The sequence below is a fragment of the Girardinichthys multiradiatus genome, chromosome 22 (genome assembly GCF_021462225.1).
Source record: "Girardinichthys multiradiatus isolate DD_20200921_A chromosome 22, DD_fGirMul_XY1, whole genome shotgun sequence".
Taxonomy (NCBI): Eukaryota; Metazoa; Chordata; class Actinopteri; order Cyprinodontiformes; family Goodeidae; genus Girardinichthys; species Girardinichthys multiradiatus.
The window spans coordinates 24,351,443-24,422,606 of NC_061814.1; the positions used below are offsets into that span (position 1 = coordinate 24,351,443).

The 71,164-nt window shown below is 38.0% G+C and overlaps 2 protein-coding genes across 5 annotated transcripts in view; both read right to left on the reverse strand.

Annotated features, from left to right (window-relative positions):
• Positions 1–2,302: 2,302 nt before the first annotated feature.
• parga (poly (ADP-ribose) glycohydrolase a) lies at positions 2,303–39,157 on the reverse strand. 3 transcript variants are annotated; one of them, XM_047351988.1, is made up of 18 exons: positions 39,092–39,157; positions 38,386–38,448; positions 36,479–37,117; positions 36,229–36,361; positions 35,540–35,662; positions 35,352–35,432; positions 34,786–34,860; positions 30,636–30,728; positions 29,080–29,234; positions 23,067–23,146; positions 22,919–22,979; positions 22,709–22,784; positions 15,759–15,906; positions 8,895–8,973; positions 8,661–8,769; positions 8,360–8,465; positions 4,995–5,123; positions 2,303–3,434 (listed from the first exon to the last, which is right to left on the reverse strand). In XM_047351988.1, exons 2-18 carry the CDS (start codon positions 38,400–38,402, stop codon positions 3,262–3,264), a joined length of 2,277 nt encoding a protein of 758 aa, XP_047207944.1. In that variant the 5' UTR covers positions 38,403–38,448; positions 39,092–39,157; the 3' UTR covers positions 2,303–3,261. The 3 variants fall into 3 exon arrangements, with proteins under 3 accessions (XP_047207944.1, XP_047207943.1, XP_047207946.1); XM_047351987.1 differs by having other exon boundaries at positions 38,986–39,112; XM_047351990.1 differs by lacking the exon at positions 39,092–39,157 and adding an exon at positions 38,976–39,083.
• A 7,623-nt stretch (positions 39,158–46,780) lies between these two features.
• The window catches only part of myofl (myoferlin like), a 29,185-nt gene continuing 4,801 nt past the window's right edge, over positions 46,781–71,164 (reverse strand). The window contains exons 6-54 of one of the 2 annotated variants that reach the window (XM_047351711.1): positions 69,882–70,051; positions 69,454–69,582; positions 69,112–69,174; positions 68,550–68,618; positions 68,040–68,090; positions 67,858–67,888; positions 67,654–67,769; positions 67,444–67,570; positions 67,242–67,345; positions 67,090–67,158; positions 66,960–67,003; positions 66,798–66,880; positions 65,009–65,133; positions 64,783–64,896; positions 64,428–64,605; positions 64,182–64,306; positions 63,992–64,101; positions 63,703–63,895; positions 63,455–63,610; positions 62,477–62,608; positions 62,224–62,387; positions 61,349–61,463; positions 60,255–60,357; positions 60,021–60,160; positions 59,779–59,943; positions 59,453–59,540; positions 57,459–57,536; positions 57,175–57,356; positions 56,911–57,078; positions 56,730–56,831; positions 56,473–56,634; positions 55,783–55,948; positions 55,620–55,690; positions 54,666–54,680; positions 54,490–54,585; positions 54,232–54,360; positions 53,623–53,778; positions 53,389–53,480; positions 53,136–53,306; positions 52,832–52,980; positions 51,070–51,209; positions 49,973–50,061; positions 49,786–49,881; positions 49,559–49,700; positions 49,369–49,468; positions 47,838–48,013; positions 47,472–47,581; positions 47,236–47,383; positions 46,781–47,077 (exon numbers count right to left, since the gene is read on the reverse strand). In XM_047351711.1, the coding sequence (XP_047207667.1) occupies positions 47,039–47,077; positions 47,236–47,383; positions 47,472–47,581; positions 47,838–48,013; positions 49,369–49,468; positions 49,559–49,700; positions 49,786–49,881; positions 49,973–50,061; positions 51,070–51,209; positions 52,832–52,980; positions 53,136–53,306; positions 53,389–53,480; positions 53,623–53,778; positions 54,232–54,360; positions 54,490–54,585; positions 54,666–54,680; positions 55,620–55,690; positions 55,783–55,948; positions 56,473–56,634; positions 56,730–56,831; positions 56,911–57,078; positions 57,175–57,356; positions 57,459–57,536; positions 59,453–59,540; positions 59,779–59,943; positions 60,021–60,160; positions 60,255–60,357; positions 61,349–61,463; positions 62,224–62,387; positions 62,477–62,608; positions 63,455–63,610; positions 63,703–63,895; positions 63,992–64,101; positions 64,182–64,306; positions 64,428–64,605; positions 64,783–64,896; positions 65,009–65,133; positions 66,798–66,880; positions 66,960–67,003; positions 67,090–67,158; positions 67,242–67,345; positions 67,444–67,570; positions 67,654–67,769; positions 67,858–67,888; positions 68,040–68,090; positions 68,550–68,618; positions 69,112–69,174; positions 69,454–69,582; positions 69,882–70,051 (5,741 nt within the window). In that variant the 3' untranslated portion in view covers positions 46,781–47,038. The remainder of the gene's footprint in view (positions 47,078–47,235; positions 47,384–47,471; positions 47,582–47,837; positions 48,014–49,368; positions 49,469–49,558; positions 49,701–49,785; positions 49,882–49,972; positions 50,062–51,069; positions 51,210–52,831; positions 52,981–53,135; positions 53,307–53,388; positions 53,481–53,622; positions 53,779–54,231; positions 54,361–54,489; positions 54,586–54,665; positions 54,681–55,619; positions 55,691–55,782; positions 55,949–56,472; positions 56,635–56,729; positions 56,832–56,910; positions 57,079–57,174; positions 57,357–57,458; positions 57,537–59,452; positions 59,541–59,778; positions 59,944–60,020; positions 60,161–60,254; positions 60,358–61,348; positions 61,464–62,223; positions 62,388–62,476; positions 62,609–63,454; positions 63,611–63,702; positions 63,896–63,991; positions 64,102–64,181; positions 64,307–64,427; positions 64,606–64,782; positions 64,897–65,008; positions 65,134–66,797; positions 66,881–66,959; positions 67,004–67,089; positions 67,159–67,241; positions 67,346–67,443; positions 67,571–67,653; positions 67,770–67,857; positions 67,889–68,039; positions 68,091–68,549; positions 68,619–69,111; positions 69,175–69,453; positions 69,583–69,881; positions 70,052–71,164) is intronic. The other variant, XM_047351712.1, reaches the window with a different exon arrangement.

A 71,164-nucleotide genomic window follows, 5' to 3' on the forward strand; every position in this document is an offset into this window, starting at 1 on the left:
TCAAATACAGTGTAAACCTTTCAACTTCAAGAAATAGTTACCTACCAGCATGTTTGTATAGTTATCTAAATCTACTGCAAGCACCAAAAAGGTTTTCCTTTGTCTTTTTATTAGCATCAACTCTGCAGCTGACCTGGAGAATGCAGGGTCAGGCAATTATGAATTGAAATGCCACTTTGTTGTAGTGATTTTGTTTCCTGACAGAGATGGAGCGAAGACCAGCTGCTTTGTGGCATTTTATTAATAATGTTTGATGACAAAAAGAGAGGTGCTGCAGGGTAACATTACAGGCATACTGTTAAATAGAATTTACTTTAGAATTATCACTATAGAAGAAAAATACGCCACGTTTTACAGTTCTTGAGTATTGTAAAAATACATATTACTAATTTCTAAAACCCTATATCTGGAAATATACATTTTAAAGGCTTAAAAATCAGTTTATATACATAATTTTATAACTCATGGTTATTCATTTATTGAGTTAGCCTGCCACACTTAATCTAAATTTGATGCATGAATTTTTAATTTAATGTAGCTGGCTTATCTAAAATTTCTGCCCCAGGTAAACAAGGCTTACAGCAGCCCTCAACCTCTGAATCTGCCCAACTTAATTGACTTAGTACATGAGACCACAGCTCATTTGGTCAACGCAGGGTGCAGTACAAAGAGTCAGAGACAAAGATAATGTGTAATCTACTTACCTCAGCCAGGCTGACATACCATTTATGGAGGTCTACGTCATGAGGTTATTTAGAAACCCTTTATTCATCTAATAAAACAAGGTCAAAAGGCTGAATTATATTTTTTCTGAGAACCGTAGGTACACGTCCCATCACAAAAACAGTAATTAGGCCTCACATGATTCAATTGTTTATTTCGCTCTAGGATCTTTTGTGTCCTTTTCCTTGTTTGTGTAAGGCACCAAACTCTCTTCTGAGCTGATCTGGCAACTTTGACTTGGACTTATTTCTAACAAGCATCGAAAATTTACTATCATATTAGAAAAGTTTCATATCAAGCACACCTGATGCAGCTAGTAGACCCTTGATTGGCTGCATCAGATGTTCCTGAGACCACACCTGATGTGCAAATGTGTAGGGTAATAATTATTGTAATATAAGTTTTATTTCACAAATTAAACAGTGTTTGTTTTCATTTGTTTATTGCAAACATCTGAATTTTTAAAACTAATTTGAGGTGGGGGCTAAAAGAATCCTAATTCCAAGGATGGATGGATGGATGGTCCACATAGATGTGCATATTTGTGTACAGAAGCTATAGGATATGGTTTTTTGGTTTTTGTTTTTCAAATTAAATCCTGAAGTGTGGTACATATTTGTTTTCAGCCCCCTGTACTTTGACACTCCTAACTTAAATTCACTGCAACAGATAAGACTCCATGTGTCTGCAATCTAATCTTTAATCTCACAATCGGAATAATAAACACAGCTATTCTGTAAAGGCCTTTGGGGTCTCTTAGAGAACATCAGTGAACAAACCGCATCATTGAGACAAAGGGACACAGCAGGCAAGAAATTAAATGAAGACATTTTTTCAGGACGAAAGTCACTGTTGAAAGAAATCCATAGGAAGTCCTGATTTCAGTTTGCAAACTAACTAGAAGAAACGGCAAACGTGAAAGAAGCCGCTCTGGTCAGATGAGATCAAAATTGAACTTTCTGCTCCACATACAAAACGCTATGCGAAGTGGAAAACAGGCACAGGGAAGCTGCTTAAAGCTAATGAGAAGGTGCAAGGAGTTAAATATAGAGCAATTCTGTAAGAAAGCTATTAGTGCAAAAGACTTGAGACTGGGGCAGCAGGACAACAACCCTAAACATACAGCCAGAGCTACAATCAAATGGTTTAGGTATGAGCATTTTTATGTGTTAGTATGAACCAGTTAATTCAGAGACAGAATTTGAGGCAACACTTGAAAATTGATGTTCACAGATTCTCTCCATCCAAACTGACTAAGCTTCAGCTATTTTGCAAATACAGTTTTGTGCAAAGCTGGTGAAGAAATTGAAGAGAAAGGTGGCTATACGAAGTAGGAGCTCAAAACAAAAGCTTGCCACACATTTCAGATTTTGCTATTTTACCAAACTTGAAAAACCATGTTTGATTTTTCTTCCACTTCCACCATAAGATAAAATCCCCCAAAATACAATAAAAGTTGTGGTTGTAACAATAAGGCTTCTGTAGAGGGAAGTTACCTTTTTAGCCTGGCCCATAAATAATTTTTTACATGTCGATCCTTTGGTTTAGTTTGCAAAATGTACAGAACTTTAAGAAATACTCCTGTTTTGGGATGTTTTAATTAAGAAATTATGATAAACAGTTTACAGCCTAAAAACCTCAAATACAATACTCAACACATTTACATCCCTAACTTTAGCCAATCATCCAGTCAAACTAATTGTAAAAAAATACAGAAAATAATACCATACCCACATCAAACCAAGCATTGCATAAAATCTTTGATAAAAATGATTTTCGTGCATTTCTTTATCTGTTCACCATCTGTAAGTAAATACAGTGATAATACTGTGCTTAGCACTGATTATATTTCATAACTACAGTTCAGTAAATAAGGTCAACGATGACAGTGACCATAAATTTCCTGAATATTCCATCCGAGATGATTCTAGCAGGAGTGATTATTGTTGTGATGCTTTGAAATATGCCTCAAAGACAAGATGTAGAGCCTGACCATCACAGAGTATATAAAAGAGCAGCAAACATTTGGAGAATATGTGATGAATAAATGTTTACCATGCACATACTACAGTACGACTTCTCATTCTCTCTGCATTCAGGAAAAAAAGAGACAAAAACAAGTAGCAAAAACAATGAAATACAAGAACGCTGAGGAAACTACCATGGTTTTGATTTTCAACAGTGACACTTTACCACAGTCATGCATATGATGGATATTTGGCCGTATTTGTAACTGGTGTTAAAGAAAAAAATTAGACCGCACTTAAGAAAAAAAGGCCTCAAAGAGCAACAAGGATTTACTATTGTTATAAGTTTCATAAACCTTTCACCAGATGTGGTGTCGCAATACGAGGCTCCGATGATGCCACCAGCGGAAAGGCAAAACCCTGTTTTGGTAGTTTGTGTGTCAGGACCACAAACCTAAAGGGAGTCTGTGCGTGTGTGACATTAAGCACAGGACTTTGACACTTGTGAAGCTCTATTTTGTCTTGCAGACACAGAAAGTGGAACAAAGTTTAGGTTACAGTTCTTGGCCTGTTATTGAAGTTCTGATGTCACATGTGACATCCCAGAATCCTGTTCAGGGTCGGACGCTGCCGGGGCAGAGATGCTTTCAAAGATGAAACCGTAGAGACTGACGTGAGGGCGCGTTGCGCAGCAGTTCTTGCATTCTTCGTTGAAGTAGTGGTTGAAGAGGCTGTACAGCTTCCCTGGGATGGAGGGGGGGAAAAGAAGTGCAGTCAAAGAAGATATATGAGCATTTAGGAGACAAAAAACACTAACAGGTTGAGAGGCAAGGAACGGGAGACTGAAACTAGCAGGGAAAAAAATGGAAGTATGTTTGGGATCATTTATTAGTCACATATACACACATAGCATGAGCTTTTTTTCTTCACAGTAGCTCCACTTTAGGAAATGGATGGCTGTAGGGGAATTTCTCTGAAAGGCTTCAATAAATGTCAGCAAAAAAAAATTAAAAGGGGGTTGGTAGAGAGGCGCTGCTGGGGTTAGTTCAGGCAGTAATACACTCTGCAGCTCAGCCTGAATGGATGGGCTGAGACGACAGCCATGGTCTACAAGACAAAATAACTTGTGCTCTGTTATATGCATATAAACAACAGTTGTGTATTAATGCCAACATGGGAAAAACAGTCTTAGTTGATTTCTAACAGAGGCTGTTCTATACTGATCTGCACTAGTTGTTTGGGAAATCTGTTTAGAGAAGGAAACAAACATGAATTCTTTTAACTTTAACTTTTAAGTGTACCTGTTTTTATTAAGCAAGTAGTTCAAGCCAATAAAATAGAAGGAAAATTTTAGATAGGATGTGATGACTTAGATATGATAAAAATGGTGAAACTATGTTGAAAAGGGTCATTTTTAGAACCAGAAGAGGAGAGCAAGAAGCAGGGTTCATAGACATTTTCCATTTTAAAAGTCCATATAGATAGAATTTAAAATATTTTCTGGAAATTTGAGAACAAAACGTTCTATCCTGGTGGGTTTTAAGATCATTAGGGTCTATAATTTAGGAAACAAAGGCATTCTGAGTTTACTGGGTTTACTATTATGAATTTATTTTGGCAATTTCATTCAGTTCTATTGTAACCAATTAAACATTTGGAACATTTTAATACATTTGTTCTGTTTGTAAGTTTCAAACAAATAGGTTTAAGGGCTTTGTTTGACATCTTAACCAGATGTCAAACAAATGTAAACTGTGGTTACATCCCTGAGCACACGACAGAGAAAACAAAGATTGAAAAAAAAACATTTGGAAAAATAAAGAAAAAAATATGTAAGCATAGTTCATTAGGGCTTGTAAAACCAAATTGATCAAGAAGTGACTTAAGATGAAAAATTGTTTAGAAAAATGTTGATTTTTTTTTGTGTCTTAGATAATAAAACAAGGAATAAAGTCTGGAAACTCAAAGATTTTTCCATCCTCATTTCTTTTTTCAGTTACCCAGGTCTGGAAAATGAGAAAACCTAATTCCATATTTTTCCAGACTCTGCTTAGAAACCCTGAAGAATACTCTAGATTGCCACCAGAAACAACAGATTTTCTGCAACCAAATATTGAAGAGCACAAAAAACTGTAACAAAATGTTAAAATATTTTATTAAAATACTCAAATGCTGGAAAACATTTAAAATTTATTTAATATATGTAGTAACTAAGTAATAGGCTTTTAAAAGGTGTGACTAATGTGCCTAACCAGCTGTATTAACTCATGCCAACATATTAGGAAGCATCTGTGCCTTTCTTACCAACTGTAACTCGTCTTTCGGTGAGGAAATTGTGCATTTCATGAACGTCTCTCATAAGCTGAGCATCTCCAAATGTGAAGTAAGCGACATCTCTCCCAGCCTCGGCAGCTGCCATCAGCTGAATCAGAGCTGAAAAATAAAGAAGCAACATGCTAAAGGGAAACCTTAACCAGCAACATTAAATTGCATTAGCATTAATAATCTCAGAATTAAACATTTGACCACTGAAACCTGGTTCAGCCTGAGTAGTTGGTCAAATACCATGAAAGGTATGGCTTTGGGCATTAGAGAAATGAGTGACAGGAGCAATTTGTATGGGAACAGTAAATAATGATTTGCTAGTAGAATAGCCTCATTCAAGAGCACTCAATCTTCAGGCCTTTGTAAATGAGGTTTTAAGGCTTTTAAATATTTAAAACAACTATTATAGTTTTCTGATTTATTACCTCACAAGACCAACAAATCATCTGCAAAAAGGTTTGTAATCCCGACAACAAAACAATGGCTTAGTGGTATGTACCTAACATATGTAACAAGTAAGCTATTTTTAATGTTTAATTTTGAATCTAGCTATTATGCTCTAAATACACCAGCTCTAGGTATTGCAGGGATTAGAGGCAGCAACCCAAGACGCTAAAATGTGTGTCTGGTGTCCAGAGATTTATTTAATTTTAATATGGATCAAATAAGGAATAATTAAAGATTATGCCGTAGATAAAAACTGACATTTTCAGCTGTAAATATAACAACTCATAAAAAAAGCAAAAAACATTTGCTTTTATTAGTATCAAAGTAGGGAATCAAGAAATTAGTTTGTGACTGGAATCAGTTTTTAGCTTGACAGGCTTAGAAACTAAAATCCAGTATTTTTCTCCTATCAGTGAATGCACCAGACCTAAGCTCCACCAGGTCACACTAACAGCAGCACTCTTTAGACTGAACGATGTAACTGAGGGAGAAGGACACACTTGGTTATGTTCAGCATTAACACACTGTTTAAAAATGAAGTCAGGGGGAGGCATAAAAGCTGCTGAAGCTCCTAGAAAAGAAACTGCATTTCCCATGAGGTCATGCTGAATGTTCACAGAAGCTCCTACTTTTTAAATGGGCTGAAACTCCAGCAGATAAATGGGAGGCCGAACCTAAAACAAAAGTTGCTCTGTCCTTTTGAAGACTCCAACTTTGTCTCCTATTGAACATGCTGGACTTAGAAACGTTGGTAATCTTATGAAAAAGTAAAAGTACACAGAGACTGATGTTTTTAGTTCATAATGTCAATTGTGCTAATTTCTAGTAAAAGAGACATTATTAAAAATGCAAACATTTTGTCTTTGGTTTGAAATAGCAAAATCTGGTTTATGACTGTGAAGCTGTTTAAAACCAACTGCTTTTTTACGTGCGCGCACGCATGTGTAGCGCACACACGCACACACACAGGGTGTGACATCACTTCTGCTCTTAAAACAAATATTAACACATACTATGTAATCTGAGCTTTTTCCTCACAAATATTGTTAAGAAACAACTATTATTTATTTTGAATGGATCTTGAAAAAATAAATCTTGAGATATTGTGCACTTCGATTTTTTGAAAAAGAAAATGTTTCTCAGTTATAATGCAATTAAATTCTTTTAGTTGGGTTTTATCTGTACAGTTAGTCATGTCCTTATTTAACAGCCCTAGAATATTTCCAGTGATTTAAAGGAGAGACCGTTCTGTAACCTGGTCCTGTTTTTTGGAAAATCACTGTTTTACTTTACAAAAAAACCACTTTCATAGGAAAGGAATAAAAAGATTAATTTATTTATGGGTATTTATAGTTTTTTAAAACTAGTATCAGCAGGTTCATGTCAATTTATCAGTGTAAAGTATTTTTTTTAAAAACACCAAATTACTTTAGTCAAGCTAAAACAAACTAGACAATTTAAAACGTTAGAAGTTACATTATAAAATTTTCAAATGAATCCAGATAGGGATGGTAAGCCAGTGAAGAGATAACAGGATTAAATTGCAGCATTCTGAACGGTTTGTCATCAAAGGAGAAAGGAGCTTTGGCAGTAAAAACTTACAACAGCACTAATCTGTTTATCCAATAGGACAAGGCACAAGCGATATGATTTTTGAAGAAAATTATTTCTCTTTTTTGACTCCACTGGTATTTTTGATAATTCATCTTTTGCGATAAGCACCAATTATTTTAGATTAGAAGACCTCCTTGCCATTACCCTAATTTTGCAGCTCCCTCAACAGGTTGTCTATTGTATTCTAGTTTGGACTCCAAAATGTTATTACTTCCTGTCAGAAGAAAGGTTTTAGTAAACTTAAAATATAACTTTAAATCTTAACCTCCGAGGGTTACAAATGATTTTGGGCTTAATTGTAAAACATGAGTAGCAATGGGGTCCAAATGGACCCCTGAGCAACCCCATAACTGAGAGATGCTGTAGTGAAAGGCCAGTCACTTTACTGCACTGAAAACCTCTGTAAGGTAGGGTTTAAACCAGTAAAAAGCAGAGTCTTTAACAGCAACAACACTTTAAAGTCTTGACAGAAAGATGGTTGCAGGGAGGTCTGAAAGCACCAAAACAGCAGAATTTCCAATATCAACAGTCCAAAAAACGTCATTACGTTTCCTTATTGTGACATACTAAAAACCTGACTAGAATTTTTCAGTATTGTTGTTAGTGACTGAAAATCACTGAAGTTGAATAAAAAACACTTCTTTGAAGCAGTTGGAAACTGCTTTCACAGAAACTCAGAGCTTTAAAAAAACAAAACAAATCGGAGGTCAGAAAATTGGCTACAAAATCTCTGATCAGTGCATATCTGAATCATATTTACATTAGAATTTTTATTTTTTTTACACAGCCCCAGTCAGTAAAGATAATCACAACAATGTCCTCAAAAACAACTGGCAATTTAAATGGACAGTGGACCCTCCCTGCTTATGAACAGTAATGTTTATAAGCCTTCACAGAAGCAGCTCAGCTATGATTTTACATTTTTCCTATGTAATAATCAATCGAAGGTTCGAATGGAAACTATAAATGTTTTTTGGCAGAGTGACACCTTGGGAGAGCTGCTAATTGACTATCAGACATAAATGTGTTACTGTGCCTTACTGTACATGCTGCCTAGCAGTGGGATTCCTTCAGCGGGAGCTTTCATGACGGTGACAAGCATTACAGACGCTTGTCTTGTGCACTCATCAATCATTGTAATTAATATAATAAATTCATTTATTCGGGTTTTTTTTCCTGCAAAGTCTAAAAACTTAAATTGTAGCTTAAACAAAATGAAAAAAAAATGTATTTAACACAAATGTGAGTGTGTTAGCTGAACTCATTAGTTCAGCTAACAGTACCTTTCAGGCGTGTGTCTCCACCAAAGGCTCCACAGCCCCAGTTCCCGGTGGCTACAGCAGAGAGGTGCTTGACATTGGAGTTACTTTGATAAAATCCACAATACGCCTGACAAAATGTAGAGGGATCAGAAAGGAAGTAAATTTACTTACAGTATAAATACTTAGAATAACATGATAAACCCATAAAAAATGAAGTGAATGGATTAAGATAAAAAATGAAAACAGTGCAAAAAGCTTTTGAAAGCACATAGGTGCAAAATTTTGTTATTGTTTGAGTAAATGCAAGAACCTTTCCCCTCACCTTGTTCAGTTCTCTGGTTATCTTCTCAGGAAGAAACTGTTCCAGGAAGTGTCTGTATTTAAAAGCATCAATGGCCACAATCTCTGTGCACCTTCTCTGCCAGTCGTCCCTGCAAGCACAGCAAAGCAGAAGATAAGGTTACCGCTACCAGTCTTCCTTCCATTATATTCTGGGTGAATCATTAGACAACTAACCCACAATTATGCCATGCTTTAAAACAAAGGCAGAAAATACCTGGGCGTCTCATCTTTATAGCTGTTCTGCCACCTGTAACTTTCAGCATAACCTGAATATTTACTGTATTGTTCACTTCCTGCAGGGAAACAAAGACAAGGCCAAGAAAAAAAAAATCTGTTATTCGGCGCTCAGCAGTCGAAGCACACAGCGGGTTTAAATCTGTTTCAGTGCCTTATTTCCTAAATCAGATTTAGTGCTTTCTGCGCTCTCCATGTGAGTACACAGTATCAGCTTCTATTGGATAGTCATAAATAAACCCCCATTGATTTAATAAGTAATCTCCTTTGGAGGTTTGAAATTAAAAGCTATGCTGCCACCATGGGAAGAGATACTCTGGAATAAGTAAACCAGTCACAAGATATTCATCAAATATGTTACACATATTTGTTAGCAAGATATTACCTTTATTTACTATATAAATCTACAAGTTACAAGCGCAGGGTTCGGGCTCTAAAATCCTGGTGGAGTTAGGAAAGCTACCGACGAGTCTGATTCAGGACAGAAGGTTTACTCCCATTCGGAAGGTTGTTTTAATCCCTGGATTTCTCTGCTGGCATGTCAGCATCCCATTGAAAGACTAAAGCTGATTTATTAGTGTGCAGAAAAGCGACATAGTACTGCACAAACCTTATAAACCAAGAGTTTTTGTATGAACGTCTGTGCTGGTAGGTAAATAAGCCATTGAGTAACCAGACAACAAGAGCAATGTGAAAAACCAAATAGAAATTTTTAATGAACTAAATCTATTCACCAATGGTCAGTGAGAACATTTTGACCCTTGAGGTTGCTGACTTTCGTATGAGACAGATCAACATCACTGACCTCATTATGTTCAGTAGCATACATTACAAACTCTATACAAAATAAAGAAAACACCTGCTTGTGTTACTTAAACATTTGTAAAACAGATATAGGAGTAGAGGAGCTGTTTTAAATTGGGGCCAATTATTTAGGCAACAGATTGTAAAGTTAAATGATATGGGTTACTATTCAAGACTCAGTTTTCTCCCTTTTATTTATCAGTTTTCACAATTTCCTAGACGTTTGATGACAAAACATTTACCTTAAATTTAACAAATCACGAAACAACATAATGCTAGAGTTTGATTTGATATTGGCAGTATAGTAAAGGTTATTTCACATTTTGGCACCTGGATTCATTTAGACCAGGTCTAGATCAAGTTTTATTAAAATTCAATTTTTCAAATCTGTGCTGGATAAAAAAAAATATTTCAAGCTCAGTTTATTTCTTTCATACTTTTGTATTGTTTGTAAAACTAAAATGGTAGTTTCAATGCTTCTAACAGGTGTGGTTCTAGAGGCTCTGGTGACTAAAAACGTTGTAAAATGGCCTTCTTTTACATCTTTGCATGTGTGTAAACTAATCAGTGGTTTCTGTTAGTAACTCAAAAGGAAATGATCCTTGAAATGTAACTAAAACTATTAATAAAGGATTACAGTCTGAAGCTGAAGATTTAAAACATTTGTCTGCACTTAAAAAATAATAAATGAAATTCCATACTTTAAGACTGAGTAGGAACCCTGAATGATCGTTGCTCCTGATGTGAGGACATTACTTTAGGCATCCCCCAGGAGTTAGTGTTGGAACCTGCTTTGTTTGCTTTATACAGTGACATAGAAGACATTTCCAAAATGTTGAAACTCATCATTTCTGTTGATAAAAATATATTTTTTTCACTGTTCAAGCTTTGAAGCATTTACTAGATAAAATTACTTCTAAAATAAAAACAACAAAAAATTTGGTTGCTAAACACAAACTCATTAAATCTTAATAAAGTAAAAAATGGTACTTGGAAATAGTCAATTAAATGCACTCGCAAATAAATGGGACTATATCGAAAAGGTCAATGAAAATAGAGTTCTTGTGGTACAGTAATATTAGACAGCAGGCTTAGCTGGAAAGCACACATTGAATATATGCATTATAAAGTATCAGGAGGCTCTACCCCACTATGTAAAGCAAAGTATTACACTGTACATTGATTTATTTTCTCTACTGTTCACTGATTTTATCTTTTTAAGCTATTGTGTGGATGCCTGGCGCAATAACTACGATTGTACAGTGTCCTCACTTTAACGCTTCTCTTGTCAAACAAAGCAGTTAGATTAATTTACGTGTGTTTTAGGGACCAAACCTATTCACTTTTTTATAGATGGTAAATGGCCTGCATCTAGTCCGATGACCCCAAAGTGCTTTACACTACAATCAGTCATTCACCCAGTCATACACACATTCACACACTGACAGTGATGCCCTAGGGCAAATTGACAGAGGTGAGGATGACATACAATCAGCGCCACTGGGCCCGCTGACCACTATCAGCAGACAAGGCGAAGGGTAAAGTGTCTTGCCCATGGACACAACGACTGAGACAGAGCAGAGATACGAACCGGTAAGCCACCGGTTACAGGATGAACCCACCGTCGCTTGAAACAAATAGCTCAAAATTTGCTCAGGGAAAAAAAATATTCAACTACTGGGGAATATTCAGGAGGTGAACTAAGGAAATTGTAGGTTAAAAACATTTTCTGTGCTTCTGTGAGTGGAGCTGAAGAATTGTGCAAAATATAAAGCACTTCAAAAAGGGGTAAAAATATATGGTGTTATATATAAAAGTAATACTGTTCAAATTTAAGACATATTTCTATCCATCGTGATTAATCAGAAGTTGTCGTTAATATTATTTAATGAATATAACTGTTGAGTTGTGAAGAAGGGATAGGAGTGAATAATTGTACTCTTCTTCCAACTCCTTGTCGGATATGGTAACTAAATCAACAATAGTGGGGGTGCACTTTTCATATTTACCTCTGTTTGCTTAGTTTTATTTATATAGTAATTTATCAATATTTTTTGAACCTCCCAGATATTTTCTGTACATGTTTGAAATTTGATAAGAATTTAAATAAAACAAACTGGATTATTTAAAAATAAATTGTGAAACAAAGTTGAAACCTGGAAGCTTTTCAGGCTTGTAATGTAAACAAACTGAAGGTGATATACAGGTCCTTCTCAAAATATTAGCATATTGTGATAAAGTTCATTATTTTCCATAATGTCATGATGAAAATTTAACATTCATATATTTTAGATTCATTGCACAATAACTGAAATATTTCAGGTCTTTTATTGTCTTAATATGGATGATTTTGGCATACAGCTCATGAAAACCCAAAATTCCTATCTCACAAAATTAGCATATTTCATCCGACCAAAAAAAAAAAGTGTTTTTAATACAAAAAACGTCAACCTTCAAATAATCATGTACAGTTATGCACTCAATACTTGGTCGGGAATCCTTTTGCAGAAATGACTGCTTCAATGCGGCGTGGCATGGAGACAATCAACCTGTGGCACTGCTGAGGTCTTATGGAGGCCCAGGATGCTTCGATAGCGGCCTTTAGCTCATCCAGAGTGTTGGGTCTTGAGTCTCTCAACGTTCTCTTCACAATATCCCACAGATTCTCTATGGGGTTCAGGTCAGGAGAGTTGGCAGGCCAATTGAGCACAGTGATACCATGGTCAGTAAACCATTTACCAGTGGTTTTGGCACTGTGAGCAGGTGCCAGGTCGTGCTGAAAAATGAAATCTTCATCTCCATAAAGCTTTTCAGCAGATGGAAGCATGAAGTGCTCCAAAATCTCCTGATAGCTAGCTGCATTGACCCTGCCATTGATAAAACACAGTGGACCAACACCAGCAGCTGACATGGCACCCCAGACCATCACTGACTGTGGGTACTTGACACTGGACTTCTGGCATTTTGGCATTTCCTTCTCCCCAGTCTTCCTCCAGACTCTGGCACCTTGATTTCCGAATGACATGCAGAATTTGCTTTCATCCGAAAAAAGTACTTTGGACCACTGAGCAACAGTCCAGTGCTGCTTCTCTGTAGCCCAGGTCAGGCGCTTCTGCCGCTGTTTCTGGTTCAAAAGTGGCTTGACCTGGGGAATGCGGCACCTGTAGCCCATTTCCTGCACACGCCTGTGCACGGTGGCTCTGGATGTTTCTACTCCAGACTCAGTCCACTGCTTCCGCAGGTCCCCCAAGGTCTGGAATCGGCCCTTCTCCACAATGTTCCTCAGGGTCCGGTCACCTCTTCTCGTTGTGCAGCGTTTTCTGCCACACTTTTTCCTTCCACTCTGGGAACAGCCTATTCGTTCAGAAATTTCTTTCTGTGTCTTACCTTCTTGCTTGAGGGTGTCAATAGTGGCCTTCTGGACAGCAGTCAGGTCGGCAGTCTAACCCATGATTGGGGTTTTGAGTGATGAACCAGGCTGGGAGTTTTAAAGGCCTCAGGAATCTTTTGCAGGTGTTTAGAGTTAACTCGTTGATTCAGATGATTAGGTTCATAGCTCGTTTAGAGACCCTTTTAATGATATGCTAATTTTGTAAGATAGGAATTTTGGGTTTTCATGAGCTGTATGCCAAAATCATCCGTATTAAGACAATAAAAGACCTGAAATATTTCAGTTAGTGTGCAATGAATCTAAAATATATGAATGTTAAATTTTCATCATGACATTACGGAAAATAATGAACTTTATCACAATATGCTAATATTTTGAGAAGGACCTGTACAGTGTTGTCAGTATTCAGGGTAGCTTTGCTTTACAGTTTAGACTGTTTGGAGAAATCAAAAGGCACTAATATGCAGTACTAGCTTGGATCATTGTTAGGAGGGATCAGCTTCTTCTGCCAGGTGGGTAAAAGGTGAATGTTTAAATGATATTATCTCTTCTTTTTTTTTTTTTAAATGGTAGTTATTATAGTGCACTAAATTGGTTTACTTTGTATGTGTCCTGTAAAATAAATCAGAAACCTGAATGTCCAAGCTGTGCTTCCAGCTACAATCAAAATCTGAAAGTAGCCAGGTCAACAAAATTGTGCAATAAAACCTAAACATTAGGTAGAAGTCAAATAGTTTAGAGCTTTTAATTTATAGGGATAATCTATTTGCAGAATCACAATATTATTTGTTCTGGCATAATTTAAAAGTGATTATCAGAGACCCGTACACATTTTAAATAGATGAATTGGTGCTTAAACATAACAAGCATTGTTTTCTTTTGATTCTTCCCAGAATGTAGCCATGTCAGGGCAAGGAAGTTATTTCTTTAAACAATAACACCTATACTACATGGACAGAAATTTACTGGCCATGGCATTGCAAATCCACAAAGCAGGCTACCCATATCGCTTTATCCATCAAAAGGAACTGACCTTCTCCTCCTTCACCTTAATCGAATTTATTTTGTCAAATGCCCAAGACGGCATCCTGCCATATGAGCTCCAAACACAAGATTACATCAGGGAATCGCTACCTTCCCGTCTACAAACCCACTCACATTGAGATTTGTATTTTATCTTTTAAGTCATGTCAAGCTAAACTTCTAAATGCTCTTGAGGACTTCTGTTAAGGAGCTCCAGGGACAGACATAAAGACTCTTAAATTAGAGACAAGAGTTTAAAAGGAAACACTGCATACGTGCATAGAATAATCTGGAGGTTTTTAATAAATCTATGGCGTAATGGGTCCATTCCATTAGTGGTTGCGATGACCTGAGTTGGGTAATAAATTCCTTTCTGTCTAAATGTAATAATGTTAAGTGCAGTAGAGGATGAGGAGGAGGGAGGAAGGGAGGGAGAGCAATAATGGGAGGGAAAGAGGGGGACAGTGAGTTACCAATGAAGGTCACTAAGGAGAGATGCGAGTTTCAGAGAAGACAACATGGCGCCACAAAGCACGTTTTGTTTTTAGGTGAATGACCAATGTGGTGCTGGGGCTTTAACATCAGCTTTCTCTGCTTTAAGGTTGACACCCAACCAACAATCAACAAGGGCAACAGTGAAGGCGACACCTTTTGTTTCTCTGTAGTTGTTGTTTTTTCATTTGCAGTGTTAATGTCGAAGAAAACCCCAGCAACAGAATCAGTCAGTTATAGTACGCGGCTTAATGAGAGTGAGCTGAGACGATCAAACGGGACGATCAAAACACTCTTGTGGCAATAAAAGGATTTGTATAATAAAGAGAAGGTAAATGTTCTTAAATATTTACTTATCCAATAAATGCCACTGATATAAAAAACAGAACAGGATATTCTCATGAGTGAACTGACTGTTTTATTAATTAGGCAAAAGCTAAATGATTTGGAAAGTCGGCAAGGGAATACATCTCTGTATGGTCCAGTCACTTTCTGCTCCCAAAGTTTCCAGATTTTTAAACATTATGTACGAACCCCACCGGGTTAATAAGAGCCAACACTATTCAGCTCCACTGATCCACTGATGCACTGACTGCATGTAGTATTAGATTTGAAATGAACAATACTGACAAAACAATTTGAGACAAAATACTAATGATTAATTAAAGACTAAGTAGAAAGTTTTCTAATCAATGGGAAAACAAAACACTGGATCGATATTTTGTACAAGCAAAAATGTGGCTTTGAAAACAAATCTGTGATCTTAAGTGTAATTTTGACATCATTTAAAAGCCCAAAATAACGATACAAAAATGAACTGAATCATTAATGATAATTATTATCCACAGAGTATATAGAGTAGTTACACCATAGTATAAACTTCTCTTTTTCATTTCTGCATATATAATCAAAACATTGTTCTAACTTAAATTGATCTCTCTAGCCTATTTAATGATGTAAAAGCAACAAATATAACAGAGAGAACATCTCACCCCACCAAAGTGTAAATATGAACCAAGACACATTAGTCTTTAGTCTTGGGAGTTGCTCCAAAAGGTGAGTCATAAATGTCAGACCAATTAAAGACTGAATTCTTATAATCATAAAGGTTTCTGGGAAAGAGTAACTACACACCTGTGATAATGAGGCATTCATTATCTTCCAGAGCTTCAGTAAAGAGGCGAGAAACAATGAGTTCAGGGTTGATGAGGAACCGGATTTCCTCCTGGACCAGTCCATGTCCTGTCACTCCACCTCCTACAAACCTGTTGGCAAAGTCAACCTAGCAGGGGAATAATGGGAAGAGATACAGGTAACGTGCATTAATTAAAAAAAGGTAAAGCCCATCCTTGGTACTTAGACATCATTTTTAAACTGAAAAGTGCTTTATAAATCAAATATATTATTATTATTATTATTATTGGATCAACAGCGAATAGGCAAATGGAAGCACACAGTAGCACACTTAAGGTGTTTGGCATATCATCTACAACCTCTCACAAACTAAAATGTGGTGTTATTCCTCGTGTAGATGAAGTCTGTCGCGGAAAGTGTTAAAGTTTACTTATTGATCTGTAGGCAGCAGCTCTGTGAACACACAGTGCCCCGCATGGCAACCATCATATATTTGCACCAGTTTTGTATTTTTCATTTTAACCCCAAACTAAAAAGGGCTATTTAACAGTTTAAAGATTCTTGATCAAATCTGATCCTCTGTGGTTCAAAATCAAAAATATTTACACTGTTCAGACATAGACTGGAATATTTTACACTGAACATATTCTTTAAACCACAGTTTAAGAATTAGAAAAATGTTTTTAAGCTGTAAAAAAATAAAAAAATTAAAAATCTGCTGTCTCCAAAATATCGAGAACTTGTCTCATTATTCCAAACCCAAAATTATGTATCATCCTGTTAACTAAGTTTTGTTACACTATCGACGGGTGATATGGACTTAAGACTTTATTATGATATTTCATGGTGTTTATTGTGATAACAGTGACAATAAAACAAAATTAATTTATTGATATTGTTTTGATGCCCTCATTAAACCAACAGTAGAGAAACTAGTAAAATTATCATTATTACGTTTTTTGGAGATTTCAAACCTCATTAATTTGGATTTTATCGCGGTCACAATACATCCAAATTCTTGTAAGAAATTTTTCACAGTAACGATAAATGATACGATAAACGTCTATCCCAGTGTCATACCGCTAATAAAAATAATCCAATAAACTACTTCCAATGAAAAGAAATTGTATTCTAATAGTTGATGCATGCTGTGATTTTCAACTCTATTTAATAAGTCCTGTTCAAACATAAGAGCACATGAAAACTCTTAAAAGTACATGCCAATTGCTAAAACATACTAATTATAGGTAAATTCACCTTTTGTTCACCAAAAAAAAACCTTATTTGGATTGAGGCAATAAACAAAGGATGTTCCCTTATCTAATAATGGTAAATTTTAGAGTTTTGTAGCAAATCCTTTAAGAACATGTCCCTATTTTGTTTACCAGCAAACCCAAATTTAGTGCAAGTTACACAGTTGAATACAACATACTAGCATATATTAATAAAACAAAATATTCAGTGCCCTTTGACCTGCATGTGTAATGCTGATGACAGGAACTACTATTGTCACTCTCATTACTTGAACAACTATTATTTTCTCATTAGCTGTCACCCACAGTGGAGGTTTAATATAAACAAATGTCTAAGGATGACCGTTTCCTGCATGGTGATAATCAAATTAGAAAATCATAACAAAACAACGCACATGGAATCTCAATAGATACAATAAATACCAATGAAACACGTAATGAACAGTAGAACAGCTGTGAAAACACTAAACAGGCAAATGGGCCAGAGTTTAAATATTCAATATTAGCTCAAAAGGACAAAATTAACCGCACGCCATATGATCTCTGAAAAAGCCAACTAGACATAAGTTAATTTATTTCAGAAATTTAATTCAACAAATTTAATTAAAATTTATTTATTACACAGGGAGGGATATATTTCAAGTATTTTTATGATTATGATAGTCTTACATCTCATACAAAATCCGATATCTAGTTTCTCAGAAAGTTTACACATTAAATAAGATCAAAAATGTTTTAAAAAATATTTAATGATAATATTATGGCCTAATCAATTATAGGAGAGTGTACTGACTCTCTGTACTGACAGTTATCCAGCAGACAGTCATTTGTACCCTGCACAAGGAAGGTTAGATACGCTACAGCAGAGTTTAGGTAAAGAAGCTGACTGTTCAGAGTGTTGTATCCAAGCAGTCATGGAAAACTGAGTGGAAAGGAAAAGATATGTCAGGAAATGGTGCATAGGCAACAGGGATGATAAGCAACATCCACTCAAGAATCGCAGGAAGAATTGACAGGGATACACGAGGCATGAACTGCAGCTGGAGTGAGTTCTTCAAGAACCGTCACACACAAATATCCAGAACATCGGCTAGTCGCGTTCCCCGTGTTAAGCCACTCCTGAACCAGTGATCTCAAAAGCTACTTACCTGGAAAAAAAAACAAAAGGACTGAACTATTGCTGAGTGATCCACTGAACTCTTTTCAAATAAAGTTAAGTTTCATTTGCAAATCAAGGCCCCAGAGTCTGTGGGAACAGGAAAATAGAGAGGCACAGAATCTAAGTTGCTTGAGGTCCAGTGTGAAGCTTCTACAGTTGGTGATGATTTTGTAAACCATGTCATCTGCTGGTGTTGGTCATGCTTCCATCTGCTAATGAGCTTTATGGAGATTTTGATTTCATTTTCTAACAGGAATACCAAAGAATCACTACCTGCTTTAAAGTATGTGGTAACATGTTGCTTGTTTGGCTAGAAACCGGTCAGTCCTAAACCTCACCAAGAAACTATGGGGTACTGTCAAGAGGAAAATGAGAGACATCAGACCCAAAAATGCAGATGACCTAAAGGAGGGCCAACAGCAACTTGTGCTTCAGAATCAGAATCAACTTTATTGGCCAAGTTTGTGCGCACACACAAGTAATTTGACTTTGGTTTCCATCGCTCACATCATATATCAAACATCAGTCCAAACAACAACCACAATGTGTAAAAACTAATAAATAAGGACAAGGAACAGTATGTACAAGTGTGTGATTTTATGTATATAAAAAATGGAAGGCAGGTGTGGTAGTGCAAATATGCTTATTTGTTTCCAGCAGAGTAGATGACTACCCTAGCTGTAAGGTGTTTGTTTTCATCACAGAGACAGCCTGGGGGAAGAAACTATCAATGCAGTGGCTAGTTTTTGCAAATAGTGTAGTGCTGCCCCAAAGGTAAAAGTTTAGTAACAGTTTATGTCCAGGATGTGAGGGGTCTGCAGAGATATTAGCTGCCCTGTTCCCAACCCTAAATCTGTACAAGTCCTGGATGGAGGGAAGGTCAGCCCTGATGATCCCCTCTGCAGATCTAATTGTTCATTGCTGTTTGGACCTGTCCTGCTTTGTAGATAAGCCAAACCAAAACGTGATGGATGAGCGCAAAACAGACTCAATGAAGACAGTGTGTGACTAGCATCTCCTGTGGAAGGTTGTACTTCTTGAATTGCCATAGGAAGTACAGTCTCTGTTGGGCCTTCAGTCTGTATGTGAGGACCAGCTCAAGTTTTGAGAAAGAGTAGTTCCTATGAACCAGAAGTGGTCCACAGCAGACAGTTTTGTTGAAGATGGTTAGAGGGGTATCTGGGGGTAGTGTTCTCCTGAAGTCCACTGTCATCTACACTGTCTTTAGCAGGTTATGTTCCAGATGATTCTGAGCGCACATGTAGACCAGCCGATCCACTTCCTGTCTGTATGTAGACTCATCACTGTCCTGGATCAGACCAATAACAGTGGTGTCATCTGCAAACTTCAGGAGTTTCACAGACTGGTCCGCTAAGGTGCAGCCATTAGTGTATAGAGAGAACAGAAGTGTGGAGGGAACACACCCCTGGGAGGTGCCAGTGCTGATGGTTTTTGAGCAGGAGAAGATGCCACCCTGCCTCACCTGCGCCTTTCAGTCAGTCAGGAAGTTGGTGCTCAACTGACAAGTGGAGGCCCACACTGTGAAATGGGGGAGCTTCTGGTGGAGGGTCTCTGGGTTGATGGTGTTGAAGGCAGAGCTGAAATCTACAAACAGGATCCTAGCGTAGGTCCCTGGGTGGTCAAGGTGGTGCAAGATGAAGTGAAGACCCAAGTTGATTGCATAATTTGCCGAACTGTTTGCCCCTTAAGCAAAATACAGGGGATCCAGCCTGTGATGTCCTTCAGGTGCATCAACACAAGTCACTCAAAGGGTTCCATGACCACAGATGCCAGAATGACAGACCTGTGGTTATTTATCCTGTGATGGTGTGTTTCCTGGGGACTGGGATTAGGGTGGAGTGTTTAAAGCAGGAGGGAACCTCACACAACTCCACAGACTTGTTAAAGATATGAGTGAAGATAGGGGATAGTCTGGTTCCTTAACACCTCAGCAGTCCCACAAGCTGATCGCCTCTATTGAATGGTAGAGTACATGGACATACTTCACTTGTTGAACTGAATAACTGATAATTTTACATTTTGATTCTAATTTATTGAAATGGGACTGAGCGCAAGTACATTTTGCTAAACATGGGAAAAAAAGTTACATGAGAGGGTTGCCAAATTGTGTGATCTTTTGGTATGTATTTTTATTCAAAAAACAGCTCTTGATTAAGTGTTCATAAAGTGTTCATAAAACTATAGACCATTATTAATAATTGACATGAAAACCATTGCTTAGGTCTAAAATCAACAAGTGTATGCAAAAATTATTTAAGGATGTTCAAGTCTCCCAAAAAAGTTGTATTTCTTTGTAATCATTCTGAAAACTGTTTAGGTGCAGGAATTATTTCGGTGTGATACTACACTTTTACATTTTTAAATCCCAATCCTTGATTGTGCGGTTTAGATAAAAGCACAATCCATTCAATGACAGAGCAGATACTTATACATCCTGTCAGGGGTGAGGGCTCTGCTCAGTGGCCCACAGCTACATCAATCTGTGTGACAGTAAGTGTGTTTGTATGCGCATGTTTTCCAACCAGCCACCCAACTCCTATCCTTTTTCTCTGGTTCAGAATTTGACCTACCCCTCCCTTCCCCCTTCAATCTCACCCCCTGACAGGATGACAGCCTGCTCTGCCCTATCCAAACACAACACACAACCAGTGGCCGGCCTGCTGAGGTAACCGTCAATTTTCTTGCAGGACTCTTGGCCCACTGGGGTCATCGCAGTGAAATGCCTTACCCTCGTCATTTATATTTTCTCCATGTGCCATCTTCCCTCATCCTCCCACCCAGGGGTCTTCTCCTCCACCCTTGCCACTCTGAGCTGCTCGTGTGTATACAAACGCTGTCAACTCCAGTAAAATAATAAATAAATGCAACAGCAGCAAAGGAACACAGAGGGGAAAGATAAAATGGATGTAATCCAGTGGAGAGAGATGAATAGCTAATTATATGTATTACCCAAAAATTTGATGTCCTTTTGACCACTTTATTTTTTGTTGTAAGGCAAGAAGCCTGCTGCTCATTGGCAGGTTTGCAACTTTGGACAATGTCAGCAAGTGCAGAAAAGAAAATAAGCTTAAAACCGTGTTAATAGCTCCAAAGAAACAAAATGAGTTAAAAAACTATACACATACACACATGTCCAGTCATTGCCATAATGCTCTATTAAGGGTCAGAGTATCAAGATACACTATTAATCACCCATCCAAATCATTGACTTATGTTAGTACTATGGTCACAGGTGTAACAGATACAATTAAGCCCACATATGATAGACATGCTATAATGGCTAATTTAAATGAAAATTATTTTTAATAAATCAAGATGTTTCTTTCTAAAAAGAGTATCAGTTTTCAAAAACAATTATTTATCTGTTTCCATCAACAAGCAGTCATATCCAAGCCTTACATCACCAAATGCAATGAAAAGCAGCGGATGTTGTGCTGTAAAGCATGCTGCCGCTAGACTGTAGAGCAGTGGAGAAATGTTCTCTGGAATGACAAATCATGCCTCTGCCTGGCAATCCAAGGGGTCGAGCATGGGTTTGGCGACCGCCAGGAGAACAGCACATGCCTGCCTCCATTGTGTCAAGTATAATGTTTGGTGCAGAAGGGAGTATGGTGTGAGGATGTTTTCCAGGGGCTGGGTTTGGCCCCTTAGTTCTAGGGAAAATAACTCTTAATGCTTCAGCATATTAAGACATTTTGAACAATTTCATGCTCCCAGCTTTATGGGAACAGTTTAGTCCAACGTGACTGCACAGCAGTGCACAAAGCAACGTCCATAAAGACCTGGATGAATAAGTTTAGTGTGGAAGAATTTGAATGGCCTGATCTCAGAAAGAACAGCTTTAGGTGTTGGCCCTCTCGTCCAACATCAGCTTCTGATCTTGCAAATGGGCGTCTAAGGGAATGCTCCAAAATTTCCATTAACACACTCCTAAATCTTGCGGACAGCCATTCCAGAAGGGGCGAAGCTATTGCGGCTGCAAACAATGAAATCACATTAAAACCTGTGTTCAGAATAGGATGTCCCTCGAGTTCATATGTGTGTGAAGCAAGATGAACAAATACATTTGGTAACCCCCTTTTTGTTCCTCGAAGTTTTGATAAAGAAACAAAGCTGATTAGTAAGCCGAGTCACCTAAGGGATTTCCGATGTTCCCTTGGGCATTTCTGAACATCTGGCAAGATAAAAGGGATTTATTCCCTATGGGAAGCTAGCTGTATGCTTTGAAAGGTCTGTAGTATAAATATATCAAGCAAAAGACTGTTTAAATTACCACCAAATAAAACAATACCATCACCCATAAACTGCAAACTCCAATCTAAACTTGAAAACGTTTGCAGAACGCACAATACAAATCTGGTTTGATAAAAAAAAAAAAAAAACACAAAAACTTTGAAACTTATACTTTGCTTACAAAAGTGTCTGGAAAAAGAAAGCTACCAAGGGCTAACGGGCAATTATCAAGTCATGATACATTATTTTTTACACTGGATACAAAACTGTACAAAACACCTTACCTGAAGCATCCCGTATCCATCATCCTCAATTGTGCCCTTACAAGTGATATGTAGACATGTCAGCTGAGTCTGAGAACTTAACAAAACAAGGTTGTAGACATCCTGAGTTATTGACTGCTATTTGTACATTTTGATGAAAACCCCTGTGTTGTTCTTTTTTCCCAGTTATGAATCTTAGATTTGGTGCATAACATGACAACTGGTGATTACCTTTCCCAGTCTGGTGGACTGGTAACTGTTTGTCTTGCGAATGTAACAAGGCCCTTTGGTTCTTGAAAAAGAAACAAAAATAAAATGCTTCATTGACTTGTTAGCAGGAAGAGAACTGAGGTAAAAAAAAAATATTTTCAGGTCTTACTTGTTTCAGTGACTCTCCTGAAGTAACACAGTAGAGTTTTCAACTTCTCAATTTTTTTTGGCGAGGAGCCTTCAAACAACCTAAAACAACATATTATACAGTCATATTCAATAAATTAGAATAGTACTGAAAAGTTCATTTATTTCAGTGACTCAATTCACTAAGTAAATCAGATTATATAGACTATTTAATACCTGCTTAAAGATTGCTAGCTTAAAAAGGTAATTTTAATCTGACAAACTGTGGTGGCACTAGAGACGAGTATCTCTCACTAGAATAGACAGGTTAAGTGGGAGGAGTTATAGTTCACAAGACTAGGAGTTTTTTTTCTCAGAATTGCTCTCCAACAAGTCTGACTCGAGATGTGCAAAGTGGGTAGGGACATAACCCAAAAACTTGCAGCTGTAGCTGCAGTAAAGTATAGACGCAGTATTGGGTACTGACTCAGGGAGCTGAACAGATGCACACACTACTATTGTCTTTGGTCTATGACATAAAATTCAAATAAACACATTACAGTTTGTACTTGAAACGTTACAAAATGTGAAAAAGTTCAAAAGGTATGAATACTTTTGCAAATCCTTGTACACATTATCTATATAAAAAAATTCACAACCAGGACATCGCATGATGGGTTAGGTCCAGCTATCCAACGAGCACAATTTCTGTTCCATCCTTCCTTCCTACAGTGTTATTGCCTACGGCGGTTTCAGCTTTTGGGACATTAAAACCAAGGTGGAAGAACAAGTAAGAAGGGTTGGACAGAAAGCTTAAATCACCATATACTGGAACCCTCTACTTAAAAAAACATGGTTACTTAAACTAAGCATTTATCTTCCTCTCCCACTGTTTTCTGCCCAGTTCAGTTAAGATTTAGAACAGGGGGGTGCAATGAAGTGAGAGATTTAGTACACTAAAAGCCCTTCAGTGATAAAAACATTTATCACACGCAATTCGGGCATAAATGACATGCTTTTCTGCAAAACTTCAGTTTTCTGCTAAGTGAATAAACCAATGATTTGTGACCCCTGACTTTGGTAACGCTAGGGTTTGCACCAAAGAAAACAAGCTTCTGAGAGAGTTCATGAGATGTGGTTTGATGATAGTTTAGCTAAAAAACAAAAATGTAAAGAAATAATAATAATATATATATATATATATATATATATATATATATATATATATACAGGGGTTGGACGATGAAACTGAAACACCTGGTTTTAGACCACAATAATTTATTAGTATGGTGTAGGGCCTCCTTTTGCGGCCAATACAGCATCAATTCATCTTGGGAATGACATATACAAGTCCTGCACAGTGGTCAGAGGGATTTTAAGCCATTCTTCTTGCAGGATAGTGGCCAGGTCACTACGTGATACTGGTGGAGGAAAACGTTTCCTGACTCGCTCCTCCAAAACACCCCAAAGTGGCTCAATAATATTTAGATCTGGTGACTGTGCAGGCCATGGGAGATGTTCAACTTCACTTTCATGTTCATCAAACCAATCTTTCACCAGTCTTGCTGTGTGTATTGGTGCATTGTCATCCTGATACACGGCACCGCCTTCAGGATACAATGTTTGAACCATTGGATGCACATGGTCCTCAAGAATGGTTCGGTAGTCCTTGGCAGTGACGCGCCCATCTAGCACAAGTATTGGGCCAAGGGAATGCCATGATATGGCAGCCCAAACCATCACTGATCCACCCCCATGCTTCACTCTGGGCATGCAACAGTCTGGGTGGTACGCTTCTTTGGGGCTTCTCCACTCCGTAACTCTCCCTGATGTGTGGAAAACAGTAAAGGTGGACTCATCAGAGAACAATACATGTTTCACATTGTCCACAGCCCAAGATTTGCGCTCCTTGCACCATTGAAACAGACATTTGGCATTGGCATGAGTGACCAAAGGTTTGGCTATAGCAGCCCGGCCGTGTATATTGACCCTGTGGAGCTCCCGACGGACAGTTCTGGTGGAAAGAGGAGAGTTGAGGTGCACATTTAATTCTGCTATGATTTGGGCAGCCGTGGTTTCATGTTTTTTGGATACAATCCGGGTTAGCACCCAAACATCCCTTTCAGACAGCTTCCTCTTGCGTCCACAGTTAATCCTGTTGGATGTGGTTCATCCTTCTTGGTGGTATGCTGACATTACCCTGGATACCGTGGCTCTTGATACATCACAAAGATTTGCTGTCTTGGTCACAGATGCGCCAGCAAGACGTGCACCAACAATTTGTCCTCTTTTGAACTCTGGTATGTCACCCATAATGTTGTGTGCATTTCAATATTTTGAGCAAAACTGTGCTCTTACCCTGCTAATTGAACCTTCACACTCTGCTCTTACTGGTGCAATGTGCAATCAATGAAGACTGGCTACCAGGCTGGTCCAATTTAGCCATGAATCCTCCCACACTAAAATGACAGGTGTTTCAGTTTCATTGTCCAACACCTGTATACAGGTCCTTCTCAAAATATTAGCGTATTGTGATAAAGTTCATTATTTTCCATAATGTAATGATGAAAATTCAACATTCATATATTTTAGATTCATTGCACACTAACTGAAATATTTCAGGTCTTTTATTGTCTTAATACAGATGATTTTGGCATACAGCTCATGAAAACCCAAAATTCCTATCTCACAAAATTAGCATATCATTAAAAGGGTCTCTAAACAAGCTATGAACCTAATCATCTGAATCAACGAGTTAACTCTAAACACCTGCAAAAGATTCCTGAGGCCTTTAAAACTCCCAGCCTGGTTCATCACTCAAAACCCCAATCATGGGTAAGACTGCCGACCTGACTGCTGTCCAGAAGGCCACTATTGACACCCTCAAGCAAGAGGGTAAGACAGAAAGAAATTTCTGAATGAATAGGCTGTTCCCAGAGTGCTGTATCAAGGCACCTCAGTGGGAAGTCTGTGGGAAGGAAAAAGTGTGGCAGAAAACGCTGCACAACGAGAAGAGGTGACCGGACCCTGAGGAAGATTGTGGAGAAGGGCCGATTCCAGACCTTGGGGGACCTGCGGAAGCAGTGGACTGAGTCTGGAGTAGAAACATCCAGAGCCACCGTGTGCAGGAAATGGGCTACAGGTGCCGCATTCCCCAGGTCAAGCCACTTTTGAACCAGAAACAGCGGCAGAAGCGCCTGACCTGGGCTACAGAGAAGCAGCACTGGACTGTTGCTCAGTGGTCCAAAGTACTTTTTTCGGATGAAAGCAAATTCTGCATGTCATTCGGAAATCAAGGTGCCAGAGTCTGGAGGAAGACTGGGGAGAAGGAAATGCCAAAATGCCAGAAGTCCAGTGTCAAGTACCCACAGTCAGTGATGGTCTGGGGTGCCGTGTCAGCTGCTAGTGTTGGTCCACTGTGTTTTATCAAGGGCAGGGTCAATGCAGCTAGCTATCAGGAGATTTTGGACTCTGGATGAGCTAAAGGCCGCTATCGAAGCATCCTGGGCCTCCATAAGACCTCAGCAGTGCCACAGGCTGATTGCCTCCATGCCACGCCGCATTGAAGCAGTCATTTCTGCCAAAGGATTCCCGACCAAGTATTGAGTGCATAACTGTACATGATTATTTGAAGGTTGACGTTTTTTGTATTAAAAACACTTTTCTTTTATTGGTCAGATGAAATATGCTAATTTTGTGAGATAGGAATTTTGGGTTTTCATGAGCTGTATGCCAAAATCATCCGTATTAAGACAATAAAAGACCTGAAATATTTCAGTTAGTGTGCAATGAATCTAAAATATATGAATGTTAAATTTTCATCATGACATTATGGAAAATAATTAACTTTATCACAATATGCTAATATTTTGAGAAGGACCTGTATATATATCACCAAATAAAGGGCCGCTAGTAAGGAAAATTAAGTATTAACATTTTCAAATATGCATAATTGCCAATTAAATGACATTCGTTAATTGCTTCTTACTCAACTACCTTCTGCATAAAACGCAGCATAGAGGCTGCTTGACAGTTTTATCTTTACTAATTTTATTTTATTTTTTTCCTTAAACAATGAGGAATGCATCAGGCCTCTTCTGCCTGTAAAACCTGGTTCCTGTCACAGTCTTTTCAAACGGCAGAAAACACAAGTTAAAGAAGTCTCCTGCCTTCTGCGCTGCCTCTCGAAGGCATCCATCACTTAGCAGAGGACAAACCTTGACAGTTCTGCCAAAACAGCAATCAGCAAATTGCTTGCTGCTCTGCTTGTCCAAGACAGAGAGCTACTGTAGCCAATAAGCAAAGTGACGGACACTCCCTCAATTACCAGGAGAAAGGGAGGGTCTGTAACGATCCAGGGCCCATTTTAGACTGCAGTGGTTGTCTTATTTCATCCTCTCAGAAAGACCACAGCCAATCCCCCCCACTCTTGTCCTTTCCTGTATTTTGCTGCTGGCAGAAATGCTGATAAGAGCCCAAGTGGTTCTAATAAAGCCAGGAACTGAATCAATGTTTATATTATTACAGCATTCTTGCAGACAGCACACAGAAAGTTAAAGTTGGACCAAAGTACAAATAAAAGAACAAAACTGAAGAGTATTTGAACCAAACACATTAAGAAAATTGCCATTTAGATTAAATATACTAACATAAGTTCATCATTTAGCTCTAGAACGTATCCAAAGCAACAACTCCAGTTCGTCAAGTAACAACTGCTTATTTCATCCTTACATCACTAACTAGAAGGAAGAAAAAACAAGGGAAAAGGTTAATATGATATCTGGAAAAGACATTGCTTATGATGAGGCATTTGCTGGACAAATTAAGATGAGGCTGGTAACAAGATGTCACCACTCTAACTCTGGCCTCACCTTGTGGAATAAACAACTCATCAGCAGTAACTCTGCAGCTGTAAGGGCAGAACTGTGTTAAAACTAAAGTTAGGTGCCCAGCTGAACAATGGGACCAGTTTTGTGCAGAAAAGATCAATGAAGTTGCTTTGAGACTGTTTTTTTTAAATAGCTGAAATAAAGATTTCCACGCAAATGAATGGCTGATAAACTTAATTAATCCACTTGTAGATTATTCCAGTTCTAGTTAGCTTTTTTGTCAATGTAAGTCTACGGTGAGCCTAATGCCAAATAAGTACTGAAAATACCCCCTGTTGTGGCTTCACAAACATACGTTTCACCCTCCGTGGTCTAAAAAGTAAAAAAAAATGCTGCAGATAAACAATTTGATGGTGGTTTAGAGCTGGTGCAACCAGGCGTCACCCAGACGACTCTGTTGAATTCAAGAACTACTTCCTTTCTTACTTCAAAATAAGAGTCTTAAACATAGTGGCCCCTAAAGTGTAGACATATCTGTCATAAAGTTAAGTTTTTGTGACTTAAAAAAATAGCATGATCAATTTTATCACTTTTTGTCCTGATAGCTAACTAGTTATCCAGCTATCTATCAATCTTCTTGGCTGAATTTAAATCATTTTAAATCTAAATCTGTTAGGGGTATGAATATTATTGGGCTCAAAGGATTAACACACCCTCATCCACAAATAAAGGTACCTCTCAGGATGTCAGAGAAGTGTGTACTTCAGTCAGGACAATGTGTTTAATTTTTTCTTCAACAGATCATTTGCGGTTGAGCTGATAGTCCCAGAAAACACCAGTTTTAAAACACACCTACTACAATCTTCATCCCACATAAAAGGACATAACAGAAACAGGGGGGGAAAAATAAATCTCAGCCCACAGCCAAAACCCCTTTCTAGTGACAGATGAAGTTACGGCAAGGACAGCAAAACTAAAGGTTTGACTAAAATCAAAAGCGATAATCCTTCATCTGGCCTCTGTAAGTAAACTAACCTACAAGTTCACGTTCTAACTGGGAATGTAATGAACCTGCAGACCAATAACAGAATTAGCCAAACTGGGTAAAAATCCTAATGATTTCTATATGATTGGTTTTCAAGGCAGCAGCTCCCCCTGATGGAAATAATGTTATTTTGAATAAAAGGAATAAAATCAAGAATCATGTCTCCGTCAGTGTTTGTTCACCTGTAGAAGTTGATCTCAGGATAGTTGCAGTACTCCGACCGGCGGGAGTTACGTCGAGGGAATGTGCAGAAGAAGGCGTTGGCCAAAAGACAGGCTATCTGCTCCTGAGACAAAGTCAGGGAATGGTTCATACCTGACTTGAGTAGAGGAATTGGCTGAAGAGACACAAAAAAAGAACATAAATACACAACTCATAAGCACTATAAGGCTAGAGGTGTGGTGCCATTGCAGGAGACAAAGGCTGGAAGAAAAGATTAGATTAGACAATTAATGATGAATACTAAAAATACATACAGGGTTTTGTGGGTGTAGCACCGTAGGTTGAAGGGCTAATGAGAGCAGAAAATTAGTTTAGCGATCTAGCAAGCAAGAGATAAGGAGGGTTCCATTAGTTAAACGGGTGGTAGTAATTAAGGTTCCGGTTTTCCTGCTCTCCCTCAGGTTCATTCACGCAGACACATGGGGCCCATCAATCTTTACTGATTAGGGCTAAAGAGCCTCCCAAGGCCGCCAAGTAGGCAGATCGATACAAGCTCTAGTCACGCACACAAACATTAACTTTTCATGCCTAATACTACAGACAATCTTTATACTTTACAGCTATGAATACAGTTTCAGTAACAGTGGTGAACAGCTGCTTGCTCGGATCGCTATAGGAGGGTTTATCCTCTCATTTCCGAGTGGGAGTTGAATTCATTAAATTAAATTAGCTGAAGACTCTGTAATAGATAATGCAATTACAAAAATACCAATCTTGTAATAATTCCTGTATCGCTATAATGGACGACAGAGTCGGAAAACAAAGACGAATGAAGATGACATTTAGACGGACCTCTAAGACAGACCAGGTGTATGTACTGGGAATTAAAGAGAGGTCTGTGAGCTTTAATGGGCAGCGTATCGAGCATGGTTTCTCTCTGGTGCATAATGTTAACCTCAATAATGAAGGAATGATTAATGATCTACAAAGTGTGTAAGACCTGAAATGAACGAAAATATGACGTGCATCAAACTTTTTTACTTAAAAAAAAAGTGCTTGATGCAGATACCAGGGATTCATCATCTTGTGATTGTAAGTGATAAACTGATCCTCTTTAACATCCATCCATCAAACACTCTTCATCCCCGACTCAGTCTTCTTCCTGTGTACAATGCAATGAAGCACTTACGTGTTACCATAGAAAGATACCACAGAAGACTGCTAGGATTAAAAATAAACATTATTTTTAAAATAATATACTAATAAAAACTCTTGACTCTCCAAACAAAGCGACTTGGAGGCTTTGCTGCAGACACAAGCAGAAAACAAGTGAAGGCAAACCTCGGAAATCAGAAATCAGGCTATTACTATTATTTTTATTTATTATACAGCAGTCGTTGGATTCCTTTAAGACAAAACCTTAAATTTAAAGACACAAACAATGTAACCAAAAAGACATTATGAGTGTGTTGGTGATATGACTGACTGAAATAAGGACAAAAGAAAAGAATTCATGTATTTTCAGAATATTTCAAAAAAACAAGATTTAAGAGAATTAAGAGAGAAAAACGCTTACCGTTGTGCAGAGGCGGGGAGCGTTAAGTGCCAGCTGGACCATAGCAGGTAGTAAGACCTCAAACAGCTGTTGCACTTCACTAAGCTCAAGATACTGGAGAAAACACAAAAGTGGGCTCATTTTATTAATCTAATATGTTGGAGGAGCTCACCATCAGTAATCACAGTAGGTTTAGAGGTTTCCACAATAATTGCTAGATGTAACATTGAAAAGTTCTTTCACTAAATGTTTAAATAGTGTGGCAATAACAGCGAATCGGAGTCGTGACCCCATAGCAACAGCCAAATTTCAGCGAAAAGCTGTCCAGAACAGGGCGTAATTTCTCTGAAGGCAGGAAAGGTTTATGTAATAAGTGTATGGAGGATCAAACTTGTGATAAAGGAAATAAATAAAACAAAAGTGAAATAAATGTTGCATAAATTGATAATGTTTTTATTTTATGCGAGTGTTGAGATACCCGTTTATCAACTAGGTTATTTTTTTTCTTTCCATCAATTTCCCCCCCACATATTTCTTTATTATTTTCCCTTCTGTTTTCAGTTTTTAATTTCCTAAAACTAGTTATTGTTGTATTATATCATGGCTACACAGTTATTTTTATAAATTGACTTATTGTAAATTTAGATCGCTGTTCCCTTTTTGATTTTTTACCTCTAGTAAAATTGCATATGCATATTTATGCATGTAACATTTTATATTTCAGTTCCTGGATTTTTCTCTCCTCTTTGCTGGACTTAAGAAATGACGAAACGAACCATGTTCTGGTCCATGTGGTCTTCCATAAAGTTGATGTTACACATCTTGGATATCAAACAGTCCCAACATTTTAATAGGAATAAAAAAAAAAACTGCGGAGCCACTCACAGCACAGAACGTGTTTCAGAGGAAACCATCATCAATCTGAAATTGAGCCCGCCGTGACCGAGGCATCCATACTTCAGCTGCAGCTTACCTCAGCATCCATGGGCAATTCCCTCTAAAATAAACATCCAGGTTTTCCATCATACACCCAGATTTACAACACTATCATTTATGAGTGTATTGGCTTCGAATGTCACTCTCATCAATCACTTGCCTTATTCTATCAAGGTAAGCAGGAGAGCTTGGGCTGATTAAATGGACCTTCTGGAGCAAATGCAAATGACCAATTGTGGGGAGAGTGGCAGGCTGGTCGGTTTTCAAGAGGAAGTCTTCTGCGGTTGACTTAGCTTGGAGCATTTATATGGCTGCAGAGCAGGTCTGACTAAATGGTGTCAGAAGTAATGAGCTGGCAGACATCATAAAGTGCTCCTGTGGGACTAATAGATGGTAGGGGTTGATGCAGCAGGATGACTGCAGAAAGGGGATAGGACTGCTTTTAAACAGCTACAGCAGCAAGGTGGTCACATGGTTAGCCAATGCAAACCATACAACCTCCATATTTGAACGTTTTAAAATATCTCCTACAAGTCTTAGTAATTAGGTGTTATGGGTTAATTGTGCTTTAATCTTCTGGTTAAAGTTAAATGTAATTTCTTGAGGAATAAAACTATACAAGCATTGGTTTATAAGTTTCTGCTTAAAGTATTTCAGACCTTTGAAATACTTTAAGCAATGGAGCGGCACATTGAACACAACCAGCCAGATTTTTGTTTTACTGACGAACAAACGGATAAGAGCCACATCAGTTGCACTTATTCTTGGACTGTTATCCTGCTCTGTCCTCACAGACATTTATCAGATAGTGACACAGTGACAGTTTCATTCAGCTGAGAGGGAAGCACTACGACGATTTACAGACAAGCTCTAATTTCTATGGCTGTTACACATTGAGAGGCGCGTCAATCATGGGCTCAGAGGCGATACAGCTCCACACAATTACCCCCCCCCCAGGCAACAAAAATGTCGCTCAGAATTTAATTAAGGCAAACCTGGGTACGGAGAGGAACAACAGTTTCATTTCAAACTCACAGGGAACTGCTTTGAAGAAATCTACTTTTATTTTAAATCGTTCTTAAACACTGTATTAAATTTGGTTTGCTGGATTTAGCTAACTTCCCTACACATTTTCAGGACCAAATTCTCTCATTTACAGACTCAAATAGGCAGAGGTCTGGATCTACTTTTGAACACTTTAAAAATACAAAAATGTCACTATGAAGATATATCTATCAAATCAGGATTTGAATAGACTGATGAAAAATGGACGGACGGACAGACAGAGACACAGAGAGGGAGAGATTTTAATAGCGAGGGGAAAAAAGTGTCTGAAACAAAACTAAACCTAAAATCACTAGACAACAAACAGGGAAAGATATCAATTAGTTATTATATTTACTGGATTTTTAGTAACTGCAATATTCATATGGCAATTGTTAGATAATTACTTTAGATATCAACATTTTATGGATGGACGGACGGACAGACGGATTTAACATTTAGTTCTTAGGAAGAGAAAGCCTTAAATTACAAATATCTATCCACACTATTTTCTTCTTCACGACTTATTCAGATCTAGAAAATACTTAAACTGCTTAAGAACCCTAATAGAAAAAATGTGGCTGTTCTTCACATCATTATATGATTATGTTTAGACACTACGTCGGTGTAAAGCCTATGAAAAAAAATGGCATTATTTTGGCAAATGCTGACTTCATCATAAAATCTGACCGTGCGGCACCTTCTAACACAGTTATGCGTCTGCATTATCATGTATTGTTTTTCTCTATGGGCTACCAAATATATAGAAAATTAATCCTAAAGAAAAAAATAAGTGTGTGCAAGATCAACATCACAATGACACGCTTTTACAAGAATACAAATTACTTAAATAAAGGACAAACATTCATGTAGCCCAATAATATATTTCATTAGACTTTGTTTTATGGTAGAGAGGTTTTACAAAAGTAAATAAGAAAGGGTTTTGTCGTGCAACTAAGTGGTTTCACTCCCATTATAGCATCTGTAGCCAGATGCAAGTTTTTCTATAAAACCATCATGTTGGAATGGGAAAACAATACAGATTTTTTTAATTTTCCAGTACCTGCAAAGACTACTATTTTAGCAGTGACCCTAAAGCAAAAACACATTAAAACTGTACTCTTGTGTATTCATTTACTTATTTATTGCAAGTCATATCATCCAATTCCACAACATTATCTCATATTGCATATTTCCCTGATAACATGCTACATCTATGGGAAACATCTGTTTTCAGATGGAAGCTTACATCTTGGAATATTATCAACATTTTTTTCCATTCTGCTTTTAATTGACAACTGGGACCTTTCAACTTCAAGCTTATTTCTTAGAGTCTTTAGATTTAATGGGGCCTTCTAATTAAATTGGATTAAGCTATAAAACACTTTGGCTGCTATTGACCCACAAAGTCGTACTATGAAAAATTATTTTACACAAGAGCGAAAAAAAATAAATGGAGATTTCCTGAGAAATTCATCATGACAGAGAATAGATACAAGAAATAAATGTATCACCAAAAAATATGATAGCTTTGATTAGTTATCAATGCTAAGACTTTAGGAAGAATTACAGTTGACATCTATAGTGAAGAATATTCCTGAGTAATATAAATAGTTTATTATAAAACATCTTAGAAATCATTGCATTTTAAAAGGAAAGAGAATTTCCCCGAAAACAATAAATGCTTTAGTTTTTAGATAGTAGAAGAAAACTAACATTCTTCTGCATAATTAAGGTCTAAAATGAGGATAGAAAGTGTGAAAAGGAAGAAGAGAAAATTAAGATAAGCCCTTGCTGTTGTTTACCTGCAACAGCTGCTTTGAACTGCACTCGTCTATGCTAACTGTATGGTGCTCCCATGAGGCTTTCAGAGTCCTTGTGGGGATGATGAACAGCAGCGCATTTGCAGTCAAATGAATTAAAGCAGACTTTCTTCACAAGGAACTCTAATATACCATTAGCTTGTGTCTTTTTCCAACATAAACTAAACATAGAATCACTGTGGCTTAAATACTGATTACCAGCAAAAGAATTTGACAAGTTTACTGCTGTTTTTTATGTTTAATTTATTAACTCACTGGAATGACAGCTCAAAATGTTAGTATTTTTACATATCTAAAAAAGGCTACAGAAAAAACAGTATTTAATATTTTTTTCTGTTTAATTTTGAAAATTGTTTCAAACTGCTTACCTCTGTGCAAAAAAGGTTCAAGGCAGTGAAGTCCCATTTCTTCGCATGGACCGTGTTATACCTCAATATTGCATCCTGAGGGGGAGAATGGGGGCTATTTACTCTTAGAAAAGTGACAAGTTAAGGTTGACCATCATTGATCTTAAACAGAAAACCCAAATGTCCCATAATGGCACTGTGTGAAAAGTTCTACACAACCTGAAGCTAAGAGTTGTAAACTCTGCCACCATGTGGTGGTTTATGGTAACGTTCAGAGATTCATAAAATGCTTTAAAAAGAGTAGAAGTAAAAAATGTAAAGTTCAGGTTAGATAATGTTTTTTAAAAAAAGCCAGAGGCATTTCTTCTTTTTGGTTATTAACATCAGTTAAACCCCTCTCAAGTAACATACAAAATAATAAAAAAAACCATAATATGAAATATAAACAAATGAAATAATTATTAAACCTACAAAGAGAAAATATTGTGAGATGAATGAAACAACATCTAAGTTGATTAGTTTGACAATTATGAATTGAAATTATTATAGAATACATACATACACACACAAATATAAAAAGTTCTTACCCTGACATCAAGACAACTTTTGAATCCTCCCTGTAAGGCAGTACGGATCAGCTCCCACCGACTTTGGAGAGCACTTCCATCCTTTATGATTATTATTAAAAAAAACATATCACATTTTTACAACAGTGGCATATATTTAGAGCAATCATGTACAAATTGCATAAAGCATGAAACTATAATTAAAATACCTCAGTCTCCAGAGGAAAGAGATTCTTTTCAGAGCAGGGCATCTTAACTGACACATCATCCCACATATCTCTGAACTTGGAGGGGTATGGGATGGGGAGCTCTCCCTCTCTGAGGAGATCTGTCTGTAACAGAGAAGGCAAGAAATCCCAAATTTAGTGGTTAATGCTATGAATTATCCACTCTTTAGTTTGTAGGTTTATCAAAAAACATCTACAGCTTTTAAATGTGACTTTTATTCTATGGTTAATAATATCATTAATGCTGAAAAACAGTGGAATGTGATGTTCAACATCAAAGTAGCTTCTAATCAGTTTTTACATGTTGTTGCATTCTTGTCTAGTTTGGCTGGAGTGGATGTTGATGGTACGACTTTCTTGTAGCCTCACACAAGAACAGACTTTATTCCTGTGGGACAGTCAATGGAGGATAGTCTGAGAGAATCTTTACTGACAAGACACCCTGAGGGAATCACAGAGGATGGCTCAGTTCAGCTCAGTGTCATCTGCCCCATTTTCCCTCTCATGCTGTCTCTACATCTAAAGAAAATTTTCACAACTCCTTGCCTCCAATTAAAACAGAAAATATTCCAAGTGAATCATGATCTAAAATGTCTGCATTCATTATGGGATCTTTTTCTTTTTTCCTATTAAACAACGATCTATATGAGAATAAGTGGCTGTTAACTCACCCTAACTGTGACAGTATGACTTGGAGTTGCTTTCAGGTGAGACAGAGGGGGAGCACATTGAGGTTTTCTGTTCATCACATCTATGGGGGTTCCCAGCCATTCTTTGAGCAAGTTACATGATGCCAATGGAACACTGCAAAAAGCACAGGTCAGTATGAAAAGATTTGAGTGAAGAGCGTTGTCGGTATAAATTACACTGAATGAACACCCCCTTCTCTCTCTAAGACACACACATACAAAGAAGTCATACCTTTGTGCCAACTGGCTCTCAATTAAGTCCTGACTCATATTAGATGAGCCACTGCACTCCCCCATCTCTGCATCTTCTTCTTCAGTGCTTCTGGCGACAGGACAGACTTTTTCCTTAGTCAAACTTCCAGAGTCGCAATCTTTGACAACCTGCTGAGATTTTATACCTGGATCCTTTGCAAATCCACAGTCTTCTGCACAGACACCCCCTTCATCACAAAAATCTGATGAATCGCTGATTATGGTTTTAAATGCTGGATTGTCAGGACTAACCATCTCCATGTCACTGGGTGTGGTGGAAACTTTACTGGGACTGTTACTAAGACAAAGGGTGAGTTTTGGATTTGTGGGGCATGTGGCAACACAGGCTGTTTGAACTGTGTGAGGATCAGGTGAACTGGGTCGCCTTGATTTCTGTCCATTAGAGCTTTGAGGTTGGTTACTTATGCTGTCTGCAGAAACTGATTCATCCACTTGACCTCCAGGCCCACAGTCCGCTGAATTCTGACACACCAGACCATCGGGTGTGTTCTCTGATTGTTTAGGGTCTTTAGTTTGGTCAGATGTTTGGAGTTGCCCTTTTGCATCTGGTTGCTGATCATCATTCCTTACATCTTTTGGCCTGGGTTCATTAGTCAAACTGTAGCAGAAAAAAGCAAGTCAGAGTAATTCAACAGAATCAACTTAAGAGACCTACTTTCTTTAAAAGGCTTATCCAATGAAAATACAGGGCATTGCAAAACTATTCACACCCCTTAAAAGTTTAAATTTTAATCACATTGTAAATACAAACTTCAATGTATCTTATTGCTATATAATGTGAAGGAACAGCACAGCATCACGAATACCTGGAGGAAAAGAATACATGGTTTTCTAAAGTTTTAACCAAAAGAAAATCTGAAACTTGTGGAATGCATTAAATTCATTCCGCTTTTCTCAAATTTTTGTGAAACCAATTGCCTTTAGAAGTAATCTAACCACCAAATAGATAACGTGAACTATGAGCAACATAAAGGTCAAGTACACACCAGACACGTCCTGGATAAAGTTGACGAGAAGTTTAAAGCAAAGAAAAAATAATAATCTCAAAGAATAGTTCAATCCAAAGCTCAGGTGGGAGAATCTGACCGTACAATCATTTGTGCACTCCACAAATATAGCCTTTATGGAAGAATAGCATGAAGAAAGCCATTTTTGAAAGAAAGCCATAAGAAGTCCCATGTAATGTTACAGAAGCCATATAGTGGCAAACAGGTGGCAAGTACTTTGGTCAAATGAGATCAAAAATAAAGATAGGTTGTGTTTAAAACATGACAATCCTGTAAGAAAACATGTTAGGGCCTGGAAAAGACTTGAGCCAGGCTGGAGCGTTAGCTCCACAGAGGACAGGGACCCCAAACATACCAGCAGAGCCACAACAAAATGGTTTAGACCAAAGCATGTTCATTTGTTTGAGTAAGTCAGTCAAATCTAATTGGGAATCAGCAACAAGACATATAAAAACTGATGTCCATAGATGCTCTTCATCAAATCTGCCTATTGCTGGAGCTATTCTCCACAGAATAGGTCAAACTTTTAGTCAGTAAATGTCCAAGCCTTATTTGATGTGAAGGGAGGCTGAACAGAAATGAATGCCACCCTTTGCAGGGTTTTATTAGGCAATAGCATGTGTAACTTGCACTTTACAATTATGTACAATTAATGTAATCATTTAAGTTTGTGCTTGTTACACAAACTCTGAAAAAGTTCAAGGTGAATGAATACTTTTGCAGGACACTGCAGTGCTTTATCAGAAACCTGCAAGGAAAAAAAATATCCATCCACTTTCCATACCTGCTTCAAGCTGTTCAGGGTAGAACATAAACATGCATTTTTTGAACAGAATGTCTCAGTTATTGTATGCTTTACCTTCTGTGAAGATCCATCACTTTATCAATCGTTGGCAGGTCATTCAATATACAGCAAACACACCTGTGAAGCACAGCAACAGACGTGAAACTAAAAGCGGTGCTACATTTGAAACAAACGGATAAGTAAGAAGCTACACCCAGATCCTTAATGAATGAAACAAGAGCCGTGTTTAAGAGCTGAGGTACATTTTCCCAAAAATTGTAAGACTAATTTTCATGGACTGGTCGCAGTAAATATTTTAAAACACGAAACAATATATTTGTAAACGAACACCAGATAATATAAAAAGCTTTCGGTGGTAGATTGCACCAGAAAATGAGATGAACAAGCCAATTCTTGACTAGATCAAAAAATAATTATTACAATCCATGAATTTGGGGAATGAGTGGCAGAGTGGGTGTTTCTGAGAGAATATGCAAACAGCATTGTTAACACACTTAACAGTGCAGATCCCGAACCAACCTGGCTTTGACGGGATAAAAGATTTACAAGCTTTAAGATCATGTTAGCTTCTGTTGAACAGAATATAAACTCCCCGAGCAAGCTAGCGGTGTTTTCTCTTTTTAAACAAAGAAATTTCCACCTACAGCGGCGCACCTTTTAGATGGAGACGATCGACGATAAAACATTACAAACTCATCTTATTACTTCTGTGTACAATCTGTATGACTCCAAAAATGACTAATGAAATATGAACTTTCACCTCGTTTCTCCAGCTGTGCTGCACTGACGGAGCAACAATCAAAACCTTCTTCTTCTTGGGTTTCTTTGGCGGGTGGCATTCAACGTTAAGATACATTATCGCCATCTACTGTACTGGAGGATCGGGGTATCTATCTTAACTAATTAAGTTATTCTTATCCCGTATGTACAGGTCCTTCTCAAAAAATTAGCATATTGTGATAAAGTTCATTATTTTCCATAATGTCATGATGAAAATTTAACATTCATATATTTTAGATTCATTGCACACTAACTGAAATATTTTAGGTCTTTTATTGTCTTAATACGGATGATTTTGGCATACAGCTCATGAAAACCCAAAATTCCTATCTCACAAAATTAGCATATCATTAAAAGGGTCTCTAAACGAGCTATGAACCTAATCGTCTGAATCAACGAGTTAACTCTAAACACCTGCAAAAGATTCCTGAGGCCTTTAAAACTCCCAGCCTGGTTCATCACTCAAAACCCCAATCATGGGTAAGACTGCCGACCTGACTGCTGTCCAGAAGGCCACTATTGACACCCTCAAGCAAGAGGGTAAGACACAGAAATAAATTTCTGAACGAATAGGCTGTTCCCAGAGTGCTGTATCAAGGCACCTCAGTGGGAAGTCTGTGGGAAGGAAAAAGTGTGGCAGAAAACGCTGCACAACGAGAAGAGGTGACCAGACCCTGAGGAAGATTGTGGAGAAGGGCCGATTCCAGACCTTGGGGGACCAGCGGAAGCAGTGGACTGAGTCTGGAGTAGAAACATCCAGAGCCACCGTGCACAGGCGTGTGCAGGAAATGGGCTACAAGTGCCGCATTCCCCAGGTCAACCCACTTTTGAACCAGAAACAGCAGCAGAAGCGCCTGACCTGGGCTACAGAGAAGCAGCACTGGACTGTTGCTCAGTGGTCCAAAGTACTTTTTTCAGATGAAAGCAAATTCTGCATGACATTCGGAAATCAAGGTGCCAGAGTCTGGAGGAAGACTGGGGAGAAGGAAATGCCAAAATGCCAGAAGTCCAGTGTCAAGTACCCACAGTCAGTGATGGTCTGGGGTGCCGTGTCAGCTGCTGGTGTTGGTCCACTGTGTTTTATCAAGGGCAGGGTCAATGCAGCTAGCTATCAGGAGATTTTGGAGCACTTCATGCTTCCATCTGCTGAAAAGCTTTATGGAGATGAAGATTTCATTTTTCAGCACAACCTGGCACCTGCTCACAGTGCCAAAACCACTGGTAAATGGTTTACTGACCATGGTATCACTGTGCTCAATTGGCCTGCCAACTCTCCTGACCTGAACCCCATAGAGAATCTGTGGGATATTGTGAAGAGAACGTTGAGAGACTCAAGACCCAACACTCTGGATGAGCTAAAGGCCGCTATTGAAGCATCCTGGGCCTCCATAAGACCTCAGCAGTGCCACAGGCTGATTGCCTCCATGCCACGCCGCATTGAATCAGTCATTTCTGCCAAAGGATTCCCGACCAAGTATTGAGTGCATAACTGTACATGATTATTTGAAGGTTGACGTTTTTTGTATTAAAAACACTTTTCTTTTATTGGTCGGATGAAATATGCTAATTTTGTGAGATAGGAATTTTGGGTTTTTATGAGCTGTATGCCAAAATCATCCGTATTAAGACAATAAAAGACCTGAAATATTTCAGTTAGTGTGCAATGAATCTAAAATATATGAATGTTAAATTTTCATCATTACATTATGGAAAATAATGAACTTTATCACAATATGCTAATATTTTGAGAAGGACCTGAAAATGTTTAGGCTTTAGGCAGCTCCAGAGGCATGTTGGTGGTCATATGGTTTTTTACCAGTCAGCCACAGGCAGCCAGTCAATATGGTGGCCGGGGGGTGCAAAACACTTTTACAAGTACCGAAACAAATTTACATTTCAAAAAACAAATTTACCTTTCAGAAAGTCAACCGGAAAGGGAATATACCAACACCGAGGAAACCAGGCCAGATTTTCGGCTGAGCAGGGAGTCTCTGGTTTAATCTTTTGCACCAGGATAGGCGACATGGATGGGTGCTACTATTGAGACCTTGGTTTTTCTTTTCACACACTCATTCATACACCTACGGTCAATTTAGAGTGACCAATTAACCTAACAGGCATGTCTTTGGACTGTGGGAGGAAGCCGGAGTACCCGGTGAGAACCCACACATGCACGGGGAGAACATACAAACTCCATGCAGAAAGACCCCAGGCCGGGAATCAAACCCAGGACCTTCTTGCTGCAAGGCAAGTGCTACCAACTGCGCCACCATGCAGCCCAACAATATATTTTATATATATATATAAAAACAACAACTTTCAATTTTAAGATAGATGGGAATTATAAAGTATTTGATCCCCTCTGGCTGTTCTTAGATAATTATATAATAATGCAGTGTTTTTGGTGTATTGGTATCTATTTGCTTTGATCACTTAAAATATCCAGAAGCATGACTTAAAAATAATGTGTTTTTCCATCTCCATTCTTCACTTTTCTAGACCAGACCGCTTTACTGCAGGATCAACCTGAGTGTCCCAGTCCTGAAACGCTTCTTCAACCAGGAGGACACCAGGCCTGATTTTCGGCTGAGCAGGGAGTCTCTGGCAGTTCTGCTTAATCTTTTGCACCAGGATAGGCGACATGGATGGGGTGCTACTATTGAGACCTTGGTTTTTCTTTTCTGGCTGGCAAGTGGCACATCCTACAGAGTGTTTGGGATGCCTCAGGGAGGACATGAGGGTACAGAGAGAAGCAGAGGAGAAGAGGGCACAGAGAATGGACAGACTGTTTTCCAAAGAATGGCACCAAAATAAGGTGCTACATAAGAAATATTAAGTTTTGTTCAGATTGTTTCTTAAAGTTTTAAGGTGTTCTAATAAATTTCAAAATTGTTTTTGTCACTGTTATTTACATTTGATCTAACAATACATCAACTTCATTTAAAGTTATAAACAGAATTTATTATGAAAAATACAAACACTTTAAACAGAATGGGATAAGAAAACATTCAAACAGATCAAGATTACAAGACAAAAGGCATAAAATAAAACTATGTACAAGTATTTACAATGGCGACAGCAGGATCAACCTGAGTGACTGATTCCTGGAAAAACCTCTTGAACAGAGCAAAGAGGCAGATGTCTTTCTGAACAGAAAGTCTGGCGGTGTGGCTAAATCTCTCACAAGGTCAGAGTCTTGGATGGGACGCTGCAACTGAGATCTGTGGTTTGTCCTTATGGATGGTAAGCGAAGCATCACACAGGTGGTCTGCAGATGTTTGTGATTCCTCTCTCCGCTGTCCACGGTATCGTCCATCAAGTGGGTTTAAAGGGCTGGCTGAATTGACGGCTGCCACATCACTAAGAGGTAATCAGAAAAATGCAGAATTAGAAGATGGTGCTCATAAAATATTACAATTAGTTATACCCCTCAAAAATTAATCACACCTATAATATTATACTTGGCTGACACAGTACTCATGTTCTGGTGGTACCTCCTCCAGAGCAGACACCTCAGCTGAAAGCTGGTCCTGCCAGAGAGCAACGCTGACTGCCTCAGTCCCGACCTCACCCTCATCCTCTTCTACAGCCTCCTCTGGGTCATCCTCTGGGGCCATGACATCCCCAGCACCAAGGCAGATGTTGTGGAGGATGGCGCATGCTGTTATTACCTGAAAACAATTTAAAAGAGGGTGCATATGTGTATGTGTATATATTATGTATAATGTATATATAATATGGATCTAGGTCAAAACTTACGTGAGGTACAAAGGTGTCGTGCACCTCCAGCGCTTGCAGGAAGATGGCCCTGAATCTGGTCTTCATCATTCCAAAAACACGCTCTATAATAGAGCGTGTTTTTGGAATGATGGCTGTTAAAGCGCTGGGCTCCCACACCTTGTCTTGTCCTCTTGTAGGGAGTGATGAGGGGGAGTGGATATTGGAGGCATGGGTACCCTCCATCAGCAAGGATAAAATGCCCTGGAGGAGGATAAACTGTACAGTGGGCTGTGGCGGAGCACCCTAGAGTCATGCACTGACCCAGGCTAGCCCACATACGTGTCAATAAAATGGCTCTCAGAAACTGCTTGCAGGATTATGGAAGGGAAGAGTTTCCTGTTCCTGTAGCAATGACCATCAGGGCTGCTTGGACACCTGAAGCGGATATGGCAGCCGTCAATTGCACCCACAGCTTTAAGAAAAGCTCTGTGGCGTGCCAGCCTTGCAACTGCCTTAAGTCCTCAGGGGTCTTTAGAAGGTAGATGACCTGGTGACGAATAGCCACGCATCCTCTGTAACTCTGTGGACGATGCGATGGACAGTAGAGCGAGGCATCCCAAACACTCTGCAGACCACTCTGTAGGATGTGCCACTTGCCACCAAGAAAAGAAAAACCAAGGTCTCAATAGTAGCACCCATCCATGTCGCCTATCCTGGTGCAAAATATTAAACCAGAGACTCCTTGCTCAGCCGAAAATCTGGCCTGGTGTCCTCCTGGTTGAAGAAGCGTTTCAGGACTGGGACACTCAGGTTGATCCTGCAGTAAAGGGGTCTGGTCTAGAAAAGGGAAGAATGGAGATGGAAAAACGCATTATTTTTAAGGCATGCTTCTGGATATTTTAAGTGATCAAAGCAAGTAGATACTAATACACCAAAAACACTGCATTATTATATAATTATCTAAGAAAAGCCAGAGGGGATCAAATACTTTATAATTCCCATCTATCTTAAAATTGAAAGTTGTTGTTTTTATATATATATATATATATATATATATATAAAATATGTCGACATACATTAGCCATAAAGTTGCTATCTCTTTGTTTATTGGCTAGTTAAATCAAACATCTTTTTTACCTGAACATGATTGTCTCTGGATTGTACCTGGAATCAGAAATTATAATGCTAACTGAATTATAAATAAACTTTTAAAACATATAGCACATTTCTTCATTAAAAATTCATATTGAAAAGCTTATTTATTCTCAATCACACTCTCCAGCGATACAGTTGGATTACATAAAACTGTCCATTTATTCTGGTTAACCTTAATATCACCTGAAATGTTAAATCAATTTTCAGTAACAATTAAAATAATAACATAAACTGTTAGAAATCATTTGTGTTAAACGGTCACTGTGATGACTGCCAGCGGGAGCTTAGTGCCGATAGTCCGGTCACATCTCTACTGGGCTAGCTCACCTCACCGCCGGTAGGGCTGGCGAGGCGAGCCGGTTACTACGCCGGGAACTGAAAACTCCGAACACGTCGGAGCACATTTGAAATTAAGCGATGTCTAGATAAATCAAGCAGATATTTCACGTGTACATAGTTATATTCCCGCACTAAAAACATTGTAGAAGTTAATTTGTGTCACCGAAAGTGTAATTTTCCACAATTTACTCACAGCTTTTGTTGCTATGGTCCGCCATGGCTTCCCCTGCTTGACCAATCCACTTCGACCCGCAATGAATGATGGGAAATGATGGGCCGCAAAAGATACTCACGACCCATCCTTCAAATCGGGCAAAAGAAGGACACATTTGTCGGCCGCATTTGAGGGAGTCATGATTCATGAATTGGGACAGCTTTCATCGCCGCGCTGTAACATAATCGGCCTACAAATACGGCCTTCGAAGGATGCAGCCCCTGAGGCTGACTTCCGGGTCAGCCTCGGCGTTGGTACATTCCCTTTCCGGTTGATTTTCTGAAATGTAAATTTGTTTTCTGAAATTTAAATTTGTTTTCTGAAATGTAAATTTGTTTTCTGAATGTAAATTTGTTTTCTGAATGCAAAAGTGTTTTCTGAAATGTAAATTTGTTTTCTGAAATGTAAAAGTGTTTTCTGAAATGTAAATTTGTTTTCTGAATGTAAATTTGTTTTCTGAATGTAAATTTGTTTTCTGAATGTAAAAGTGATTTCTGAAATGTAAATTTGTTTTCTGAATGTAAATTTGTTTTCTGAATGTAAAAGTGATTTCTGAAATGTAAATTTGTTTCGGTACTTGTAAAAGTGTTTTGCACCCCCCGGCCACCGTACATATTGCTTGTGTGCCTGCAAATCTTGGAATAAATCCACGACGGAATTGCAATTTTTGACGTTTTCCTTTTTGGACCTTTTTTTTTTGTATTGCGTAAACCACAATCCATGGTTTTCATGGACAAATAGTCAATACAGTGGGTAAAATTTTTTTTTTTTTTTTACTTTAAATGAGGGATTTAAAACAAGACAAATTTTCTAATGCTCCTAATCATTTTTGCCTTAATTGTGTTGTTATTTTATATAACTTGTGTCTGTGTTACAGGCTCTCTTCTCCTGTCTAAATAACGTTTTCCTGTGACTGTCCTTCCTAGGTTTTCATCCGCACATCGATTTAGGTCTATTCAAAAACACATTAGTAATTCCAAAGAGAAATTAAATGTTCTTGTAATGTAAGTTTCTTCAACAGAGTCAATTTAGATTTTTGGGAATATTGTTGGTTCAGTGTTTTACTTATAATTTTTTTCCAGCAAAGTTTGACGTAGTTGACTTTAAATAGCTTTGGTTTGAGGAAAAACAATAAACAATTAATGTTGCTATGGAAACGGTCAAAAACAGAAACATAGAATTGTCTTATTTGCAGCTGTGCATGCTGTTTGTAAACTGGGGAGAGACGGTCATCTGTTGCAAGATAACGCCCAGTTCCAAGACATTGTGGTTATTTGTCTTGACCAGTTCAAATAGTAAATTTGTTTTTAAATATGAAAACAGTGAGAAATGTTTTAAATCATAATTAACAAACTTGTTTACTGCATATGTACCTCCTAAAAAATATATTTTTAAAAACAACAGTAGCTACATTCTTCAGAATAACTAAAACATGCAAGAGATCTTTATAGACCTACTTCTACTATTTAAGCATTTTTTTAAGGAATTAGTTTGTTACCAGCCTAGCAATGTCCTAAAATCCTCCTGCAGGGCAAAAAAAAAGAAATAAAAAAATTAAATAATCTACAAAGTTCTTCTACCCTACAATTGTATAAAGCTGTTTTTTTTTTCTTTTCTTATTAATCTATTTGCTAAACAGTGAATGAGTGATTTACACTACAGTTCTTATCCAGGAAAATATGTAGATTTAAAACATTTTGCATTTTCAAAGAATGTATTAATAAATAAATTCAGAGGAACAATTAAAATGTTCTTGTTGCCTAATATTTTTAATGAAACACATTCAACACTCGAGGTTTTAGATTAGGCCAACCCAAATGGCATTTTTATTAACAAAAAAAGATAATTCACTTTAGCTTTGCATCGTGAATGTTTTTGGATGTCTGTTTGAACTTGTTAATTTTTGTGTTTAATTGTAATTTTATGTTTCCTTTAATATTTATTAGTATTTGAATTTGTTTATTGGACTTTAATTTGATCTAAAAGTATACAGTAAAACCAACAAACCATTGATACTACTATCAAAAACCCACACATGAGAACTGAACCTGCTACCTTGTTGCTTTGAGACAGTTATGAGCACCGCATGGTTATGTAGTTATGAAAGAGAAAAAAAAAAAGCTGTGTGAGAAAAATACTTTTCTTTGTCTCTGTGTACTCAAGCATATTTCAGGTAAATTTCAAATTCATAAAAATATACATTAAGTAAAAGTCAAACTGAATGCAAGCAGGGAAACTCAATGTCTTTGTGAATGTTTGTAATTTATTAATTGTAACAATAGAAAAGAAACCAAACTTTAAAAATTTTTAAAAAATATAAAAATGCATATATAAAAGAGAAAAAAACGATTTTCAAATTTCAACTTATGGATAACATTTGATTTTGTAGAAATACCTGTAACATGAGAATGGTTTATATGCAGGTTATTGGATATTATGAATAACTGTGACCATGACTGTAGGCTTTTCAGCAGAAATGCATTTCTTTTTATTTTTCTTTTAAGAGAAAGGCTTCACGATCTTCATCGAGATGTAATTCTGTGAAGAGAAGAAAATTCCGTTGTGTTACTGAGTTAAAAGCTCTTTGCCAATACATCACTTCTACCATGAAAGCAAATGAACTCTGAAACAGTTTCTGACAAAATGGCAATCACATGTGGTTAATGAATAGGGAAAGATAAATGTAGAAGTCTTACAGGAAGGGAATAGAACATGATCCCAAGGAACAGGACAACCAGCAGAAGGAGAATCACTCCAAGGAAAACCCATTTGAATCTGCGCCATACAATGAACTTCATGGTCTTGCAAGGATTTGTAAACCAGAAAAATGATGTATCAGGGCGGCTGTTGAATAAACATAATAAGCAGTGTTTGCATCAAGTAAGAACAACAACAAGCCAGATATTTGTTTAAGGTTGAGGCCTGTTCTTACTTAGGTGGTTCCAGTTTTGGATTCATATTTGGTTCATCTCTGCCTTTTCCAGCAGGTCTTTCCTCCATTTCCTTTTCTTCCACGATTTCCAGCGTCATCTCCACTTTGCCCTATGAAGATTAAAAACTCTGCATTTAAAAGTCTGGTGGATAAAAAAAATCTTTATAAACCTCGCTTTGTACATAAACTCACTCTCACTCACTTAAAACTGTGCACATATATTTATATTATATTGTAGATATGTTTATACTGTTTAATTTGTACTGTATTGCACCGACTATGCCAAAACAAATTCCTTGTATGTCCAAAAACGTACTTGGCAATAAAGCTTTTCTGATTCTGATTCTGATTCTGAAACAAACATACACCAAGCACATGTTTCCCATCTTGCTCAATCGCACATGGCCACCAGCCCCGTACGGACTTCTGGGAGAAAAGTGAGGATGAGACAGATCCCATCTTTCCTGAAAGCATCTTCAGGCTGCACTTTTCTGGCGTCTTGGCAGGAGGAATCAAATTTAGCAGGTCAAGCTCAACTGAACCTGTGAAAAAAATATTACCATTAAAATAAATGTTTTGCTCACATAAAACAAAATATTTACATATATTGTATAAAAAGATACAGAATTCTTTTCCCTCACTACCCAGCATTAAATCAGACTAAATATTTCCTGTTTTAGTTCATTTAGGATTTACAAAATTATTTAGATTTGCTATACACCAGAATGATGAGAGCAATATTTTTGGCAATGTCCAGAGAATGATGATGTCATGGTTGGTAAGCTTCTGATAGGTTAATTCACAACATCTAGGTTAACTGAAAGCACACATCTGAATCTGTTTTAGGGCAACATCCCAAACCATCTGCTTCCTGGTGTAAAACCAGGGGAAAAAATAAAAGGTATCAAGATATAAGGAAGATCATTTGTGAACCTCCACAAGTTTGGTTCATCCTTAGGTACAATTTCCAGATGCCTGAAGGTGCCATGCTCATGCAATTATAAGTTTAAACATTTTCCACAGTGAAACAAATCTTGAAAGGCCATGGGCTGAAATGCCACTGAGAGAAGGTACTACTCCAAAAGCAACCTAAAATGCCAGATGACAGTTTACAAATGCACTCTGAGATGAAGATTTTATTTTTAGAGGCATGTCCTTAAAGTGTTTGGCCATAATTACCATCATTATATATTACTGGCCATTTTGCTGGCACACATTGAAGTATAGAGGTGGCAGTATCATGTTATAGGGGTATTTTGCTGCAGGAGGGACTGGTGCACTTCACAAAATAGATGACATCACGAGGAAAGAACATTATGAAGGAATGTCTCAAGACATAAACTAGGATATCACAGCTTGGGTGCAAAGTAGTTACAAAGTGGCCTAAGGACAGCTAAGTAAATGTTTTGCAGTCACCATCACAAAGCCCTGATCTCATATCCATAGAAAAGCTGTGGGCAGAGATGAAGCAAGGCAGCCTACAAACCAGACTCAGATATACCAGTTCTGTCAGGAGGAATGGGCCAAAATTTCACCAAACTATTGGGATTAGCTTGTGGAAGGATATCAAAAACATTTGACGAAATTCCTTCAGTTTAAAAGCCTTTTCACCAACTGCTAAAAAATTTTTTATAGGCTAACAATTTAAATTTCTTCTGACGTTGAAGATACAAAAAATAATAATCTGGCTGTTTGTTATATCATTGAGCAAATAGAAATAAATTTGGTAATTGTAACTGACCTAAAAAGGGAGTCACTTTGTCTGATTTAATGTAAGTCAATAAGAAAATAATCACGGTTTGTTTTTTTACACAGTGTGCATAAATGTCTGGTTTCAACTCTATGTGCTGATATCTAAGCCTTGATAGACTTTGAGTAAATAACCAAAATAGTTCACCTAAATAGTCATCAAGTGAGAATTTGTCATTGTCCCATATCTGGATGGCAAGTTTAGGAGGAAATCTGTGCTCTGTTTTGTCCAGATTCCAAAAATGTTCCTGGAAAAGGTAAAACTTTTCTGTTAATAATTGTGTTTAAACACACAAAAAACATTTAGGGACATCCTCCTGATCTATATATTCACTTACTTTCGTTGTGGCAACACACAGCTGCTCTGCAGGCAGATAGTCAAACCCAAAGATAAACCTCCAGTTGAAATTTCCATCTCCATCCAGAGATCTGTAATGGACATCGGTCTTCTGCTTGTCCTCTTCCATTCCTGGCATCCAACTAAAATATTTTCAAATATACATACATTATTACTTGAACCAAAATATGTCCTAGACCAAGGTCAGAGACAACATAAATAATTCACCCTTTAACATAGATATCGCTCATGTTTTCTCCAGTGATACTGGTTTCATCCAGAATGACCTCAGTCGTGTTCCAAACGATGGCTCGGAGGAAGTGTCTGTTTTAAATACATCGTTTCAGTGCTTTTCAGTATTATATGCATTATGTTGAAATGTTAGCCTATAACAAAATTGTGAAGTTTTTCTTACTTTCTGGGTTTGCGAGGAGTAATAACACATGGAGGTCCAGGCAGTCCCTGATTCTTAGGGAAAATATCTACCCACAATTGAATCCGTCCCTGCATTTGTGAAAAAGACGACATGTCTTACTAAAAAGGTACGATGATACTTTAAAAAATGTGCATTGTTGCTGGTCTCACAGTGCCTTGAAAAAGTACTTATAGCCCTTGAGCTTTTCCACATGCAACATTCACAAACTTCAGTGCACTTCATTGGGAATAGTGGCTTTTTCATGGATGTTGCCCGGGGTGATTCCCTCTTTCTGCTGCATCCAACCAGACAAAGTGCAGGAATGTAAATTTATCCGGTGGCTTAAAATGCCATGCAGTCCAGCACAAAGCATTTCAAATACGTTTGACCAGAAAACTTGTTCATGGTGGAACTGCCAAATAAGTTTTTATATTTTTTACCTGATACTTGTTAGATTTCTTTTCTAATGCTGCACTGTGCAGCTGCCCATGTGGACCATATAAAAATCGCTGTTTATTGGTAAGCCATGTAAAAGACCAACACAAGGTGGCGCATGATTGTCAAGTGGAAGGAAAATGATATGGGATTTTTTCACCTTTTTGTTTTTTTTTTACAAATAAAAACTAAAAGTAAGCTGGGCATATTTATTGAACCGCTTTTACTACAATACCCCTAAATATAATCCAGTATTAATGATTGCCATGTTTGAGATTTTATGTTATCCTACTTTGTTTGGCTTATTTGATTGTCATGGTTGTAAAATTAAAATAAACTAATAATGATTAAATAATAAAATACAAATAAAATAAAAATCTGAAAAGTGGCAATTGGTTGCACTAGATTTTATTTAAGGGTATTGGGATAAAAAGGGCTGAATACAAATGCATGACACACATTTCAGGCTGATCAATGTATAATTTTTTTTCCACCTTACAATTGTAGTTGGTCTAACAAATAAACTCCAAAAAGTACATTGAAGTTTTAGGTTTCATTTTATTTGGATATGAAAAGGTTCAAAGGGTAAGATTATTTTTTCAACTACTGTATTTATCAAGGCGAAACTCAATAAAATGCAGATTTGTTGTATTTTCTTTTACTTGAGGCAAATTGGGTTGGTGTGAACTGTGCAGGGTTCTGGTCTCTACATGTTCTGGTACAAATCCCTGTTGTCTGAGGACATGCAGGGCCAATCTCTCTCTGGCTGGTCCCGAGTGTTGGTGGATCACAATGTTTGCCTCTAGAGGAAGAATTAAACACAGTTGTGTTCAAAAATAATTAAATAATTCAAAACTTTAGTAACAAACTCAGGATAACATAGGTAAAATGTGTAAAAGACTAAACATAAAGAACTACAAACAAAACATAACTAAAAGTAAACAATTTTTAAAGAAACACTCCAACCAGTGCTTTCTTAAACTGGATGAGTAGCAGGAACTACTCACAGGGGGACCACAGGAGGCAGTTTGTACTACCATTCAAATGTTCAATAAAGTTGAACATGAACTTTCTTAAAACTGCTCTAAATGTGCAAACACCTGCAGTTACAAACATCTAAATGCCCCTCCTGGCTCTGGGTGTTTTAAGGAGGATTCTCTGTACATCGTTTTATCTAAGATGCAACTTCTGCAAATAACTGCATGAAATAAGATGTTTTATTTTCAGACATAGAAATGAATGGGAAACACTGCACATTCTATTTATGCATTACTCTACGGCTGTTCTTTCAATTACTGAACTAATGATTAGTTGTGTACCCGCTGCTTCTGAGCACTGCCTCATACTTGTATTGCATGAGGTCAGCTACTGTAACTTCTGGAACCTGTGAACAGGTATTCCTGGTAATTATGACTGGACTACATTCCACAGTTTCTCTGCATTTAGTAGTTTCGCGACAGAAACAGCATTTTTGATGTCACACCACAGGGTTTTTGTTGGATCAAGGTCTGCTGATTGGACTAGCCCCACAACGTAAATCTCGTTGGTCTGGAACAAAGAGTTGCTTGCTTACTGATGTGTTTGGGATAAATGTCTTTTTTTAAATATAACATTTTGAGGCATTTCCTTTTTGAAATTACGTCTTCAAGTATTGTTGATAAATTCAAACTCCATAATCCCTGGTATGTGATAAATTGGCCCGATGTCACATGAAAAACATCCCCACATCATAATGCCTGAACCACCCTGCTTCACTGTGTACATTGAATTAAGTGTCTGGGGTGATCTCACCAACTGTTCCCAGCCTCTAGATCCAAAAACAACGCTGTTTCTTTAATTAGTTAATAAAATGTTGCAGCATTTTTCTTTAGGCCAGTCAACATGTTCTTTGGTGATTTGTAACCTCCTCAGCCCATGTTCTTTGTTCAACAATGGGACTTTGCTGGGCGTCTAGTACTGCTTGACCTCAAATAGGTGTTTTCTAATTCTTACAGTGCTCACAAGTAACTGTGGACCTTCTTTCCTGGAGCTGATCACTGGCTGAGTTTTTGCGATTTTGGCCCAGCTATACGACACCTGTTTTTTTCACAGGATAAACAACCTCATTGACTGAACCGCACACTGCTGTTATTTAGAACTCGCACCTTTCAGTTAATGATTCAATTAGATGAAATCAGCAGCATGCCTGTTAGACTGTTGGGTCTGTTAGTTTTCTACTACTCTACTACACCGACTAGTACATGATTAGCCACACAGAAATATCATTTCTACCAAAAACAGTAATTGATCTGGTTAGCGATGAAGCACTGCCACTTTGAACACAACTGTACAACAGACATTGAACATAAAAGGTTGAGAAAGCAATAAGCCTAAAAAAATAAAAGAGCTGGTAAGAAATAAAGAAATATGAAATAATAACTGTACCAAAATCTTGCAGTTTGTATTGTTTTCCAGCGAAAGACAGAAAGTTTCCATTTTCTTCTATGTGTGGAAGAGGAACGCCTTTTTCTTTAGCAACATTTTGGAGGATTTGGGAAGGTCTCAATTGATCTCTCCACTGATTTATTCCAGACCTACAATTAAATAAAGCCAAATTAACTTTATAGATTACAAAAATTGATCAAATCACAGCATCTAGGCAAGAAATAGCTCTAACCGTCAACCTTTAATGAACAATTACATGTAAGAAAATATATTGTGCCATTTTTTAGTAGAAGTAAGTACTTACACACAGTATGTCTGTGGCAGCCCACAGCAGGACCTGAAACAAGACAGGAACCTGTTCTCCAAGTCGATGATGGTTTCACCAACCTTTTCATCTCTACTCAGTAAGTCAAAGTCAAACACGGCGATCTTCAGATCCTTTTCCAGAGGCAGGAAGCAGGACAGCTCAAACATCCTGTTAGGGCATTAACGGAAGTGGAAAGATGATGCATTTATACACCTTTAATTATTCAACTTAAAAAAATTTGAAACTTCACCTTCCAAATTCTGGATTGAGGGTGTTTGGTTTGTAGCTATCCCTGTCATCAAGTGTTTTCCTCCCAAGCATAATCTTAATGTACGGGTCACACTAAAATAAACGTGCAAAATTGAGAAATCTTAAACTCAAAACAATAAGGATCTTATCTTCAAAGTGAATTTGTAGAATCAAATTTAAAAAATTTATTTCTATTTTGCTTTTTCACCATTTTTATTTTCAACAAGAAGCTCACCAGGCCATTGGTATCCTTCGGTTGGAGGTCAATGCCACGCACCACATATATTCTGACCAGGCACTCCTGCGGTCCGAGCTCAGGACGCTCTCTGAACTGGAGAGGCGGAGCACGCTCCCCTGGGTCATCAGACAAAGGGTAAATCCTGAAAGAACCCTGAACGCCATCAAAGACAACATAACAAATGCTTAGAATTGGAACCACACAATAAATGTCTGGACTTCTCATTCTGTCAGAAATAAATTCAACAAAATAAGATAAAAATGATGTAATTGATGGAAAAAAAAAATCTGCAATGCTTTGGTCAATGTAAAGATTTGTACTACAAGTAAAAAGGTCAGAGTAAATAGTTATTGGGGACAGTACATACGTCCTCTTTAATTGTAAGGTTTAACTAAAGGACTACACATTTTATTTCACAATCAGGGCACTAAATTATCAAAGATAATTCAATAATCTCAAATTAGTTCACAATTATTTAAATTTTCATTAATCTCCCCAATTTGTATTTAAATTATTTAACTATCCACCAGAGGGTAAATTAACACTCTAAAACACTCAATTCAACCTATTAAAAATCAGGTCCTCATTCAAGTCCCAGTTTGCTACCTTAAACTCTCCCACCACGGAGGGATCTTCCTCCTCATCTTCAGTCTTTCCACGATAAAGCTTGAAAGTGCTGCAGAAATCAGTCAGCCCCTGGAACTCTGGGACCTTTTCTAATTCAGTGTTGTAAACCTGTGAACCCCAACATCACAACAGAAAGAGTTGCTTTACAGTTGTCTAATGCTTCAACCTACATGAACTTAGCAAAATCACAAAAAAGCAAAGCGTTTAGTATTTATAGGGATTTGTGAAATATTTCACCTGCAGTGTGTCGTATCCCAGTTTAAGGTAAGGTCCGCATCTTTCATGGTCTCCAACAGAGGCATAGAACTTACTCCACCAGTCTACTGCCTCCTCCTAGTCAGAAACGAGGTTGCACTTGCAGAGTCTAGTTATGCACATATTTGTACTACATCTCTAAATGGGTGAAAACTCACCTTTGCTGCTTGAGGCTGCCAAGTAGAAAGCAAATAGAGAATGTTATCAGTACAAAAAGGAAATAATGCTAAATCCAGTCAGAGTCCTTACAGTTGCACCAAAAAATTATTTCACCCCCACAGACACAATGTGTGGTTTATTGACACAATCCAGGTGTTTGCAATAAGCAAAGTACACAAGAACACTTTCACAGCAGGTCAGAAATATGGCAAAGTCAAAAGAATTGTCCAAAAAATGTTTAATGAAGAGATCCTTGCCTTTTACAAAATGGAAGAGGACACAAAAGCCCTAAATCTTAGGGCTTAATCTAGAGATCAAGTTGGAAGTATTGGTATATTTGGAGAAGGAATATCGAGCATTCGTTGAAAAGAACAGCATTCCCACAGTGAAGCATGGTGGTGGCTCAGTGATGTATTGGGACTGCTATGCTTCCTCAGGCCCTGGGAGCTTACAGCCCAAAGAGGGCAAGATTGACTCAACGCGGGTATCAGGAAACTCTGGTAGAAAATATTCTGTCTTTGAGGAAGCTGAAGCCTGGGTATAATTGGAGCTATATCCTGATGATACTAGAGTGGCCATCATAGGCTCCTGTCTTAACCCTTATTGAAAATCTCTGGTGGTATCTGAATAAGACAGCTGCTGAAAACAAACCCAAGAATATTACTGAACTTACAGACTCTGCCCCTGAAGAGTGAGCAAAGATTATTCAGGATCACTACTAAAGATGCTTGTTATGAAAGGGTTGACTGCATTTTGAGACTGCAGTAATACTATTGTGTGTATAATTTAAGGAAACTCTTTGTAATATTAGTTATGCTGAGCTATTTTACTCGTTCTTGTTTAATTTGCTTATTGCAAGCAGCTGCTAGTTTGTATGTTTTGCCAATAAACCTGGATTGAAGTGGGTGTTTAATAATTATAGCAGGAACTATACTTTGCAACCTTTGCTTTACCTGCTTTTTGAAAATGAACCCTTCCTCAATGTCTAAAACAACATCTCCTTGGGCAGCAGTTATCATGACCACTAAAAGTAAATAGAAAAAAACATCATGAGTCTGAACTGTAAGGAGCTAAGTGTGTGTAAATCTGAGGGATGTCATTGATGGGTAAGGATACCTCGGGCTGACATGCAGACATCACTGTTAGGGCGGTATGGATCACAGCGGAACTGTTCCAGACAGTCAATGGTGCACTGACCCACGACTGGTTTTCTGCCAAATGGTCTGTGGTCAATTACTTTCAGTATAATGGGAGGGGCGTACATCTCTTCTTTAGGCAGGAGCTAGGAACACAGCGAGAGATTACACACCATGTAACAAATCCGGTTACAATCTGATGTTCCATGCTAATCACAATTCATATAATGAAGACGTGGCCGGGCAGTTTACTTTCATGAAATATGACCTTAAGGTTGGACCCATAGTGAAAACAAAATAACTGATTGTTCTCCTGCTGATGTGTACTATTTATCTGAATCAAAGATTTGTGGCATAGTGTGGAAGTGATTATCTAATGCTGGATGTAAACAAAACAAAGTAGTTTCAAAGTGGTCTAAGTATTATTTCTTCAGGCCTCCAGAAAAACTTCACTGCTGCTTTTCATTGATTTTCTATGACCATATTTAGGGAGATGTATTCTTGCTTGTTTATTTTTTTAAGCCACTTGAGTCTGACCTTGAGTCTGAGTCATGATTCAAACAGCTCAGTTTGAGCGGCAGTAGTTTTTCCTTCTCGTTAAAAGGGGGTTATACTTTTTTACTGTTGCCACATTCTTGCTCAGTAGCTAAAGTAGCTCAAGAGTTAATACCACTTTGAGGAGCAGCACAGATCCAGGAAAGTTTGGGTGCTTTTTGAAGTTTTTGATTACAGCCGTTTGAACCATCTCCCCACCACATTCCACTATCAGACTGGGAGAGGACACTGTGGCCAGTTGGAAGGTCTTCATGTTCCTCAAGCCCCAAGTCAGAATCTGGAGTGAGTGAATAGAAAGGAGGGTTGTTAAGGATGAGAAACAGAAAAACGCCTCATAAGTCCATTTATAGGCTTAGGAATCAATTAAAGTACCTCAATTGCTGTTAGCTGAACTACTGGCCTGATTCCCTGAGGAACCATGTAGAGCTTCTCCCCCCGCCGAGGAGGCACCAGAGGAAGATCACTATCATCGCCCTGTCAAAACACCATGTTGAGTCATTTGTACAGAAAGATATCTCCCCTTGGATCATCTACATTTTAGTGTTTCCTATACCTTCTCTTTTAGTATGAGCTCAGCAGCAACAAGCACCTCTCCAGCACCACAACCTTTTTTGGTGACTGGAAACCACTGCAGTTTCAAACTGGCAGACACACTGGGGCTTTTACTTGGAAGTTTTACCACAGGGGGGCACATGCAGCGACCCATCGGTTCATCCTTGCCCTGGTAAGTAAACCACATTGGCACACAAGGCTTAGCAAATCTAAATAAATCTACCATTAAGGCCTTTCATACTTTTTAATCCAAAATATAAAGCACCACTTGATCGTTGTCATACAGCTCAAAGACCACATCTGGAGGGTTGCAGGCTATTGTCTGTGGGTCTCCAAATATTTCAATGTCCTCAAAGATGAGCGTTTGGTCCCATGTGGGGTTCAGTGTGGTTCTAATGACTTCTGTAGTCTTGCTCACATGCAGAAATGACACATGGACGTAGGGATCTGGAGGGGACCAATGCAGAACTGTCTTATTTACTCTGATTAATCACTTTATAGTGTATTCATAATGTATTTATTCAGCTTATAATCATATATTGTTTTTACCTGAGAAGCTGTTTTTGTCCATTGCACAGAGATTTCTTCCATGGTAAACGTACACCCTAAGGTGGTAAAGGTAGGAACCTGGAGAGACAGGACATTCCTCAAAATGCTGCACTTCCCTTCTACTAAAGCAGAAGGAGTTCATGGGACACCCCAAAACATTTATGTATTCTAATGTTTATTGACATCGTAACACAGCAGCCTTCATCCTTTTTGGCAATGGCTGTAGCATAAACTCCTAAAAAACGTAGAAATCCAACTTTAAATTTGACTACTTTTTGGAAGAAACAATCCCACATAATTGGGGTTTTTATCAAAATCAACAGTGCCAGGCTCATTGACATTCAATTTTCCTAAGAAATAAATTAAACTTAACCCATGTTTTAATTCATACTTTACTTTTGTTATATTGATCAGAGTGTTTATTAACTTTTAATTAATATTCCACAACTTCCTAATTGCTTGTGGTAAACATATGACACAGCACATAGACCTATTGCACCTGGCTGCTCTGAAAAGTTGGAAAGACAGGAAAACAAGACAGGGGTGTTGGTCTTCATAAGTCAGGAAATAGCTACAGGAAAATTATTTCTTACCCAAACCTGCCCACATCTAAAATCACAGCAAAAAATGTAAAAGTTTAAAACAGCTGGAAGTGGGACGAAAAAGGCTGTGCCGGGACCCGAGTTTTCCTTGCATCCACACACAGTGAGAAGGATCACAGTTAGAGCACTACAGCCACAAGTGTTAGCTTGGGTTTACCTACAGTTGAGCCCAAATTTATTCATACCCCTGGCTTAGAGTCATATTTTAATTTTACCAGCATGTTTCTTCTGATTGGAAGTAATAATAAATAAAAGTTTTTGGAGTGGCCCAGCCAGAGTCCGGACTTTAATGGAGAATCTGTGGAGGGAGCAAAAATTAGGGTGATTGTAAGGCCTTCCAACCTCAAAGTTTGGAGCTCATCACCAAAGATAAATTACCAAAATACCAGTGGAAACATACAAAAAGCTGGTTAGTTATTATTAAAAGGGTTTGATTGCTAAAATGTCAATAAAGGTTTTCCGTTGAATATTAAAAAGGGAATAAATAGTTTTTGACAAGCCATTTTAAAATTAAATGCTAATAAAAACAGATACATTTCATTTTTCAAAATTGATATTCCTTTTACATTGTTTTATTATCTTTTGAGATATTAGAAACAAACTTGTTAGTAGAATCAGGATAATTTGGGACTTAACTGTAGTCTAAATAACAATTAGATCCTGACTTCATGCCAAAGAGCTGCTTGGGGATATCGGCACCAAAAAAGGTTTTTTTTATGTTAGAATGTAAAGGTGTTTTGTGTATATGAGACTAGGTTTGAGCTTTTCAGCAACATAAACTTCAGGTTGGTTTAGCTGCCCCACTGTTAAGTGGAGCATTGTGGAGGACTTGTGATGCTGTGGGTCCCTGACAACCTTGCCAGTGTGTAAGCCATTCTTTTAAATCCCAGGACATTTTAATAAATATCTAGAAACCTGAAAATAGGTTGTCACTTGGTCTTTCACCAGACCCAAATCCTATGGAAATACTGCGGGATGAACTAAACAGAAAAGAATAAAATCCAGGATCTAGAGAATGTAAAAAACTGTATTTTCCAACCTTTTGAAATGTTAGAGGAGAAGACTAACTGCTATTTTATTGACAAAAGGGGGTTGCACAACATATGAAACAAGGGGATGAAAGTAAAAAATAGCACTGTCGATTCCAAGTGATTATTTTTTCCCTCACTAAACAAATTTACTCGAAGGTTGAGTACGTCTAAAGTTTTTGGAGTCAAACTCTGCAACTGCAATGACAGATGACTTTTTAAAGGCATTTTGCACATCTTTTCCAAGGGTGCCAGTAAATGTGTAAGTGTGTTATCTATAATTTTGATTATTATGGTGTTCAAAGAGCCGCCTTTAATCAACATCAATAACCAGAAGTGAATTTCATCCAACCCAGTTACTCACGGCTAAAGTGGCAGGAAACAGTGGGTGTGTTGGCACCAAATGGTTTGGCTGCATCCGTTTTACTGGCCTTTTCCTCGACATCAATCCCCTGATAACAAAACATATTCCAAGGTACTGAAAGGAACACTCAGAAACAGTCTTTAGCTAATTATGCTGCATAGAATCAAGCGCAACATCAAACTTCCTGAGCTGTGTGCCAGCTTCTTCCAGGAACTGAAGAATAATGAGAGGATGTGACTCAGATAGCATCAAATCAGGTCCATCGCCATGAAAGCCGGGTTAAACATATTTTGCAAACTCGTTTGGAGCATTTAAGCAAGACTCACTAGTGCTCCCTCGAGTTTGAAGACGGCGGAGGCTCCAATGCAGTCCGAAGGGATCATCTTTCTCCTCCAGTGCCGGCGCCGAAATGTGTCAGAGGATCGCTCCTTTCTGTGAAACTTCCAGCCAATCAGAGAAGAGTATTCCCAGCCTTCCCCTGGTTCTCTTTTCTATAATAAGGAAAGTACATGATTGTATTCATAGCATATTATACGTTCACCCTTTTACTTTTCTACATCTTTCATACCTCAGCTGCAGTAACTTTATCAGAAATCTTCCTTCTTTTTCGTGTTAGTCTCATCCGGCGGTGATTATGGTACATCTTCTCTGCTGCAGCCCAGGATTTGGGTTTATCATCAGGGGGGATTGTCACTCCATATTCCCAACCTAGGAACACAAGATGTAGTTAAATACAGTTTTTTCAAGAATGTAAACAAAAACAAGAAAATAGTTTCAGGAAATTCTTGCAAGTACATCATACCTTTCTCATCAACAGCTCGATCGCTGTCAAAGCTCCAGGCATCCTCCCAGCTCCAACCAGGTGGACATTCAAACTCCCCAGGACTCTGGGCCTTTTCTCCATTCTGCAAAACAAACAAAAACACTATGATTCAATATGATATTTGTAATTTTACGAAGGTCTGGAATACTATTTGTAGTCCTGTTTATAAAAGCAAAATTTGCAAAATAAGTCCAGCCCAAATGCTTCATGATCCATATGTTTGGGTTTTGGTTTTCATAATTTCCTTGTTTATTATGTTTTAATAGGTCTTGCCACATTCCGCTAGTAAATTTGCCACTGGAGTTTTGTCATATAAGTTCTTTCCTTTGTGTTTCTTCCTTCCTAGTTTCTTAGGTTATTCTTGTGTTCTGTTCTTTGTACCTTTGGATGTATTTCTCTTAGATCTCTGTCTCTGTCTCCCTCCCTTAGTATCCCCCTTTCCTTCTATCTCAGCTGCTCCATATAATCCCCTGTCTACCTCACCTGTGTGCAATGCCATTCTCCACTCTTCCCTCAGTATTTAAGCCTACTAGTTGCCACGGTTCTTTGCTGGATCCTGCCTGTTTCTCCGTTGCCTGATTACACTGCCTGTTTCTCTGCCCCTGCTCTATGTCCTGTTCTCCTTGAGCACCCCTGTAACCTTTCTAGTTTTATTATTAACTCTTTATTATGTTCATCCCACATTTTTCTCTGCACTTTGGTCCTACTCCAAACCCACTCTTCATGACAAGATGACACTGAAAAACCGGAGAAAAATATGTAATCATGGCTTTTACAGGACGTTCATTCAGTTGTTTCAATTTGTAGCATATAATAATAATAATAAAAACATTATAATAACAAAATTAACCCAATTCCCCCCCCCCCCCCCCCCCCCAACTACTATTTGTTTGACTTTTCAATAAAACAGTTTGTGTCAAATTTGTGATTTTATTTTATTTTTTACACTTTTTAATAAATAATAAAGATAAATAATAAAGAATAAACATGGCTGAATACATGTTGCGATGGTTTCCAATCCTCTAAGGTAAAAGCATAATGTACTTGTGTGAGAAAAAAAACATGTACATTACCACGTCTGTGTAAGGCTCCGCAGCAGGTTTCCACTCTCCACCTGGAAAACGTGTTTGGTTCTGAAAAACCTCATCTGTGAACTCTGTGTGTCCTGCGTCAGCTTCTGTCAACAGGCTGCAGAAAACACCAGCACACCACACAGGTCAATGAGAGGCTCAGATACAGACTGTGTAGAACAATGACAGAGATTCGAGCAGCTCAGGAAGTCGGAGAGCAAGATTATTTACATAAGCCTGTGGGAGAATATAAGCACTTCACAGGACCAAACTCTGGATATTGGAGCTCCTTAAACCATAACACTGGTTGGTGCTTAAATTTCTATTTGTTTCCTGTAATTGTAGTGATGATATGCTGTGTGTGCTCTGGCTATTAATTATTTATTATTTATAAGATTAATTCCTGAGAAAATTCACCACCAACTACAGCAAAAATAAATAAAATTTTAAAAAACCTGAAAATTTAGAAGCAGTAAAAGAAATGAGGACAAAGATTAGGAGAAGCTGCAAAAAAAAAAAAAGAAAAAAGGCAGTGTGTGAAAGTGAGAGGCTCCTACAGGTATGTAAGCTTGTCTCAACTAGAATGAAGGTTTAAATTTTTGTAGCAAAACACTTTTCATGTTGAGACTTTGGGTAAGACAGTGATGTTTGAAAAATTAAATCAAAATTTGTCAGTTAAATGTATTTTGCAGGATTAATTGCAAATTGGGTTATATAAAACCCAATTTCATAGCTAAATACCTCCCTCCTCCCCTTCAGGTGAAAGTAACCCGATCCAAAACGATAGCAGGATGTTTGCAAATTGACCGTATGAGCCAAGAATCTCCTAGGAATGGACAGGAGTATGTGCTTTGATAAAGTCAGCCTCTTAAACTTACCATCGCTCTGGGTCAACAAACCAGTCCCCCTCCCATTCCCATCCTCGTGGAGGCAGAAAGCGCTCTTGTTTAAGTTTAACTTTTCCAGTCACGTCCGAGAACTTGTGGCGACCCACCAAGCCAGTGGTTCCCCACTTCCCAAACACCTGAGCCTGGTTCTCATACTGCAGACAGAAAGCAGGTGTGTTTGGCAGAGATGTGTGTTGAAGGAAATGTGAATGTAGGTTAGGTCTCATATAGTGTATAGCTGTACCATTTCAGCATACACACTGAAGTTTCCCTCTGAGAAGCTGTTGAATTTCTTCTCGTGAGCAGAGAGGCCTAGCCACATGTTGACCCGCAACTGAACGGGGATTTTAACTCCTTTGTTTTTGTCCATGGGGTACTGACAAGACAAGGATTATGTAGAGTAAGATGAAATGTGCAGCAAAAAGAGATTTAAATCTTTTAACATATTTTTCATATTATAACCACAAATTACAATGTATTTTTTAGGTATCTTATGTTATAGACCAACACAAAGTGGTAAATAATTGTAAAGAGGAAGGAAAATTATACATGGTTTTCAAAATCTTTCACAAATATAAATCTAATAAGTGTTCTGTTCTCTTTAGAAAAGCATATTTCCCTGTAATTACAGCTGCAAGTTTTTTATAGTATTTCTCTATCACAAAATACGTCTTCCACACAAGTATTTTAAATGCAATTCAGTCAGTTCAGTGTTGGTCTCTGACCAGAGCATGGTCTTCCACATGTCTGCTGTATGTCCACTCCATAAAGGCCAGGTTTGTTAAGCAGTTGCTTTGTCGAAAGATTTTCCTACCTGACCTCTTATCACGGGCCTCTTGGCTGCTTCTAGGATTAGTGCTTTGCTTCCCTGGTCTTTTAATTTAAGATAGATGGCCATGATTAGGTAGATTTGCAATTGTGCCATACTCCTTTTTTATACTCATGTTTAAGGCTTTGTATATGGTTTAATATCCTAAACCTTCTTTAAAATTCTCCTCAACCTTATCCTTGACCTGTCTGCTATATGTCTTGGTCTTTATGACAGTATATGTTCACTAATGTCACCCAATTAGGTGACTTCTGAAGGCTGCGGTTGATTTTATTTAAAAGTATCAGAGTACACTTATCAGATTTTATTTGTAAAAACATTTTTTTAAACTATTTTGGGTTGGCCTATCACATAACATACTTACGTTTCTAAGAGTGTTGGCTATTCTTGTACCTGCAAAAAGATGGTCTGAGTCTTTCCACAGTGTTTGCCACACGCCTGCTCACTATAGTTAGAATACAGGATCTGGTGGACTGGGACTCGGGCGTATGCCACTCGCTTCTCTCCCCTCAGCATCCATATGATCACATCTGGCATGTTGTTCTGAGCCTGATGTAACACAAACATTTTTAAGTTTTAATCATATCCTTTTAGGCTACATATTATAATATTATTCAAGGGGATACAGAGGTAGCAAGGACCTCATCTGCAAGCAGCTTAATTCTGTCCAACCAGTCTTCAATGTCCCCAACAGCTGACTTGACATCTAGGGCCTCTTCTCTCATCTGACAGGCTGCCTCTCTGATACTGACTAGAGCAGCTTCACGTAGGCTTTTTATTTGGAGATCGAGGGTTGTGATGTTGTGCTTACCTTCCAGTGCTGGAATCTGGAAGCTTTTAGAAGTAAAACAACAAAGGTTATTCAAAAAGTCTAAATATTTGATTATAGGATACATTGCATCCTCCTGGAAATAACGGATCATGTTTTACTTGTTGATGTCCTCGATCAAATGGTTGATGAGTTTGAGCAGAACCTCTGTCAGATGTGCCTCAGACCCTTTGGCCTGGATTTCTTTCTTCAGAGAAGTAAGATGGGACTCCTGAATTCAATAGCAAATACAGAAAAACAGTGATTAATGAAGAACTTATGTGCAGACTTTAGATCTGGAACTTATCTCACCAGTTGGTCAGCGATAAACAGGAGAACATTGACAGAGTCCAGGCGGTGGCTGATGTCCTCCCAGTATGACGTGAGAATAACAACTGGCTTTGTGTCCGCCCAGGGCAGGTAATAGTAGTGATTACCTGTGGAGATCCCAGTAAATATATCCAGTCATTTTAAACACATGTATGTCGTGAAAATTGTGCCTTCATACTAAAGTACACTTAGTCAGCAGTTTTTGTTTGCGGTTTGTTAGCATCGTACCATCAAACACAGCAAAACTGTACTGGGTGGTGGACGCCAGAGGCTTGCAGGTGGAATCCAGCTTGTTGCCATAGTTACCCATGCTAACCTCGAACTGAATAGGCTCACCCGGCTCTTGTAGCATGCACGCACTGTGGAATACAGCACAAAGGGAGTACTTCCTCCTGCGCTGGTATTTCTGTAATTAGAAATAATGAGGGAGTGTTAGAGGATAACAGTATAATCAAAGTTTCCAGTCTTTCTTCATTACTACATATACAAATATTAAGAAGAAACACTGAAGAAAATAGTGACCGGTCATATGACAACACTTCAAGGTTTTAACAGTGTCAGGGTTGCATGGCATAATGTTTACCTGTGCCACTAGGATATCATCACTGCAGATAACATCCACATTCTTATCAACTTTTCCATCCAATTGAGTGGAAAGTTCAACAAGGACCCTCCCCCTATAGGCAACTCCTTCTCCCTGGGACACATTAAAAACCAAAAAGCTCATTCATGCATCGTCACAATTTAAAACATCAGGGGCTCATGTAAATGCATCACTAAATTAGATTCAGATTAAAAAGACTTATTACATTCCCAAAGTTGAGTTCTTCATAAGGGTCAGGCAGGCCGGTGAACTCTCTGGGGCTTCCATACAGGTTGACATAGGAAGGCCCAAAAGCTGGGAGAAATCCCCCCTCTGATGCTGAGGGACTCACTGTGAAAGCGCCACATGTTCAAAAACATCTCATCAATTTTTAGGCTTTTAAAATGTTACAGTTAGGATAAGGTCCATAAACAAAAACAGATCATTAAAGCAGTGCTGACAAATAAAATTCAGATTACTACTAAATGAACGCTGTCTTAAAACACAGAAATGCAACAGCAGCCTACAGCCATGGTTCTCCAACTGTGGAACGAGTACCAGTGGTGGTACTCAGGCTGCCTTTAGTGTTAGTCAGAGGAAATGTTGGTATCAGTTCTTTACAAGCTAACTATTAACAAATTAACTATGATAAACAGCTAATAGAAGCTCTTTAAGCATATTGATCTTTAATTCCTCAGAAACGTCTCAAAAGATACGTTCAGTCAAAAACAAACTTTACTCAGTTTACCTCTGAACATGGATCTGAGCAGAAGATCACACCCAAACTACCCGAGTTCCAGTTTCATATAAAAAAAACTAGTGGGATTTGCTTATTGATGTTGTTAGTAATTCAATTCAATTGCATTCAGTTTAATTATATAGATCCTATTCACAGCACATGTCTCAAGGTACTTATCAAAGTCAATTCAATCGAATCATCCAGATTTTAGGTACATACATTATAATTTATAATCATAATTATCAACGCAGTTAATTTTAGTTTATTATTCAAATTGGTTAAAAATCTTTCTAAGGAAACCCAGCAGATTGCATCGAGTTTGCATCGAGACTTGCAGCATTCACTCCTCTTGGATGTAACGACAGTGGACAGTCGCTTGCATTGACTTTGCAGCAATCCCTCATACTAAGCATGCATGTAGCGACAGTGAAAAAGAAAATTCCCCTAATAAGCAGGCTAACGACTATTAGCATCTATGAGCTGTGCGTGCATTTCTCTGTTGTAGCAATAACTTCATTAAAGGAGACAGTGAAAAAACTGGATGTGTAAATAAAAATTTTTTTAGCTGCAAAGGGGATGAATCTGCAACGTTTTACAGCTTGAACCTCGAAGTTGGCAGTGCCATGTTTGTCTAATGGTGTTTGTTCATGTTTTTCATTTGTAATGCAACTTTCTCTTTCCACATAAAAAAACGGATCATTTCTGCTTACACTAGGAGTTTTACATTTGCTTGATGTGGCAGGTCATATGAATTTAAACCATTGTACATGGCTTTATGATTCATTTCTTACCTAGGACAAAACAGTTCTAACCCTCTTCTTTTTTTGGTTGCATTATGCTCCCTCATGAATATATATTTTTTTTACAGATTTTGTGTCATATTCTGTTGCTTTTTATAAGACTAAGATATTTTTCTACTTTTTACATATAAGCTCAAACATTACAAGATTTAATGTGAAATAAATATTTCCAAAGTAAATACTCTTAGTTTATTGCAAGAGAGGGCTGTCTACGTAAATTATCTTCTGGTTAAATATAATGTGTCTTATCAAAAAGTCTACAACTTACTCTTCCCATTGACCCAGGTATTTTTTTAAATTAGAAGTCACTTTGTTCAGAATAAAATACACAGAGAGTCAATTTCAAACATACAATCACAGGCTGTGTTGCACGTTTCAGTCCTGGCACCTGTTTCAAATGGAACGAAAATATTAAAAGCTGCTTTGTACATCAAGGTTTAAAACTGAGTCAAAAGGAAAAAAAACTAGACAATCACCTTCAATCTCCCCCCCGGAATAAGACATCTTGCTCAAATTCAAAAATGTTGTTCCTATGGCATCATCCTTGCTTAGTCGATCCCTTGAAAATGTAGACAGGAATGTCGAACACCAATATTGGTTTGTAATCCAAAGAGTTGTCTATAGATAATAACACTTACCAGTCATACATGGTCAGCTTGATGCGTTCACACATGGATGGAAACTACAAAAGCAGAGATTATTTGTGCTGAATAGTTTTTACATTATGAAGTCCAGATGATGACAAGTTGCCTCATGCATCTTTCTTACTTTGACTTGCAGATTGATGACTTGGTTCCACTCTGGATTTGCATTTTTCTCGATTATTTTGGTGCAAAGCTAAATCAACATTGTTAAGAGTAAGATAGCAAATTAACAATTTTTACACAGGGACTTATTTTTTTAAATCAAAGATTAAATACCTTCTTTCCAGCAAAGCTGACTTCCAAATATGGATCAACCAAGTTCTTCTTATCTCCATCCCCTCCAAATACTTGCTTCACTGTCTGAACAAAGGCATCGTCCACTGCAATGCAAAACATTTCTAAATCGAGGTTTCTTGAAGGAATCAGACTGAATAAAACTACAAAAGGAGAAGAGTTAACGCATTAGTGTGTCCCTTACTCTGTGGCATATCCTCTGCACGATACACTTTAAGGCTCAGAGTGGCCCATCGCATTGTGACTCCAGCTGGCACCAGAAGATTACTCTCTATGTCATCCTGCTCCTCATTTAACTCTCTCCTCTCACTCTGCAACCAAACGGAAAAGGGATTAGAGTTTTTCATGATCATTTGGAAAGGTGCTGTAAGATGTGTGAAAACGGTTCCTGTACCGGGGGCTCATCTCCATTGCCCACAATATTAATGCTGACTTTCAGGTATCCTCTGGCCCCTCTGCCGGATTCATCCGGATCACTCAGGAGGAGCCACTTTCTCATAATGGAATGACCTGGAAATGGAAGTATTTGTTCATGTTGCTGAATGAATACAAAAGAATCTCAGATTTTCTCAAAATGCTTTTCTTTGGAGAAACTGACCAGGTTCATCATAGATGTATCCAACATCCAACTGAGTAGAAGAAAACAAAAAAGAAAACTGTCAAAGTACTAATCAACGTTAGTATGTTAGTAACGTTACCGCTATGAAAACACTTGAATATTTAAAATATCTGCTATGGTATGCCTTGGTATATCTTTACATTGAAACATAATTGGTTTACCTTAAACTCTCCAATCAGACTGTCTGCTCTGAGGGAGAATGAGTCATAAACCTGTGAAGAAAAACAAAGCATTAAACTGGTAAAAACATCCTATTTACTGCTAGAACAAAAGTCTAAAACAAGTCAGCTTTGTTCCTCAGTAAATTTATATTTTGTTGGGCCTATTGACATGAAATCCACACTTTATGTCAGTGGAACTGGAATAAGGGGATGACAGAAGGAAATCAAAGATAAACAATGACCATTGATAAAGCAATTCTGTTCCCCTAATAGTCAGTTTATTCAAACATGATGGTGAATAAAAAGGTTTCTCAATACTTGGTTTATCTTTGGCAATATAATCAAAGAGTCATCTGACAAAGGGTAAAAGCAAAAGACCTTCAAAACCTTCTCAAATTAATCATGAAATAAAAGAAAAGCATTTTACCATAAACTAGTGTGGACTAGGTTCTCCTCGCAACATTCCTAACAGAGGAGTCAGAATAAAAATCAGAAGAGTTGGCAAAGAACCTGTGATAGTTGACAGCCCAAGACTCCACTGCTGAAGGAGAAGCATGTTGAAGGCCAGTGTAAAGTTTGCTGTAGAACATTTGGACAAGCAAATGAAACGGGGAATTATAGAGGTCAGGTGAGACCAATTTTTAATTCTTTAAATTGTAGTGTATACACCATGTTTGGAGGAAGAATGGTTCAGCACATCACCTGCAAAATGCAGTATAACGAAGAGTTTGGAGCTATTTTTCAGTATATGATACTGGCAGATGTCAAACAACTGAAGGACGAATTAATAAAAAGAAATGCATCAGGACATTCTTGATAAGAAAATGGATATAAAATTAGGGTGGATTTTTCACCAAGACAAAGAGCCCAAACAAACAGCCAAGGAAACTCTCTGTTGGTTTAGGAGAAAGAAAATAAAGCTTCTAGAATGTGGATAATATAGCTTGTAACTAACAACTAGTGTAAATTTCATGTCTATAGGCCCTTTAGAAATACATCTACAAAGAAAATGATGACATGTTCCATACCTATTTTTCTACTGCTTTTTCATGCACAGAAACTTAATACTCACTCGAAGACTGAAGCTCTCATCAAAAAGTTCTGAAGGCAGCATGTTAATATTGTAGAAAAACATCTGAAACAGAGAAAAGAAAAGCAAAACATTTATTGGGGGTGAATATGTGGACAACATTTTAGGATTTCAGAGCCAAACCAAGATTCCTACAGTGGCAAAAGTTAAGAAAAAGGAACATTCTTGCAGGATGAATTTAATGCAAGTAAAGGTCAAGAATATAGGGGTTAACCTCTAAAGAAGGCTGTAAGGATTGTTTCAGCTGATAAAGAAATAAATGCCAGACATTTTACAGAAGCCTGAGAATATTTGAGAAGCAAAGAAAGACTATCAGTAACTTACCTCATCAAAGAAAGGGTTGTTTCCTCTCCTGATTCTGGTCCTGTGGGTCTGTCCACAAACATTCGCTTTTACCACTGGCTTTATGTTGTTGCCCGGCAGCTGACGACCCTCGATAACACGAATGCGAATCTTGATTTTAAAAAGAAAACAACGAAGAAACAGTCAGGCAATGCATTTATCACTGATTCCCTGAAGCTGACAAACACTACTACTCCAAAATCAAAAGGACCAAATATCTAAAAATCTGTAATGGAACACCAACAGATGAATTTTAAATTCCACAGAATTATAGCAATATTTGTGATTTACTCACGGGCATAAGCACGAGTACGTTTAATCTGTTTGAGTATGCTGTCGCGACTCATGGAAACAATCCTAAATCCCAAATCCAGTTAGTGTTTGTAGTCATGCAGGAAGAGTAATCAAACCTGGAAGTCTTGAGGCTTATTTGCCAGAATGTTGTGTCTCTTTCTGCTAAAACGGTGCGACTTATGGCTTGGTTTTCCAGGCTGGTTTGCTGAAGGAGACATTCCTGAACTTCCAACCTGACCGGCTCCATTCATGACTTCCTCTCCCTCATCATCCTCCTCATTATCTCCTGAAAAAAAAATACAAAAACACTTGAAACAAATATTGCATCTCTGCTTTGTCTTGTTCTCAAAGATTAAATTGTTGGTAATTTGAACAGACAGAAATTTAGTCAAATAGAAAACTGTAGAGTTGTCAAGCTACAGTATTTAACACATAAAAAAGCCAAAGCTGTTTACTGGGCATCACAACAAATATAAAAAGCATTGCACAAATAACAAGTTCCATAAATCTGTTATCAAGTTCTTTATATGGAAACATTTCAAATAACAGCATTGGAAACATTAAAAACAGCATGAGAACTACCATATGGTTCTTTGTCCTTTAACAATAAATTAGACTTCATGCCAAAACTACGTCATTTAAACTTCTAAAACATTTCACAAGGTTGGAGGATATGAAGCAAGGGCAATTTGACCATTTCTCTTTGAGTAATAGCTCTAGATCATGCAAATGCTGCAAGTGGTAAGCCACGCCCCTTTGATTCTGCAATCCCAGCAACATGATATGAATGCTGATATAACCTCAGATCTCGGGGGGGGGGGGGGTGGGTTTCATGGCTAAATTGGACCAGCCTGGTAGCCAGTCTTCATTGATTGCACATTGTACCAGTAAGAGCAGAGTGTGAAGGTTCAATTAGCAGGGTAAGAGCACACTTTTGCTCAAAATATTGAAATGCACACAACATTATGGATGACATACCAGAGTTCAAAAGAGGACAAATTGTTGGAGCACGTCTTGCTAGTGCATCTGTGACCAAGACAGCAAGTCTTTGTAATGTATTAAGAGCCACGGTATCCAGGGTAATGTCAGCATACCACCAAGAAGGACGAACCACATCCAACAGGATTAACTGTGGACGCAAGAGGAAGCTGTCTGAAAGGGATGTTCGGGTGCTAACCCGGATTGTATCCAAAAAAACATAAAACCACGGCTGCCCAAATCACGGCAGAATTAAATGTGCACCTCAACTCTCCTGTTTCCACCAGAACTGTCCGTCGGGAGCTCCACAGGATCAATATACACGGCCGGGTTGCTATAGCCAAACCTTTGGTCACTCATGCCAATGCCAAACGTCGTTTCAATGGTGCAAGGAGCGCAAATCTTGGGCTGTGGACAATGT

Bases quoted from the DNA above. Each gene is read 5' to 3' on its own strand.
- parga (XM_047351987.1), bottom strand. From the start codon at position 39,017: ATGTTTTATCGTCGATCGTCTCCATCTAAAAG. The intron at 30,729-34,785 runs GTAAGCAGTTTG...TGTTTTCTCCAG, and splicing joins TGAACCTTTTTTGCACAGAG to TATCTTGAGCTTAGTGAAGT. The intron at 3,435-4,994 runs GTAAGAAAGGCA...CCTCCATCCCAG, and splicing joins CGAAAGACGAGTTACAGTTG to GGAAGCTGTACAGCCTCTTC.